This window comes from Lipophrys pholis, assembly GCF_963383615.2.
Source record: "Lipophrys pholis genome assembly, chromosome: 17".
In the NCBI taxonomy this organism is placed as follows: Eukaryota; Metazoa; Chordata; class Actinopteri; order Blenniiformes; family Blenniidae; genus Lipophrys; species Lipophrys pholis.
In genome coordinates, this window is record NC_137643.1 from 23,955,953 (window position 1) to 24,025,577 (window position 69,625).

Here is a 69,625-nt window from a genome sequence, read left to right on the forward strand (position 1 = left end):
CTGAGACAGACAGTCCCTCGCCATCAGGACCTCCGGAACTCTTCTCAGATGCGTCTTGGAATGATGTCCCTCCTATTTCACCATCAAATGAGCCCGATCAGACTGAGTCAGTGGGTGGAGCTCAGGCATTACGACTGGAACCACTGAGCCTCCACCCAAAGATGTTCTGTCTAATCTGGCAGATGTTCTCCTGTTAGACTGAGCAGCACTAACCCACATTGTTCTCCAGCTCAAACCCACAACATGCAGCCTCCACCCTCTCCACCCTCTGCACCCTCTGCACACTAAGTTTTTTAAAGACGTTTTTAACTGTTTAGCTCCAGATGTACTACAGATAGTCAACAACTCTCTTCAGATGCTGTTTTTCCTAAAACTCTTCTTAAAGCTCTTTTTAAAAAGAGTAATCTGGATACTTGAGGAATTAGTAAGTCCAGGCCCATATCAAAGCTTTCTTAAGTCAGATTATTGAAAAGGTGCTTTTCACACAATTTCCTGCTTTTCTGGCTCAAAACAATGAGCAGAATGTTTTCCAGTCTAGATTGGGGTCAGAGCACTGAAACACTCTGATTAAAGTGCTGAATGACGTCTCCATGAGCAGGGACACGTCCACTGTCTCACTTTGACTCTGACTGGATCTTAGTGCTGCTTTACAACAAGATCCTGCTGGACCCACTGGAACAATGGTTGGAACTTCTGGCTCTGCACTCAGTGGATTTAAATCCTACTGGCAAGATGGCCGCCATTCTGTGTCAGCAGCTGATTGTGAATGTGAGCAAATCACTTGTGGGGTTCCTCAGGGCTCCATCCTGGGGCCCTTTTATTGAACATCTCCGTGCTCCCACTGGCTCAGATCATGGAACATTACAACATCTCTTCTCAGAATGACCAGACGACACTCAGCTCTATATATCAGTGTCAGTGAATCACCACACCCCCTGATACCGGCTGAGGAAATGTAGAAATGAAATGAAGGAGTGATGAGTCAGCACTTTTTAAAACTCAACCCAGAGAAAACTGAGCTCATTGTTTTTGGCCCCAAAGAAGAAAAGTTAAAGGTCAGTGCTCGTCTTGACTCCAGGTCACTCAGGACATCAAATCAGGCCAAAATCTGGGTGGAGTTCTGGACTCCACCCTGAAATTCAACAGCCACATTAAGACAAGAACCAAATCAGCTTCCGACCATCTGAACAATGTTGAAGAATCAAAGGATTTCTGAGCAACAAGATCCTGAGAAACTTGTTCATGTATTTATTTTCAGTAGGTTACATTATTGTGACGGTGTGTTTCCAGGCCTCAGTAAGAAATCTGTCAGCTCATCCAGAATGCTGTAGCCAGAGTCCTCATCAACACAAAGAGGGTGGAGCACAGTACCCCCGCACCAATCCCTCCACTGGCTGCCTGTGTGTCAAAGGACTTCAGAATGGTCCTTCTGCTCTAGAAAGCTTTGAAGGGTCTCGGCCTAAATCATCTCAGATTGACTTGTAGAAGATCAAAGCTCCAGACCTCTGAGGTCATCAGGAAGAGGTTGACTCACTGTTCCTACAGTCAGAAGAAACAAGGTGAAGCAGCTTTTAGTTCCTACCTCCTCACCTGTGGAACAAACTTCCTGAACACCTGAAGACTGCTGACACACTCACTTCTTTTAAATCAGGACTTAAAGGGGACATATCATGCTAAATCCACTTTTTTAGCCCTTAAATGCATTTTGTTGTATATTTAGAGTGTTTAGAAGTACAGAAAAGTTCAAAGTAGTCTCTTCAGGTGCTCCGTTGATATCTTTATATTCTGTTTTGGTCATATTTTGCGATCGGTTTCGATTTTTCTATTCTCTATTACGTTTTTTGAACAATGACGTCACAGTATTCTCAGCGGAACTGCCAAATTAGGACATTGACACTTCGAGCAATCCGCCATTTTTGTTTCTCGCTGCGATTTTGTAGTCCAACCGAAGTTACGAGAGGATAAGTGGAAATGTTCAGTTGTTGGATGTAGTAACCCACAAGCTTCGTTACACCGTCTCCCAGCATCAGAACCTTTTCGAAGTGCCTGGTTGAGTTTTATTTTTCACAGAAATGTACCCACATCTGTGGGTAAGGTCATTTTTGTGTGCGCGAATCACTTTAAGGACGACTGCTTCAGCAACCTCCGCCAGTATAAAGAAGGATTTGCTGAAAGACTTGGTCTGATTGAGCGGTCAGTTCCTTCTATCTATGGAGACGACGAACAGAGCACTTCGGTAAGCTGTATATAACGCTAAAAAGTGTGATGATAAGACGTCCCTGTCATTGTTTTGTTAGCATTAGCAGTTGCACCGTCTTCATATGTTAGCGCTGTGTGCTCGTTTTAGATTAGAATGTAACTTCTGTGTTAAATAGTCGTTGTAATACAGGCAGTATTGTAGTAGTGGGCATGGATGGAGAAGTTAGTGTAAATATAGTAACACACCATTGCGTTACATCCATATGAAGACGTTGTTCTTCAGGTGCATCATGGTCATTTTCATCTCGCTCCGCCGGGTCCGACTCTGGCTCCAACATGTATGGCTGGATGGACAAATCTTCCCTTGTTGACATTTTGTAAATAATGTGTGAATATAAAGTTTCTGCGCCGCTAGATAATTGTATCTGTTCTATCAAACTACAAAGATGGCCGAACAGGGTGACGTTGCACCGAGTGTCACCTCTGCAACATGGAGAGGAGGCGGGGTATGAAGTGTCTCATTTGCATTTGAAGAGACCGCCCCAAAACGAGTTGCTCTCAGAAGCGCATCAGAAAAGGGGTAGAAAAGGGGCCTGTGGAGCTCTAATAATGAGGAATTCAGACCCAAGCATTGCAGTTTCGCGTTGTATAGACCACAACTGTATGATTTATATGTAAAAAGGAAGGATTTAAAAGCATGATATGTCTCCTTTAAAACATTCCTAGATGCACAGGCTTTAGAATTAAACATTGATTTTACTTACTTATTAAACTTATCTTAATAAATCTCTTACCTTATTTATTATGCGTTTCTTCATTATTTGTTTTAATGCATTTCTTTCATTTCATCCAAAGCTTTAATGTATTTCTTTATTCTGTATTTCTTTAATTTCTTTAATTTCTTTGTAAAGCTCTGTGAATTGTTTGTGTTTGAATGGTGCTCTATTAATAAATTTGCCTTGCCTTGCCCTGCCTTAAGAAGTTTATCACCAGCCGTCACTGGTGTCTATAAATGGGACTTCAGAATCCAATAACATGTTATGATGTCGAAACATGTTACTAAAGTCATAACATGTTAATAACACTGATACTTTGTCATATATTGTTTCCTCTTCACAAATTAACTCAGAAAAGAACTGGAATTTCTAAAGGTTGAAAGTTTATTTGCAAACCTCTGATGATCACAGTATGATGGAGCGCTATCAGTCATCCCTTCGTCCCGGAGGGGCGGGCACTAAAGTCCGTCCAGGGACAATAGGGGACTCGAACCCGTTTCAGTCCGGATGCGCTCATTTGGTCAAGCCTGGGTCACCCTGACGGCGGAGTCAGACAACTGTCACCTGTTTTTAAAAGGAGTGCGACAAGAAATGCGACGAGAGCTCCGCCCACCTTCGCTGTCAGATTATATAAATGTAACGCCGCGGCAGAACTGTGGAAGGTGAAAGACGGAACACTTTAACCTGGTAATCTGAGGTAAATAAAATGATTTACATGATCAGAAAGCATTTACATCACAGTCTGGTCGATTTTTCACCACTGTTCTGTAGTCTGGGATAAATCCTGTTGTTTTTGCACTTGCTGTGGTTTTGATTCTATATTCCAATAGACAATAATAGTTTTCCTGAAACAGCTGCCAGTCCTGAACTTCCAAAATCCGTTAAAAAGTTGAGTTTTAATTTCACCTTTGTGTTGTTTGGATATTACAATCACGCCGAATTTGTCCCTGTTCCGGAGCGAAGTGTCAAGATTAAACTGTCCGGCTGAACGTTGTCTGTACCGGGCGTAAGGTTTGTTTTCCTCTTAAATCGGTGGTTTTTGTCCTAGAGTTTTGCTTCGTCATTAGTGGACACAGTGTTCTGTTAGCTCGTGCTCACACGAAGGCGAACTGCGTAAAGGCTGCGTGTCAACTGCGGCTCGCTGTGCGCATTTTGCGTGATTTGTTTGCGTTTTGTGACGCGTGAATTTGCTATATTTCTTTCAGTTAGTTAACGTTTGTTTTTCTTTAACTCTGTGTTAGCAGCTAGCTGGAGGCTAGCAGCAACCTTTTAAAGTTGGCCGGATGTGACGTGTCCGTAGTTTCCGGTGGGGTCTGGACACAGGAATGTAAACAGCTAGCATGTCGATGACAGCGCGGACCACGGACACGCGCCCGGTGTCGGTAAGCGGCATGAGGAGGCGCGTGAATGCACAGGTCGAACCCGAGTGGCAGAGCCCCGGCCCGGATGGCGGGGCTTCTGGGTGTCTTCCATAGTCCTTCTGGGTGTCTTCCATAGTCCTTCTGGGTGTTTTCCATAGTCCTGCTGAGTGTCTTCCATAGTCCTGCTGAGTGTCTTCCATAATCCTTCTGGGTGTCTTCCATAATCCTTCTGGGTGTTTTCCATAGTCCTTCTGGGTGTCTTCCATAGTCCTTCTGGGTGTTTTCCATAGTCCTGCTGAGTGTCTTCCATAGTCCTGCTGAGTGTCTTCCATAATCCTTCTGGGTGTCTTCCATTGTCCTGCAGGGTGTCTTTTGGGGTCCTTTCAGGTGTCTTCTGGGTGTCTTCCAGAGTCCTTCTGGGTGTTTTCCATAGTCCTGCTGAGTGTTTTCCATAGTTCTGCTGAGTGTCTTCAGGGTGTCTTCCATAGTCCTGCTAGGTGTCTTCCATCGTCCTTTCAGAGTGTCTTCCATAGTCCTGCTAGGTGTCTTCCATCGTCCTTTCAGAGTGTCTTCCATAGTTCTGCTGAGTATCTTCAGGGTGTCTTCCATAGTCCTTCTGGGTGTCTTCCATTGTCCTGCAGGGTGTCTTTTGGGGTCCTTTCAGGTGTCTTCCAAGTGTCTTCTGGGTATTTTCCATAGTCCTGCTGAGTGTCTTCCATAGTCCTTCTGGGTGTTTTCCATAGTCCTTCTTGGTGTCTTCCATTGTCCTGCAGGGTGTCTTCTGTGATAGGGCTGGGCGATATGGATATAATGATAAATGGATGATAAATACTCCGGTGCGCAAACAAATGTTTGGTCACTAGATGTGTCAGTTATATTGATAGTATGACGCCTCTGGACTTATTTTTTGCCACTTTAAAGGACTGTAAAACTTCACTGTCTGAAAATGAATGTATAAAATGCAAATTAAGTGCTTTTAGTTATTAATATTTATTGAAGAGCTGGTAAGTACAGATTACTTGAAATGAGAACAACTGAATACATTTAAAAGTATAAAATAACTTCAATTTCCTGCAAACACAAAGTATTAAAAATACAATCTCTTATGAACAAATCCTAAATATGGATGTTACAAAGAGCTGACTGGAAAATGGCCACAGTCAAGTTGTCAAGAGACCAGCGCATGAGCTAATGAGCAGTGGGGAGGCGGGTATGTACTGCTACTGAAAACACAGGATTTCTCCACAGTTATATGAAAAAAAGCCGATCTAACCGAATTCCTGTGAAAAAAGTTCCATGTTTTGTGAGTAAAATGAGTTTTCACGTGGAGCCGCGGCGGACAGAGGGTCGCTATGCGTCGCTCTGCCGGCGATGGAGGCGCGGATTGCCGCAGCGGGCGTGACTCTGCCCGCAGATTACAAGTACGGATGAGTTGAGGATGAAAGAGGAGTTACTTCCATCGCTTCTCAAGCCGTTATCTGCTCCATAATGTTTGTCGTCTGAAATACTCAGTCCGTGAATAAAACATTATTTCCTGATATGTCGGCCATTTTCTTTTTTCGATTGGCCGGTCGTGGGCGCCATGTGATTCAGCAAGGGAGGGGGGAGCATAGAGCGACACTGAAGATAAAGATCTACGTATTTAGAACGCATAGAAACTGTGATTGATCATTAATCGTGCACAAATTAATAAAAAACCGAGCGCCGCCGACAACGTCACGTTTAGTTTTCATCATAAATCTGGTTTTACTGGGCCGATCAACACGATTTAAAGACTGGTGTGAAGCTTAGAATTTATTTATTAGGCCCCCGGCGAGCTCAGTAGGTAGAGCATGAGACTCTCAATCTCAAGGTAGAGGGTTCATGTCCCACGCCGGGGGCCACCTTCCTGTGGGCTCACCACCTGCAGGAAGGTTCTTAATGGGTCAATGTGATCTGGGTGACGGTTCTTGGACTGCGACCCAGAAACAGATAAGCGGGAGACAATGGATGGATGGATCAGATTTATTCTACATAAATAGTTTTTTCTTATAGGCGAGGCTCATGTTAAGATAAAGTCAAATGAAGCATGTATTAATATGAAAGACAGTTTATTTATCTTCTACTTCAATTCCAGTAGTAAAGTTACTAAGTACTGTGACTTGCAGTCTTGTAACGTTCACCACAACAAGCCAACCACTTGTCCATTGTGCTGATCAAAGCTGTAAACCCAGGCTGGGTCACTATACTAATGCAGGGTGACATTAAGGTTTTTGAGCGGTTTGCTCATCGACACTGCAGTAGTGAAGCACCGAGCCACGTTTTTCCACTTCTGATCCCGATACTTAAATTTGTATATCTGCCGATACTATTCTGATACCAGAGCTCTGTTTGCTTTAATATTATTATTATCATTATTGTTGATTTTATATGAGGCTGTAATAAACTCCTCTCTACAGTAAAGTATGAAATGTACTAATGTATACATGTATTCTCTCAAAAGACAACTTGAGGTTAGTATCAGGTCAGAAAAAGAAGCAGTACAAAGTATTTCTGTTCCATGTGGACAATGTGGGGGTCTGCGTGACGTCATCATCTCATAATAAACTAGTTCTATCTTTAAAAGCTCAGAATGACTTTATTAATCTGGGGAAATTCTTTAGCAAGGCAGCAGCAACACAATGTTTCCAGCTCGAACAACACAAACCATTGGGACTATTTTCAGGGAGTTTAGCGCGGAGTAGGACGCAGCTTCACGGAGGTGTGAATCGCCTGCTACAGCGGAGGAGCTGCTGTTCATTGTTTTGATGGTGCGGTCAGCGCCGTTCTCCTCCGAGAGCTGGAGATTTAAAACGGTGACGTCTGTTGACAAAGCGACCGCCTCGCTGTACAACTGCTTTGCTAACATCCACGTTGCTGTGTTGCCTTGTTGCTTTGTTGCTGTGTTGCTTTGTGGTGTTTTGAGTGTAAAATCCGTCCAAACAGCAACATGTTGTCATGAAAAGTTGGATAGCACAGTGCTACTTCCCTAGCCTGCTCGCTGGCTGCAAACTGTGGAATGGATTTCCTGACTCATTCCTCCTGGTCTCATTGAGACCCGCCTCCCTTCAGGAAATCCAGTCCACAGTTTGCAGCCAGCGAGCAGAGCAGCAGCAGGGAAACACTGTGGATCATTTCAGTAACAGTGAAGCAGACGAGGATCATGGATCAGAAATCTCTGCAGGTTGGATCGGAAATTTCTGATCTGTGAATTACGTTGATATCAGAACCCGATCCCGGATCGGATCGGCTCCATCCCTAAAAACCACTAGCCTGTTTGGGCAAGGTGGGCAGATGACACGCGCAGGACGTTCAAAGTCGTCACATGACCAGATCACGTGAGCGGTCAAATCACAGCCCTTACGATTAGAAAATCCCGTTTTATCATATCGCGATATTATCGCAAATGCAATTAATCGTTCAGCCCTCGTCCCATTCATCCCGAAGATCAACAGATCACTGAAATCTTCTCCTTTTTCTCTCGGCTGCATCAGTGGCTCCCTCTTCTCTCCCTCTTCTCTCCCTCTTCTCTCCATCCTCTAGTCTTTCCTTGTCTCCTCTGCTTCACTTCTTTCCAGTTATTAACACAGATATTGAGACGTTATGCAGCTGCACATGATAAGAACACGTTAACATGATCACAATGTTCCTCAGATGGATGTAGTTTCTTCCTTCTCTCTGCTTTCTCTGAACTATAAACATTACTATAGTTTTCTCCTCTCGTGTTTATCTCTCGATGCTGTATCAGTGTTCTTAATAGTTTTACTTTTGGTGCTCCCTCCTTGTCTCCATGCACTATACTTTGCTTCTTTGACTTCTCTGCTCCTTCAATAATAAAACCTTACTGCTCACATCCTCTGAACTACAAACATTGCTGTGATCCTCTGTGCTCTATTTTTTTTCTTGGAGCTTGGAGGATGCTATCCATCCATCCATCCAACCATTTTCTCCCGCTTCTCCGTTTCCGGGTCGCGTTGGGTGTCAGTCTGAGCACCGTCACCCAGATCACGTCGCACCGATTAAGAACCTTCCTGCAGGTGGTGAGCTCACAGGAAGGTGGTGCCCGGCGTGGGACACGAACCCTCTACCTAGAGATTGTAAGTCTCGCCTCCAGTTCTACTGGGCCGAGTCAAGTCTAACCACACCCACAGGTGTAGTCAGATCCGCCGCTCAATGTGGCGTTAGGGACTGTTTTCTACAGTGCTGACAGGGTGAACTTGAAGGGAGGGCTTTTCTGCAGCAGGCCGACTACCCACACACACACACAAGCAGACCGAAGGCAGGAATTTCCCGCACTATTAAAAACCAATTTGCGGGAAGCCACAGAAATATGACCAATCCCCACAATCCCGCAGTGACATTCCGGCCCTGAGTGTCCTTCTGGGTGTCTTCTGGTGTCTGTGTACCGTCTACATGGTGGCTTCAGGGACCGGAGCCTATCCAGGGGGGTTTTTATGAAGACGTGTACAGATGGTTTTCAAAATGTTCCCATACAATGATTTTTCGTTAGTGCTTGCAGACAGTGGCTTTGTGTGCATGGTGTTTTGATGACCTGTTGGCTGATGTCTTCTCTCGTTCCTCCTCAGGTCTGACTGGACGTCGTTCAAACATATTCCAGGAAGACACCATGGTCACGCTTGGATAGAAGGTCCGTTTCATTCCTCACACCTTCTGCAGGCGGTGGATGGCGGCCATGTTGGAGCTGTTGTAGACCAGCTGTGTGAGGACACTTTGTCATGGACACTCTTGTGTCGTGACTTTTTTTTCGTTGGCGTTCGTTGTCCTTTGAAGCCGCCGCGCCTCCTCAGCCCATCATTGATCAGCTCGTCATGGCGGAGTCAAGTTCAGCGCCATTCGCTGCCGACCAGCTGGTGGATCTCCATGGGGAGGCTCCGCCCCTCTGCGCTGAGAGCCTCCCCAAAGAACTAATTGTAACCACGACGACTGGGAGCTCGGACGTCCAGTCTGAGGTCCAGTCTGAGGACCAGAGCATCAACGGCGCCACTGATGGTTCACTTCACAGCAAAGTCCCCCTAGAGGAGGAGAAGCGGGAGGCCACACCCACTGCAGCCGAGTCCTCCTCCAGTCTGATCGTCGCCACCACAGAAGAAGAATCTGCGTCAGCTCAGCAGCAGCTGGGGGGTGGAGGTGACACACACAAGCCTAGATTTGCACTTCCTGTTTGGAGCTTGTGTTGTCAGAGAGGCCACGCCCACTGAAAGCAGTCCTGGTGGTCCGGTTGTCCCCGTTCTGTCTCAGCAGGCCTGGACCTAGAGGAGAGACCGTCACCAGCGATGGGTGGCGAGGCAGCGCCCTGCTCCGCCCTCAGCCGGGACCCGAGTGACGGGGCGGTGGAGGACGTCGCATCTATTTCCTGTCCTGCTCCGAGAGACGAGGACCGTTCTACCCCTGCTGGGGGTCCGAAGGAGGGTCAGGTGGCAGGTGAGCTCCTCGCTGTGTGTGTGTGTGTGTGTGTGTGTGTGTGTGTGTGTGTGTGTGTGTGTGTGTGTGTGTGTGTGTGTGTGTGTGTGTGTGTGTGTGTGTGTGTGTGTGTGTGTGTGTGTGTGTGTGTGTGTGTGTGTGTGTGTGTGTGTGTGTGTGTCAGGGCTGAATGAAGTGACTCAGAGGTCATGGTGTTTTGCCTGAGTGTGTCTCCCCTCTGGTTCAGGCTGCTGCTGCACTTCCTCTCTGACTGCCTTCCTGTCCACAGGGGACGCTGTGGTGCCAGTTGCTCCTGCTGCTCCTGCCCCGGCGGCCCCCCCGGACCCGGGGCCCCCCATGCCGTCTTACTACTTGGTGAAGTGGATCACCTGGAAAGAGAAGAAGACCCCCATCATCACCCAGAGCGAGAACGGACCCTGTCCACTGCTGGCCATCATGAACACACTGTTCCTGCGCTGGAAGGTGCACACACGTGTAAACATTATACACACACACACACACACACACACACACACACACACACACACACACACACACAATGGCATATGTTGACATAAAACTGTGTGTGTGGTTGTTTCAGGCGAAGCTTCCTGTTCAGACTGAGGTGGTGACCACTGAGGACCTGATGGCTCACCTGGGTATGACACACCTCAACTCTGACCTCGAAGGTCACATGATCGATGTGTGTGACATCACACCGACGTGTGTGTGTGTGTGTGTGTGTGTGTGTGTGTGTGTGTGTGTGTGTGTGTGTGTGTGTGTGCGTCCGCGCGCATGTAGGGGAGTGTGTGTTGTCTGTTACACCTAGAGAGAAGACTGAAAACATGGAGCTCAACTTCCAGCAGGTATATACACACCCACACACACCCACAACCACACCCACACACACACACACACACACACACACACACACACACACACACACACACACACACACACACACACACACACACACACTCCTCCTTCTGTGTTTCAGAATATGAGCGACGCCATGTTGGTTCTCCCTAAACTCTCGACGGGCCTGGATGTTAACGTTCGCTTCACCGGTGTGTCGGACTTCGAGTACACGCCTGAATGCATCGTGTTCGACCTGCTGGACATCCCGCTGTACCACGGCTGGCTGGTCGACCCCCAGGTACACACACACAGCCGGTGGCAGGGCGGGGGGGGGGGGGGGGGGGGTTGTGTCTGTGGTCTAACATAGGTGTGTTTGTGTGTGTGTGTGTGTGTTCAGAGTCCGGAGATGGCAGCGGCGGTGGGGAAGCTGAGCTACAACCAGCTGGTGGAGAAAATAATTGACTTCAAACACTCTGCGGACAGCAGCCGAGTCAGTGAAGGTAACACCTGCTGGTGGGGGGGAGGGGGCACACTGTTTTATGAGGCGGCATAGCTCGGTTGGAAGTTCCGAAGTGTCCTTAGGCATGACACTGAACCCCAAACTGCCACCATTGGAGTGACAGTGCCTTGCTCAGCTGCAGCTTCCAATGGTGTGTGAATGGGTGAATGTGATGACCTATGTAAAGTGCTTTGGGGCTGAAAAAGTGATATATAAGTTAGTCTATTTATTGTGTGTGTGTGTGTGTGTGCAGGTCTGGTGGCTGAGCAGTTCCTGGAGTCGACGGCGACTCAGCTGTCGTATCACGGACTGTGTGAACTCAACACTACGGCCAAAGAAGGAGAAATCTCCGTGTTCTTCAGGAACAATCACTTCAGTACCATGATCAAACACAAGGTACACACACACACACACACACACACACACACACACACACACACACACACACACACACACACACACACACACACACACACACACACACACACACACACACACACAATAAAACATTTGTTTCAGACTTCCTGTTTGTTGTTGTTAACTCTTTGTTGTTCACTCCTATTTGTTGTTAACTTTGTGTGTTGGCGGCAGAAGGTGGAAAGAGAGAGAGTACTGAAAATTTGTACTCAAGTAGAAGTACTGTTACATTGCTTCAATTGTACTCAATTACAAGTAAAAGTATTGGTGTTAAAAAAAATACTTAAGTAAAAGTACAAATTACTCTTCTCAAAAACTACATTAATAGTATTAATTGCTTTTTAACCGATTGGATGTTTTATTGCATAAAATAGCGGGCATTCAATTCGATGAACATGTATAAAATATCTACGTTTAAAGCATATTTATCAGACGAGAAATGTATAAAAATAAAAGAAAATCACTCTAAAGCAATTTGTTTTGTAAACAAATGTAGATATAACGCAGGTATTTTACTTGTTAAAAGGACAGAAATGCTTTTGAACCTGCATTTTCCAGTCAGCCCTAATTTATCCAACTGGAACACCGTCACCGACCCCAATACGCAGGAATAACAAAATACAAGAGGGGAAAATGAGGTTAATACACACGCAGAAGAACTGGGTGGGCTTCGCACACAACCGCACGGGGTCATGGTGAAGTGGGATGGGTCATGGTTTATTTTCAATCGATGCAATTCATGTTCCAGTTTCATATAAAATAGCGTCACTCTAAAACAAAATGCAGGCCTGCTGAATATCGGCCTGGAAGTATCAAACGGCTACAGATTTATTTTATTGTTTGTCCAAATATCAAGCTAAAACGTTTCTAAGAATTGTTGCTCAATTATCCATGAAAACACACGCACCTTAGCCAGCTCTGTTTTATTTTAATCCCAGGCAGTGAGGACACCTTTACAGATTAATACTCACCAGACAAATAAACTTCACACATGGAAAAAGAAGAAAAAGGACACCGTACAAGAATAGTTGTAAAACCTTTTACCGCAATGTGTGAAGTCCTGTCAGCTGATGTCACCGTAGGGGGTCACACAAAGTTTGCATTGCATCTGGACGCCGTCTCCTTTTCTCCCTCTGTACCTGAAAAAGTCCTCCAGGTCCTCCCACGGGGACTCTTCCTCCGTCTCTTCATCATCGTCGCTGTTGACAGTGCTGTCCTCCCTCTCTCCATATTACCGTCTTTATGTATATGAATATTGTGGGCTTCTTTCAGTAGCGACTTACAGTTTTAAAAGTAACTAAGTAGATTACATGGTGTAAATTGTAATCAAGTATGAGTAAAATTACACACTTGGAAAAAAAAAAAACTCAATACCCCAAAAAATCTACTTAATTACAGTAACTTGAGTATTTGTAATTCATTGGTTGGCGGTGCGTTCAGGGCCACCTGTACCTGCTGGTGACGGACCAGGGCTTCCTGCAAGAGGGGGGTCTGGTGTGGGAGTCTCTCCATAACGTGGAGGGCGACGGGAACTTCTGCGACTCCGACTTCCGGCTGTGTCACCCGCCTCAGAGAGCGCCGCCCGGCTCGCCACCGCTGCCCGGTGCCCAGGAGCAGCAGCGGCGGCAGATCGACCAGGTGAGGCTCCGCTGCCGTGGTAAGCGCGTTCACTGGCGGTGGCGGCGGCGGTGCGCTCGCTGACTGGCAGCACTGTGTCCTGCAGGACTACCTGGTGGCGGTGTCTCTGCAGCAGCAGGGTGGGGGCGGGGCCTCGGGGCCCCTCAGCGACCTGGAGTTAGCCCGACAGCTGCAGCAGGAGGAGTACCAACAACAACAGCAGCAGCAGCAGCAGCAGCAGCAGCCGGGGGCGGGGCCAGCGACGCAGCAGGTAACCACAACACATTAAATTACACAAAGAAAAAAAACGTTAGAATAAATCTGATACACTGAAGATCAAAGACTTGTTGTTGTTTACAGGTTAGAGGTCAGGGGTCACAGCCCAGCAGGAGGAGAGACAAAGACTCGGACTGTGTCCTCTTATAGGATCATCATCTTCACCACTGGTGTGACACTGAACCTGCACAAAGAACACACACTACTAAGGCACAATAACACTCCGTCTCCGTCTGATGCCAAACTTCGGTGCTGCGTTACGACTCAACGGCTCCATTGAAGAAGTTTTGTCTTTAATCTCGAGTTTTTCACTCTGAAGCTTTTACTGGTCCTGGTCCCTGATCCTAGTCCTGCACTAACAACCTGGTCCTGGTCCTGATCGTGGAGGTCTTCTGATGTGGTTTGGTTAATAAATGTTACTGACTCAATAATGTCTTTGTTTGTGTCCATGTCCTGAACCGTGCTGTAATTCCACTGGGTTCCAGCAGGTGGCAGTGTTATTGGGAAGTCCGGTTTGCAGCACAAACGTCACAGTTGTAACGTCAGTAAATCCTTTTTCCTTCAAGAAAGATCCTTATTCAGCACAAAGTTTGATTCAAAAACAAAGTTTTTATTGAACTTTTAGTGTCTAAAGTTTGAAAATATAAACAGAAGAGAGTGAATGAAGGAACAAGAGGAGGAATGGAGGGAGGCGGTTCCCTCAAGACTTCAGTCAAAAAGCTTCAAGTCGAACAGATTCACAGGAAAGAAACATCAAACATTTCAAACAGGAAGCGGCGTGCGAGATAACGCGTTCGCGCGGCCGTTAAAAGCACTTCGGAGGTCCGAACACGTCGTCCGTCCTGTTGCATTGATTCGCTCGTACCTTCGTACGTCTCAAGGCCTCAAAGCTTTGTCACAGGTTCAGAACAACACAATGCAGTTTCTGCCGTTCCGGTTTCGCCACGGCCAAAGTGTGAAGGAGCAAGCTAACGGCTGTTAGCAAATCTGTGCTTCTCCGTAAACGTTTCGTAATCGGCGCGGGCATGTGACATTAACAGACTTCGGCTTTATTCCAGCGAGATGCGTCGTTTTAACGTCCACAATTAGCTTGTTAGCTTGTCCAGTCAACGTGTTACTAGTTTATGGCAGACAGCGTGAAAGCGGTTAAAAACTACTTCCTGTCTTGATACACAACCGTCTGAGCTGAGTCACTGTCATGCTAACGGCTAACAGCTAACACAGGCGAACCGAGCAAACCACATAAAACATTTATAAGCTCCATAGATACTTAATTAGCCAACTAACAAAGAAGCATTAGTTGAGGCGATCACAAATGCGCAATATATTTGAATTACGAATTTCAAAAGTAAAAATAAATGCGGAAAAAGAATTGCGTCTCTTGTGAGAAACAGCATTTGTTAACCATTAGCATAACTCGGTTAATCGACTGCAGCTCACAATTTATGAAAGTGGTAAAACACTTTTTAAAGATAATTATTTGTTAAATCCTTCAATAAATAAAATATTCTCAGGAGATGATCTGCAAATCACATTTTTTTTCTTAAGTTAATTATTCAAAAGTAGCAGTTTGCGGTGAGCCTGATGGGGACTGAGCTAAAAGACCAAGTGGTTCGTTATTTAACTCACTTATGCCCTTTAGCTATACAAACACTTTTAATAGATTATGCAATAATTTCATTGGAAAGTTTTCTAGAGTAACTGCCTTTATATGATGGCAAAATGATTTAGCATTCAGCTAAATACACAAGTAGCATAAGCTACAGAGCGAGAACTTTACAAATATCTATACACACGTGCAAACCAAAGATTAGCAATTGGCTGTTAGCTGGTAGCCATTAGCGCTATGACGCTAAAATGCAAATTTCTCAGCAAAATATAGATTGAGTATTTAGTGTAAATAGAGTGTAAAAAATCAGAAGCGAACATGTCGGTAAGTGCAACCGTAGTTAGCTTGTTCAAACTAAGCGAACTCGTAGTTTTGCTCCTAAAATAAATACCAATACGGTTATAAACCCGCCATATGTTTGTTTAGCATCAAATGCTGAAATAAAGCCAAAGTCCCATGATGAGCTTCACCAATGTGATTATTGTCTTCAACCATCAAACTACCATTACCATTTAGTGGACTGATATATAAAAAAAAAATAAACATTTACTGACCATCGTCTTCCGTGTCGTGAAGAAACTTTAAGAGTTTGTTTTAAGTTCTTTCAGCCAATCAGCTGAGTCGCCTCGTCTGATTGGCTGGTATAACCACAGGAATGTAGCCGAGAGCCAATCGGGAGAGGGAATGTGGAAGTAAGTCAACAAGGAGAACAGTCACATGACTTCAAAGGTCGCAGCAAGGCGGCCATTTTGACTAAAACTGCACAGTTACTTGAACCTTCCTGTGTGTGAGTGCATCTGGAGCTGTGTTAGCATTTGCGTTAGCGTTAGGAGATATTCACAGAGAAACACAACTAACCCTCCCCCCTCCCCCCCCCCCCTGAAATTAACAATCGGACCAAAGTTGACAGAAAAAACATAAATCGCAGAAAGTTTTCATCAGAAACTGCTAACATCTGAAACAACTTTGTCCATCACTTTTTATAAAATTCAAAAGTTTAGCTTTAGCAAGTACTTCGGAGTTCGTAGTGGTAAAAACATTTGGTGAAAGTCCAAAATTTTTTAACTATTATGTTCATTTTCAATCACTTCCTGTTGTAGTCACGTCATTTTATTCAAAGCCTTTTCCAGTTGAAACTTTGAATCCTTCAAATATCGGAAAATAGACATAGAATACTTTTCACGCAGAGTAATCGCATACTCAAATTGATTTTCAATCATTGTCCTGAAACTTTCATTTCAACGTGAAAGTTTGAAGACTTTTTTAGTTAAATACTTCATTTTAACGTTGATTTTTTTAGAAAACAAAAAGACTTTTGATAAAATGAGATTTGTATTGTTGCAGAGTTCTCCTCCGACAACCGAAGGAAAGAAAACTTTCGCTTCTTCGCCACTTTTCAGCAGCAAAGGAATTGTACGTTAAGTGCGTTAAGCGAACGGCTCGCTCCTCTGTAGAGTTCGTTAAAAAAATAAAGACGTCAGCTTATTTTCTTTTTCGTCTCTTCACTTAAAAGACGTGAGTCTGCGTCGGAGGTGAAATGATATAAATGGACCAATCAGCTGCCGGTCAGTGTTTAAGCTCATTATCCTCTTCAGATTCCAGAAGTTTCTGTCTCCACCAGGTCGACTCGGCAACTGCTCCAGTCCAGTCCGGTAAAGTCCAGTAGGGTCCAGTAGGGTTAGGTATACGTAGGTCCGATCACTTCACATGATGCCGTTGGTGACATACTGGAAGGAGTCGTAGAGTTTGGTGGTCAGAGACCTCATGGATCCGTCCACCAGCTGCTCCACCAGCAGCTGCAGCTGCTCCTCCGTCAACGACATGTGGAAGCGCTCCTTCAGCCCCCGGATGGTGCTGGAACCGTGGAAACAGGGTAGGTGGGAGCCTTGGGGGGGGGGGGGGGCAACACAACCATGTTAGTGTGTGTGTGTGTGTGTGTGTGTGTGTGTGTGTGTGTGTGTGTGTGTGTGTGTGTGCGTGTGTGCGTGCGAGACCTTGTTGCATGATCTCCACGATCTGTAGAACTTTCTCCATGTGTTTTCTGGCTGCGATCAAACCCTGAAGAATCAACATCTTATAGTAGGTGAACATGTCACCATCCAGACCACCCATCACCTGCAACACAGGACCAGTCTGTTAGAGACAGACAGACAGACAGACAGACAGACAGAGACAGACAGACAGACAGACAAGACACTCACGTCCAGGGCTGAACGATTAATTGCATTTGCGGTAATATCTCGATATGATAAAACGGGATTTTTTTTAATCGTAAGGGCTGTGATTTGACCGCTCATGTGATCTGGTCACGTGACGACTTGCACGTCCTGTGCGTGTCATCTGCCAGCCTTGTCTGAACAGGCTAGTGGTTTTTCGGGATGGAGCCGAGCCAATCCGGGATCGGGTTCTGATATCAACGTAATTCACGGATCAGATTTCCGATCCAACCTGCAGAGATTTCTGATCCATGATCCTCGTCTGCTTCACTGTAACTGAAATGATCCACAGTGTTTCCCTGCTGCTGCTCTGCTCGCTGGCTGCAAACTGTGGACTGGATTTCCTGAAGGGAGGCGGGTCTCAATGAGACCAGGAGGAATGAGTCAGGAAATCCATTCCACAGTTTGCAGCCAGCGAGCAGGCTAGGGAAGTAGCACTGTGCTAGCCAACTTTTCATGGCAACATGTTGCTGTTTGGACATGTTGCCATGAAAAGTGGATGTTAGCAAAACAACAAAGCAACGCAGCGACGTGGATGTATACTAAGCAGTTGTTCAGCGAGGCGGTCGCTTTGTCAACAGATGTCACTGTTTTAAATCTCTAGCTCTCGGAGGAGAACGGCGCTGACCGCACCATCAAAACAATGAACAGCAGCTCCTCCAGGCTGTAGCAGGCGATTCACACCCCCGTGAAGCTGCGTCCTACTCCACGCTAAACTCCCTGAAAATAGTCCCAATGGTTTGTGTTGTTCGAGCTGGAAGCACTGCTGTTTGTGCTGCCTTGCTAAAGAATTTCCCCAGAGATTAATAAAGTCATTCTGAGCTTTTAAAGATATAATAACTAGTTTATTATGAGATGATGACGTCATGCAGACCCCCACATTGTCCACATGGAACAAAAATACTTTGTACTGCTTCTTTTTCTGACCTGATACTAACCTCAAGTTGTCTTTTGAGAGAGTACATGTATACATTAGTACATTTCATACTTTACTGTAGAGAGGAGTTTATTACAGCCTCATATAAAGTCAACAATAATGATAATAATAATATTAAAGCAAACAGAGCTCTGGTATCAGAATAGTATCGGCAGATATACAAATTTAAGTATCGGGATCAGAAGTGGAAAAACGTGGCTCGGTGCTTCACTACTGCAGTGTCGATGAGCAAACCGCTCAAAAACCTTAATGTCACCCTGCATTAGTATAGTGACCCAGCCTGGGTTTACAGCTTTGATCAGCACAATGGACAAGTGGTTGGCTTGTTGTGGTGAACGTTACAAGACTGCAAGTCACAGTACTTAGTAACTTTACTACTGGAATTGAAGTAGAAGATAAATAAACTGTCTTTCATATTAATACATGCTTCATTTGACTTTATCTTAACATAAGCCTCGCCTATAAGAAAAAACTATTTATGTAGAATAAATCTGATATTGTTTATTATAATACACATTTATTTATTGCTTGTGTTTGTTGAGAAATACATGAGAAGAGGACCTTGAAAAAATAATTGCATATTAAATCGCAATATTGAGGGGAAAAAAAAATCGCAATTAGATTATTTTCCGAAAATCGTTCAGCTCTACTCACGTCCACGAACTCGGCGGTGAGTTTGAAGGCGGACGTCTCGAAGCCGAGGTTTCTGGGAGAACTGGACAGGATGAAGCCAAAGTCGATGTGGATGATGTGACCGTCTGCATCCAGCAGGATGTTCCCGTTGTGCCTGAGGGTGAGATGCACCGTTCTGTCTCAGCATCTCTGTCTCACCCGTCTGCCTCTCACCCGTCTGCCTCTCACCCGCCTGCCTCTCACCCGCCTGCCTCTCACCTGTCTTTGACCTGCAGCAGGTAGCAGATGAGACTGTATCCGGCGCAGCTCTGGACGAAGTTCCTCTGCGCGGTGAGGAATTCCTCGGTTGTGAAGCTGCCGTGTTCCTGCAGGAAGTAGTCCAGCAGAGCGAGCTGACTCTGCTTCCTCACCTGAAGACACAAACCCCGAGGATGAGCACCTCGCCCCGCATGGCGCCTCACCCGGCACCCCGCCATGTCCCTTGCCCCACCATGTCCCTCGCCTCACCATGTCCCTCACCCCGCCATGTCCCTCGCCTCACCCGGCACCCCACCATGTCTTTCGCCCCGCCATGTCCGTCCCCTCACCCGGCACCCCGCCATGTCCCTCGCCTCACCATGTCCCTCGCCTCACCATGTCCCTCGCCCCACCATGTCCCTCGCCTCACCATGTCCCTCGCCCCGCCATGTCCGTCCCCTCACCCGGCACCCCGCCATGTCCCTCGCTTCACCCGGCACCCCGCCATGTCCCTCGCCTCACCCGGCACCCCGCCATGTCCCTCGCCTCACCCGTCACCCCGCCATGCACGGCGCCTCGCCCGGCCCCTTGCCCGGCCCCTCATCCAGCGTGCAGAACCTACCTGGTGCAGAGAGACAGCGTTGAGGACCGGTTCGATCATGCCGCTATCGGAGGACATGACGAGGATCTCGTAGGGTTTGATCCAAAGAGGAACTCGCTCCTGCTGCCAGATGGACTGAGGACAGACGGGGGACAGAGCAGGACGTCAGTTTGTCAGCCAGACTTTGTGTGGCAACACGTCCACATGCTAGCTTGCTATCAAACATCAAGACATTAAAGTGACTTCCTGTCAGCAGGACTTCTCTAAGCTCACGAGTTGGGAGGGTGAATGTCATCAACATCAAAATCCAGACAAGATGGCGACGTATCGCTTTGAAATTTCCGTTATTACGATTTGGGCGGCTAATCTGAGCTGTCTTTCTTTCTGGGTCTATCCTTTTGATAGTGGTGGGCTTATGGACGGAAATGGAGAGCTCTTTGACTGTATCGGTCTGCCGGACCTCCTGCTTCTGGTGTTTGTGCCGGTTGCCGCGGCGACGGCCTCGGGCGTGTACCTGGAGCTGTCGGAGGACCTGATAGGCCAGCAGCTCCTGCCTCAGGTCGTCACCACACTTCACGATGACAGACAGCAGCCTCCAGTTGGGCATGTGACCGTATGGAGACGTCTCCCGGATCCGCCTGAGCACAGACACCGGGAGCCAGTTAGTGTGGCAACGGCAACAACACAACAAGCAGCCAGACATGGGGGCGGGGCTCACTCCGCTTGGCCACACCCACCTGACTTTTTCCTCCCAGGGCTCTTTGAGGGCGACGGCTGACGGGTCCTCAGGGTCTCTCCTGAAGGTGGTGGGAGTGTGAGCCAGGTTCTCCGACAGCCGGCGCCTGAAACACCAGGACACACTGTGAGGAACCATCTCCGGGGTTCCTCAGAGCTCTGTTCTAAGGCCTCTGTAGATTTAATTCATCAGCTTTCTCTATGTTCCAATGTGAAAGTTTTAGATAAAATCCTTCAAAAACATACATGAGTGTCCTACAGGTGAACAGTGCAGGGGTTCATCGGGGTTATGATACTCGTCCTTAATCATTACTTAAATTCTTTTGGGTTTTCTTAGTTTAGTTTTTTGTGTTCCAAGTACACAAAAAATAAATAGATGAAAACTTTTACAGCATGAGTTAACAGTGAAGGAGTTTATTATGGTTTCCTTCTTGGCGCTGTAAAGTTTTATTCTGTTATTTTTAACATAAGTAGCTGTAAGCGTCAAGAAAGTCTTGTGGTTCAGGAATTCCTCTGGGCTCTGTTTTTGGTTCCTTACAGTTTAGATTTAGGCCCCATTTACACGACAACGTATATTACTGTATCCGCAAAACTTTCTTCACTTTTGGGGGGGTCTGTTTACACGACACCGGTGTGCGGATCCACTGTATCTGCCAAGTTTTTATCTCAGCTCCCAAGGTGGACAGATTCTTTCACGGTCGCTATTCCGTCCTGCAGAGACTGCTGGAGGCTACAGAGCGCTCTTGCTGCACTTGCGCATAGCTCCCCCTCCCTCCCCGTTGAAAATAGTTCCTTCATCTGCTCATGTGCCTGTTAAGAAACATGGTCGACCCGTAGTGGTTTGACTCGGGGTCCGTATTCCAGTTTTATCGTCCATATCAGTAATTTAATAGTTGAGACTCTCCCCTGATAGCATCCAATGCGTCATCAGTCTGTGTGGTTTCAACAAACAAGCAACAGCGCCCTCCAGTGGCCCGTCATACTAACTAGATCGTCAGTGTGTCTGCTGCTGCAGTGGAAATGCACCAATTTTTTTTTTTAACAGATTAGGTGTCATCACGTGAAACGTTGTCGTGTAAACGGGGCCTTACATGAAGCCGTTTCTGTTTTATGTCCTTCAAAGCAACAAATGTATTAAATATAAAAGGTGAAATATAAAGTTTTAGCTTTATTTGTCTATCATGCTATAAAAGGTGCTTTATAAACCAGCAGTTCCTCAGGGCTCCATGTTTGGTCTGTTGTGAATTTACTTCATGTCAAGAAGTTTCTTACGTTACTGTTTGCGCTGCTTCCAGTAAAACCAGCAGATATCAGCATTAAACAGTTCAGGAGTTCCTCAGAGCACCATCCTTGGTCCACTAGATTGTAATGACGGTAGCTCTCTAATGAAGACGAAGTAAAGCAAGACTGGAACCCGAGCCTTCCTGAGTTTACCTGATGTCTCCGGCTGCAATGAAAACGGGCTCTTTGCTATCCAAGCTGGTGATACTGTCCACGGAAAACTGGCTGATGTTGTCGCTGCTGCTCGTCTGAGCCTCGACCTGAAACACACACAGACCGCTGTTTGTTTCCAAGGAGGCGAGCCACCCTGTGGCCTCATAAGGACCTGAAGGAGAACCTGCAGCAGAACCGCCATGTACCTCCACTTGCAGCTGCCCAATGTCGTCGGTGGCCCACGCCTCGTCGTCGTTGTCATAGTTGGGGACGGTGGAGAAGCTTCCCGCTCTCTGCTCAAACGTCATACCGCTGCCGCAGTTAGCGTTAACGTTAGCCGTGGCGCCGCAGTCCAAGTTCTCCGCAGAGCGAGCTGTGCGAATCCTCGTCTCCGGGATCCGAACAGGAACTGGAGACGTCTCAAAACTGTCGCAGTCCAAAACCTCCACATAGATGATGTACGGAGCCTGGGGGGGGGGGGGTAGTTTGTATTTACTATGGATGCACTTCTATAAAGTACAAATACTAACCTTTAGCTACTTGCTGATACCCAGTACCGATGCAAGTACTTAATAAATACCATAAAGCTCAATTTCTCTCCATACGCAAACGTACATGAAAGATATACTTTGCAGTGAACCTCCTCCACAGTCTCTGCATCGACGCTACATCGCCTCCAACAGCCTCACAGTCTACAGTAGCATAGCATTTATCTACGCACTGCGCTAAGCTACTGGAGACTGTCGAACAAGAGACCGAGCTGCTGGTAATGAGTATCAGTTACACTTTAATCATGGTTACTATCTAAAATCGCTAGTGTGTGTGCCTGAAACTCTTTAGCATGTAGCATGTACCATCACTGGTGTGTGTGCCTGAAACTCTTTAGCATGTAGCATGTACCATCACTGGTGTGTGTGCCTGAAACTCTTTAGCATGTAGCATGTACCATCACTGGTGTGTGTGCCTGAAACCCTTTAGCATGTAGCATGTACCATCACTGGTGTGTGTGCCTGAAACTCTTTAGCATGTAGCATGTACCATCACTGGTGTGTGTGCCTGAAACTCTTTAGCATGTAGCATGTACCATCACTGGTGTGTGACCCTGAAACTCATTAGCATGTAGCACATCTCAGAGTTTCGTGCTAAGCAGTTAAACTACTGAGCGACATCGGGCTAACTGCTGGTGATGAAGTTGCTTGTGATGTACGGACAATCTTCACCTCTTGATATTTTGTCAGAACATAATTTACAGTCTGTCTTACTTTTGTCGTTGGCATGTATATTACGAGTACGGGTACATCGTTCAGTATCGGACCGATACCTGTTACTGGTATTGCTACATCCATAGTTTTTACCTTCAACTTTTACATCTTTCTTCCACTCTTTGTAAATAAGTAAGTAAAGTTTATTTATAAAGCGCTTTTCATAGATAGAAAAAGTGCTGTACATGGAATCAGTGCAAAAAGACAGAACAAACAAATTATATAAAAATACAGTAAAAGTGAGGGAAATTTTTAGCTAAAAGCTTTCGTCAATAAAAACGTTTTCAAATGCTTTTTAAAAGAGTTCGTGGAATCAAGTCTGCAGAGGGACAGGGGCAAGTTGTTCCATAGTCTGGGGGCTAAAGCCTGAAAGTACCGGTCCCCCTGGGTTTTAAAGCGGGTTTCTGGGACCTTCAGGAGACTGTCCTGAAGACCTGAGGGTGCGTCCTGAGGTGTAGGGACACAGCATGTCCACAATGTACCGAGGGGCCTGACCGTGCAGTGCCCGGAACATGAGAATCAAAATTTTGAAGTCGATTCGAAATTTGATTGGGAGCCAGTGAAGATTTGATAGAATGGAGTTGATGTGGGTTGTTTTGGGCGAACCTGTCAGAAGTCTTGCAGCTGAGTTTTGAATGATCTGAAGTCTGCCGAGGACGGTCTTAATGAAGCAAGTGAAAATGGAATTACAGTAATCAAGGCGAGACGAAATGAAAGCATGGAAAATCATTTCAAGGTTCTGGTTTTGACAGCATCCTCCTCACTTTTGAGAGGTTTCTCAGGTGGAAAAAGCAGTGTTTGGTCAGCTGTCGAGAGTGGTCCTCCAAAGACATGGCCTGATCAAACCTAACCCGCAGGTTCCTGAGGCTGGTTCTGACAGTCGAGCTCATGTGGTTTTTGATAAGGGGAATCTCTTTATCAGGGGCAATGATCACAGTTTCTGTTTTGTCAGAATTCTTCTGGAGGTAATTTGAAGAAAGACAGTTTTTAATGCAGGTCGCACATTCCAAGAAAGTAGACAAGTCATGAAACTCTGAGTCAGTGAAGAAACAGTACAACTGGATGTCGTCAGCATATAAGTGATAGGACACATTTTTAAAGTCACCAATGAGACGACCAGGAGGCAACAGGTACAGGTTGTTTACACTAATGTTGCTGGTCTGCAGAGTGTTCGTGTGTCTGTTGCTGTGCGTGGTCTCACCTTGTCCTTGGAGTTGAGCACCACAGCCTGGCTGTGCGGGACCCTGCAGACGTGGTGCTGATGTCCGGTGGTGGGCAGCCACACTCGCGCCGGCAGCTTGTGGTTGAGCAGCGACAGCTCAGAGATCAGCCGCTGCGTCTTCTGCTCTTTGGTGGGCAGCGTGGCCAAACGCTTCCCAATGGCCAGCAAGGACTTCACAAACTCCCTCTGAGGGCGCAGACGCTCCGGCTACACACACACACAATACACACACACACACACATGCGATGAGATACACGACCTGACCAGGTTTGTGCCACTGTGGACGAGCGATGACACTCCGCCTCACCTCCTCATGGACCGCCTCCACCTTTGGGTTGCTCCCAGTGCGTCGGAGGCCGGTGCCAGGCCCGCCGCTCGCTGTGGTGGCGTCAGACTTGGACCTCTGGTGCGTCCTCCTCGACGGGGACACGAACTCCCCGGATTCGTCCAGTGGGGAACCTTCGGGGGTGGGGGCGGGGCCCACCACAGAGGAGGCGGCCTCCAGGTTGCTGCTGTGGTGCCGGCAGTGGCAGCGGCGGTGGGACGGGGAGGACAGTGGGGTGTCGGAGACAGAGGCGGGGCAGGGGCCATCGTAGCGGGGAGCGACGGGCGCGAGGTCATCGGACAAGATGAGCTTCCTCAGTTTGGCGCCTCGGGAGTGTCGCTGCGTGGAGATGTGCATGTCGGAGGAGTAGGCGCCCAGCAGCCAGGCGGACAGCAGCGAGAAGGTGATGCTGCCTCTGCAGCGGTGGATCTATGGGACGGACGCACAAAGACCACATCAGACAGACATCCCTCCACCCCGAGTCCCTCATTCAAGACCACACCCTCCAAAGCTCCATCACCTCAGACACGTCAGAGCATCGACCACCAGCTAACATCAGCACTTCAACACTCAGCTGCACTCACTTCTATGTAGATGACGCCACTTTCTAAAACCTCCACGTCTCAGAAACTAAAGATACAAACTTACACACTTGTTTTGAACTCCGTCTCTTTTAAACATGTAGAGGATATAAAGTGTTATCAACATGTACATTTATGGAACATGATAGCTGCAGAAGCATTCAGACCATAAACAAAAACGAGCGAGCCACTTTGCTGGAAAAATAACTAAAGCATAGCGCTCATTCTGATCCTGTTTCCTACTGTAACTTCCTCTCAGCAGAGCACATGTGAGATTTTGATTGGTACAAATGATAGGCGCCTTGATTGGGTGCAGGAACTGTCATGACGATAGCATAGCGGTAGCATAGAGATAGCATAGCGGTAGCATAGCTGTCATTTGCTCACACAAAAAATACCAATAATAAACTTTGGTGGAGCATCTAAAACATCCACACTGCAGAGCAACGCACGCCGACATTTAAAATTAAATACATTTTTAAATCACATAGTTCAACGTTTACAGTGGCCACGTTAACCGCTAAATTTAACAGAAGTGGTTTATGATATTAGCCTCCTTTGTTGACGACAATCAAAACCTCACCGTGTCCTTGTTTAAACCGACTTATTTTTTAACTATTTGGTGGCTTTTATAGTTTTATCTTTCATATGCTCTTACTCTGTGACTGTTTTTCATGTACTTGTCTCTTTGCTATTTATTTGTTTTAGGAACATTTTAGTATTATTTTGACACTGTAAACTTGTTTTATGTACTGCTGCCAGGACACATTTGTAAAACAGATTATTAATCCCAATGTGGTTCTCCTGACTAAATAAAGGCTAATGAAAAAAAATGAATATAAAGATTGTTTTTTTCTTTCGCTGGTGACTTTTTTTTGAATCTTACACCACATTTTAAAAGTCCCTGAATATTTACACAGCTAGCCTTGACAGGTCAACAGGGTTTGAACGGCTCTCTGCAGAAGAATGCAGGACGTCTCCGGTATCGACGGAGGTCCTGAAGCTACAGCGTCATGCATGTCGGACTCACCAGGTACGGTCTGATGGCGTCGCCCACCTCAGTGTCCATGTGCACGTACATATTGAGGAGTTGCGGCAGGTAGAAGTCCACCTCGCTGTCAGGGAAGCTGAAGAGGCGGTTCCCAATGTATGCCTGCACGCCTGGCTCCTTCGACTTGTACAGGTAAGATATCGCCATGGAGACGTCAAACAGTTTGGACTCGAAGAGGCGCAGCAGCCATGACTGCTTGGAGGTGGAGGATGGCAACGGCAAGGAAGACTCTGGCCGGGCCGTGGGCGGCAGAGGCAGACGTTGCTGTGACAGGCCGCCGTCTAGGTTCCCCTCCCGCTCCTCCTCCTCTTTAATGGAGCCGGCGTCCGGGCCGGCGTGCCACTGAGTCACAGCGGCGTGCGGCGACTGATCTGCTAGTGGTTGTTTGTTATCGAGCAGTTTGATTTTGAGAAGAACCTCCTGACACGCCTTCAGCGCCACCTCGGGGTCGATCACTGGAGGGGAAAAAAAAAAAGAGAGTGAGAAAGCACGTGGACCAACACTGACTGACCAGCAACGGACCGACAATCAAGACCTGGAGCTGCTGGTCTGAGTGTTAGCAAACTACAGGCAGAACTGGACACACCCTCGTCCCTCTGACAGACCCGTGATGGGGTTTCAAGGCCGAGCTCCACCCGAGTGAACGGTTTCACACTGTGGAAAACCTTTGGTCTGAGGGGTCCACCCTCCATTCAGGAGCGTCAGGCATCGTCAGGTAGGGAAGGAGGGGGAAGGTAACTGGGCAAAATACCTCAAATTATCGGTTCAGCTGAGTTAGGTCAAGGACATAATGAGAATTACTTTTGGGTTTGATTCCTGGTTCTTCTTTCAGTTACAATAACAAAGCAGCAATGCTCAGTGTTATAATGTTCACAGTAGTCATGGGTGTTAAGGGTGGAGAGTATGTTTGTACCCACTCGGTGGTATTTTCACTCCATGTCTATGAATGTTTATCAGGGACCGCAGTTTGCAGTACCTGCAGTACATGTCGAGTGCTTCCTTTCAGTGGTGAAATTACTACACATTTTTGGCAACGAGGTGAAAAAATTATTTTTCTTTCCGTATCGCCGACGGAGCATTGCACGGTGTGCAGACTGAGTGCTGGCGGAGGAGCGGGGAGCAGTACTGAGCCAGAGGGAGCTTCGCAAAGGACAAAGGGGAAGGCTCCGGTCCAGATGGCTACGTTTGGTACTGTCGGAGAATTCGTGGAAGGGCGTGAGGACTGGATGGAGTATGAGGAGGGATTGGGACACCGTTTCCTGGCTAATGGGATCACGGAGGAGGCTAAGAAGTGCTCCATTGTCCCGAGTGCGTGTGGAGCGAAGGCGTACAAACTCATAAGGAATTCAGCCACGCTACGGAAACCAGGGGTGATGCCACATGATGAACTGGTCCAGCTCGCGAGTGACCACCACAATCCCAACGCTGCGTGAGCCCGGCTGGTGATAGCTAAAGGCCGTGGACCCAGCCTTTTGGGTCGTGATTGGCTTACAAAAATTAAACTGAACTGGCAGGAAATAAAGTATACTCAATCGACTACCGCAATTGACACTATTCTGCAGAAGTACAGTGAGGTTTTCAGAGATGAGCCGGGCACCCTTAAAGGGGTTACAGTGAAGCTTCATGTGGCTCCTGCGACTACTCCAAGGTTTGTCAGGCCAGTGCCATGAAAGGTAAAGTGGAGGAGGAGTTGGAACTCCAAAAGCAGCTGGGTATTATTGAACCTGTCCAGTTGTCCAGCTCCCATTGCTCCTGTGTTGAAGGAGGATAAGATGGCCAGAATTTTCGGAGACTATAAACTGACAGTAAACCAGGTCTCCAGAGTGGCTGAGTAACCACTGCCCAGGGTGGAGGACCTATTTGCTACGCTGGCAGGGGGGAAGCAGTTTACAAAACTCGACATGAACCAGGCTTATCACCAACTGCTCCTGGATGAGGACTCAAAGCAATATGTCACCATCAACACGCACAAGGGCCTTTTATAACAAAACCGGCTGGTGTTCGGAGCGGCATCCAGTCCTGCTTCTTTTCCAAAGAACGATGGACACTTTGTGGCTGTGAATCTGGATGATATTCTGGTCATAGGTGCCACAGAGGCGGAGCATCTGGATAACTTGGAGCAGGTGCTCAGGAGGCTAGCCGAGGGGGGGGGGGGGGGGGTTAAGACTGAAAAAGAGCAAGTGCATGTTCATGGCTTCCAGTGTGACATATCTGGGGCACAAAATCACAGCGGAGGGCCTCTGCCCAGTAGAAGACAAATTGAGGGCCAATAAGCAGGTCCTAAGTCCCAAAGTTCTCCAGGAGCGTTGATCATTTCTGTGGATGGTTAATTACTACGGCAAGTTCCTGCTTGACCTCCTGAGTTCTGTCCCCACTTTAGAAGCTTCTGCGCAATAAGACTCAATGGAAGTGGGGTGAGGAGCAAGAGACGGCCTTTGAAGAGGTTAAAAAGCTCCTCCAGTCTGCAAAGTTGCTGGTTCATTTTGACCCTGATGAAGTCATAACTCTGTCATGTGACGCCTCCCCCTATGGGGTGGGGGGTGGGGGGAGGGATATCGCATGTAATGGAGGAACAGTACATGATTGGCTGTGAAATCCCTCAATCTCAGATAAGTACCGCCTTTTTCTCCATTGTCCCAACGCACAGGTCTTTCTCACCAGATATCTCAGCGGAGGAGAGCCGCGATGTGTGATTTGTAGTTGAAGAAAACAATCTGTGACTCGTGTGGAAGAACTTCACATCGATACAGGAGCACAAATATGTTCTTCACCAGATTTACTGCAACAATTAGAGGAAAAATATCAGCATGAGAGTTTTTTTTAATCTGTGACTTGTAAACCAATAGTTGTGCTCCTGTAATTAAGAATTTGTGACTTGTAAGTGTGGTGTGGTATTTGTGGAGAGAAAAGAATTCTACAGGTACACAACTCACGGTTCACAACTACAAATTTACTTTTACAAGTACACAAACTCTTTTCACCAATTATACCTCCAGAGCTGGGTCACTGAATTGCCGTTTGTCCAGCTCTGAAAAGAAAAGGTTTGCGTAAATCTAATAAACCGCCAGCCGGTGTGTGTGTGATTCAAACGGCGTCTTCATCTGAAGTGCGTTCTGTACGTAAAGTGGCTGAAGTCGATGCCCGTTTCAAACAATCCGTCACGCGGGGCTTTGTTTCTGTGTCTGCTGAAAGAATGGAAAAGGTTCCGATAAAAAATACTGCGCGATACTGCTGCTTCTCATTCTGTGATGTTGAGTGACGTCCTGCCGCTACCCAGTGAGACTTGTTCTGATTGTGACGTGTCGGTGTGGGGCATCGGGGCGACAGTGCCGAGCGCTCCACTGCATCACAGTCACCGCTGGATACAGGTCAGGTGAAAGCAGCTGCTTGTCCGCGGCGGCCAATCACTGGTGTTTTGTTCATTCTAGGTACTGATTTATCTGGAGGAAACGTTTTTTTTTCTCATCCCGTGATTGTCGACGTTCCGGTCCACGCTTCGGCGGCGGCCGCCTCTGCTGACCCCTCTGCTGACCCCTCTGCTGACCCCTCTGCACCAACTCTGCTCTGGGCGTGCGTCGTTATGCTCACGCCCAGGCTCGGAAACTCTGCGATACTGTCCGAGTCATTCAAGTCAAACTTGGATGAGTGCGTGAAATCTTGGGTTGTGGAGGATGTAGTAAAAACTTTAAAATACGTCCAAATGTAATGATGACATTTCTCTGTTCCCTGGTGACGCAGAGTTGAACCTGAATGTGACTCGTGAAATGTTGATTGCTGCTCAGAAAATTCAACTCTCACTCTGTGTGTTGCTTCTGTATCAACTGACGACGGCACGTCACCACTTCTCTTTTTAGATTATGGGGTGTTGATGAGAAAGTGGAGTCCTGGTTCTGACCAGTTACCTGCAGTGGATCAGATCGTTGTGCCTGAAGTGTATCGCCTACAGGTGCTTAGTCTGGCACACGATTGTTTAGCAGGTCATCTTCGTGTGAGAAACATTTACCACCGTGTGTAGTGCAATTTCTTTTGGCCCGGTTTGAAAACAGACGAGGCCGATCGCTGCCGATCTTGTCACACGTTTCAGCTCGCTGGAGAACCTAATCAACCTGCTCCACCGGCACCTTTGCGCCCGATTCCTGTGCTTGGGGAGCCATTTGAAAGAGTGATGCTTGACTGCGTGGGGCCGCTGCCAAAGACTAAATCTGGGCATCAGTGTATTCTGACCATTATGTGTGTCGCTACTCGTTACCCACAGGCGATCCCCCTACTCACGCTAAGAGTTAAACCTGTTGTCAAGGCGCTGATCCAGGTTTTCTCTACCGAAAGAAATCCAAACTGACCAAAGCACAAACTTTATGTCTCGACTGTTTGCTCAGGTGGTTAAGGAGTTAAATACTAAACATCAGAAATCGAGTCCTTTACCACCCGGGGTCTCAGGGGGCATTGGAAAGGTTCCATCAAACACTGAAGTCCCATGAAGACCGGGATGAGGGTCTGCCTTGGTTAAGGTTTGCTGTACATGAAACTCCAGAAGAACCTTTAGGTTCCAGTCCTGGTGATCTAGTGTTTGGGCACACTGTGCAATGTGTTGGCTGACACTCTACCGCGATCCTCTTTAAATTAAAAAGAGGTCAGAGAATTCTTGAAGTATCACCTGCTGCTCACCCACTGCCTCTGGATTTCAACCAATCACAGGCAGCTTGGCTCTAAAACAGAACGATGCCGCCACGCGACACCAGGACCAAATGAACACTTGAAGTTCCCAAAGCTCAGCTCATTCAGATGACTTTAACGTCTCTGTGAACCATCTCATTACCTTGGTCGGCTCCCAGGTCCATCTCCATGGCGTCCTCAGAGATGACGTCCAGCGGCGGGCTGGGCCCTCGCGGGTCGCCGCCACTGGACATGCCGCTGCTGCCAATCCCCTCGCTGGTGCTGCTGCTGGCGATGCTGCCACTGCTGCCGATGCTCCCGCTGGGGCTGGAGCTGCGGGGGCTGGCACTGGGGGAGGACGGCTGCTCGCTGTTGGGGGGTGGGGGCAGGTGCAGCTGAGGCCGCGGGTGGTGGTGGTGGTGGTGGTGGTGGTGGTGGTGGTTGGGGCAATCCGAGGAGCTCTCCGAGCAGGAGGAAGAGGACAAGGAGGAGGAGGAAGAGGAGGCGCTGGAGGGGGAGGAGGGGCAGGAGAAGGTGGTGGGGGAGGAGGAAGAGGCCAGGGGCGGAGCCTGGGCAGAGTGGGAGGGGCTAAGATGCAGCGGCGGCAGAGCCGTGGACAAGGAGACCTCCGTGTCGGCCATGATGGAAAAACCCACCTGGAGACGAAACGGGGAGATGAAGATTTTCAGCACGACAACAATCTGACGGAAACGGTTTTTCTTTCAGGCCACGTTTACACGACAACAAATACGAGTGTATCCTCACAACTTTCTTCACTATTGGGGCGTCGGTTTACACGACACCATTGTGCGGATCCACTGTATCCGCAAAGTTTTTATCCCGGCTCCCAAGGTGGACAGATTCTTTCACGGTCGCTATTCTGTCCTCCAGAGACTTCCGGAAGCTAAGGAGCCTGTTACTGCGCATCTCTCCCCTCCCTCCTGCTCATCCACTTATAAACCAACATGGCCGACCAGCAGTGGTTCGACTCCCGGTCGTATTCTAGTTTTATCGTCCATTTCAGTAGTTTTATAGTTGAGACTCTCCCCTGATACCATCCGATTCATCATCAGTCCATACGAATGTCAGGTTCTCTCCATTTTGTTCCCGTTTATAACGTATTGTTCTCTGCACACGTCTGTGTGGTTTCATTACAAAAACAAGCAACAGCGCCGTCCAGTGGTCCGGCATACTAACTACATCGTTGTCAGTGTGTCTGCTGCTGCGGTGTAAACACACTCCTTTTTTTTTTCAAATGGATAAGGTCTTGTCGAGTGAAACGTTGTCGTGTATACTGGGCCTCAGAAAGAAACATTTAAATCACCAAGAAGCGTGAAAACCACCGATCGCCCGGCAGAACGCGCCGGTCCGCCATTCTGGATAACACGCAGGTGACGATGCAGTGAACGCAGGAAGTGTTGTAAATATTAAGAAACGTTCAATGTTGAAAATCCAAACACCAAAATCGCAACAAACCACATTTCTGAAAAAACAAAAATACTTGAGATCTTGATTCCATGTGGACGAGGGTTTGAATCTGGACGTCGTTCAACGTGTGTCCGTTCTGAAAACCTTTTGCAGGATCAGCTCACCAACAGACGAGTTCAAAGAGAGAGCAAACTACAACAAGCAGGCGTCAAACACCAAGAGGTTTTCCCACCGCTCGTCGACTCTGGTTCAACAAACTTTAATATGAGGAAATCAACGCCAAAGCTTTGAACTAAATGTTCTACTTTCATCTTATAATATCAGTTGAGCAGAAAGTTTTTAACTTTTTCCAGTGAGGAGGTATAAAGATCAGGACAAAGATGATCCATCAAACATCAGGAGGGGACAACTACCATGTTACCATGGAGACATATAGTGTAATAGCACTGCAGAGAGGATGTATCTGGACACACACACACACACACACACACACACACACACACACACACACACACACACACACACACACACACACACACACACACACACACACACACACACACACACACACACACACACACACACACACACACACACACACACACACACACACACACACACAAATAATGTGATAAAAAGGCCTCAGATACAGACGGTAGTGCAGAAGAGAAGGAGGTGGTAGAAGAGGAGGAGGAGGAGGAGAGGAGGAGGAAGAGGAAGATGGGGGGGGGGGCGCAGGGCCGCTCCCTCCTGATGAAAACAAACCGGAGGACGGAGGAGGAGAACCGGGTTGCTGCTGTCCCTCCACCCGGACCTTTAACACCGGAACCCGGCTGACTTTCTGCGGCTAACAGCTAACGACGAAGCGAACCGGACCGGACCGAGCGGCAGATCGAACACGAACAACAGGCGGAAACCGGCAACGCAGCAGCTGAAGATGTACCCGGGTCCCGGAGCCGCTTCGGGCCAGGTTTAAAGCGGAGCCTGGTCTTGGTCTTGGTCCGGGTCCTGGTCCCGGGATTCAGATTCGGTCCATGGGGTCCGGGTTTGTGGCCTCTGATCGGCTCGTGCCTGCTTTAAAGCAGCAGTGACGCAACTTCCATCACTGTAAAACATTTCGAAGAGATCCTACTTCCACAAAACTTTCACAATAAAATCTCAAAAATATGTTTTTAAAATATTGTTTTGAAATTTTTTGGGGAGGAGGGGAGGGGGAGGAAGCCCGAATAAAAATTAGGCAGCATGCATTTTTTAATGCTCATTTGTGTTTTTGTTGTAAAACATGTCCCCATCAAGACTCATCTCTGAATAACAACATTTTAAATGTTCACGTGGCAAAACAGGAAGTGAAACCCTGCGAGAAAGAACAACTTTACTTCAAGCAAAAAACTGACGCTATTCCGGTGTTATTGGGATGACGTAGGCAGATGTTTTTGGTCACGTTCCGTCAAAGAAAAGGTTTATGTCTAAAATACACAAAAACAAACACAAGACTTTGTTTCTTGCAAAACAAATGGTTGAGAATGTACATAACTCCTGTTAACTCCAACATATATCTGCCAACAACTTCAAGAATGATGTAGAAGATAAATATGTAGAGATAAAGAAAGGGAGACCTAAATAATGGAGTCGTCGGAGAAGGAGTGAACGTCACGTCTTTTATTCCATCGATGTAGGAAAATAGATTCACATTAATGTTCTGGCTTCTGTCCTTCCTCGCTCTTCTGGTTCTCTTCACAACAAATAAACAAACAAACAAACAAACAAACAAAGCTAACAGGGCAAATTAAAGGTGTAGTTCACAGATTTTTACCATTTCAAAATGGACAGGGTGACTGATCCTCCACTGTCCAACAAGCTCCAGCAGTAAAGTGCAAAAACAAAGAAAAACACCAACAACAACAACACAAAAAAGAATATGTACAGAAACGACAGCCACAGGGGAACCATGCAGGAGAAAAGGAACTGTACAGCAGAGACTCTGGCTCCGTCCACCACAACATTACCCAGAGTTCTGCAGCGCCTGCCGGGCCACGCTCAGGAAAATTCTGACCAGTAGAGCAACGCCTCGTCATCTGGTCACATTGGTCCAATCACCTTCAGCTACGGAGTGGCGTCGTCACCGCCCCACGCTTCAACACGTGTGATTGTCTGCACCTGGGATTTCTAAAGAGGTTTGTCTCTGATGCCCTCTGGACTGAAGGTTAGGGAAATGACGCTTAAAACCACAAAGAACTTAAAAAAAACAAAAAAAACAAACACAAGCAGCACCTTCGAACAAATCCCAGACAGGAAGTGACATCAGAGCGCGTTGAGTCTGATCCCTGAGCATCGGCGCTGCTACCCGAATCCCGATCTTTTCATCTTTGATTATCTGACCCGTTTCTGCTTTAGTTTCTTTGAGCAACACGGCTCCACAGTGAACAACTCCCACCAACACCAGCCACCACACAGATACGCCCACGCAGGGCCAGGCCGGGCCGGGCCGGGCCGGGCCGGGCCAAACTGGGCTGAACTAAGCAAGACAAGGCCGAAACAAGATGGGCCAGGCCAAATCGGACCAAACCAAACCAGACTAGGCCGAACTCGGCTGAAGCAAACCAGATCAAGCCATACCAGGCTCAAATGGACCAAACAGTATTTACCTAGAACTAATTCTGTGTTGGCCACAATGGGACTGAGATGGACAAAAATGAGGACTACCTGTCGAGTTCTTCAGTTTCCTTTCACATCCTGACATTCCTGTTGAACTCCTAGACTTTTGCTGAAGTTACGAGGTAACTCCCGTAGACTTTTACGTCTATCTGTAGAGAAGCAACATGTCATGGAGTTCACAAACACTTTCAAACTAAAGTGCTAAAGACCTGTCTCCAACTCTCCACAAATCTGTCAGGCATTAACTGGTCCTCGTTTTGGAAGCTAACCTTCAGGCCTTTCACAAAGTTAATTTCCGACGTATGTCTGGAAATTCACTGGTACACAACAACCATATGACAATAGCCCGTTTTGTCCAAATAAAATCTGTCTTCTTCCCGACTAAACTAGCCTCAGATCTTCATATGGTCCAGTTGAGCCTGGTAGGTCCTGTGAAAGATTCTGCATCGCTTCAGGCTTCAATGTTGAACATTTCATGTCAACTTCCCAAAAGCAAAACTTCAGATTTAGATGGACTCTGAAATCTGTCACATCTACTCTAGATTTATATTTCCAGTAATCAAGTTGGCCTCTGCTTCAATATGAATCCCGAGAGGAGACCGTCACCGACTGGTGACGCTCATCCAACCTGTCAGACAACTTCACAGAAAACTGCTGCTTCAAAGGAAAGTCGTCTGTTCTCAGTTAGAGCCAACAAGTCCCGAGTCAAGATCAAAAAGTCCCAGGTCGGGACCACAAACTGCCATAAACTGAAGTACAGTCGAGACATACATTCCAGAAGTAAACCAGGGTGGAACCACAACTAGGAAGAAGTACCAACAAGTACCAAGCTGAAAGGCACCCAGACTCTCAAGTCTAGGGAAAAAAAAGATTCTGGAGTCAAGATCCAAATAAAAAACAACTTCAGTATGAATTCTGAGTCTAAACCAGCGAGTCCAGAGTCGTGAGCTCAGCTCGACAAAAAACCCTCTCAAGAATTATCAAATCTGATCCCAAGTCAAGACCTGACTTCGTCTTGAGTCGACTAAAGTGTGAAACAGAAGAAATCCAAGTCCACAGTCGATTTGAAGGAATCGGTCCTCAAGTATCACGTCATCATTGTCACGCAGAAAACTTTTATCAACAAAATTTGCGTGCAGAGTGCGACAAACACCAGTACTGGAACTCCAAGTCCAGTACAAAGTCTGAGACCTGGGTTATTGATCTGCTCAACAAGTGGAATTAGACATGGTAATAAATTTACCTTGATAAACCCAGCAAGGGGCCCGGCACTCCAGAGCCAAAGGCAGAGCCAGTCCCACCGTTTCCTGTTGACGTTCCTGTATCAACCAGGAGCTACAACCTGTAGTATCAGGTCATTAAACACCAGACCTGCAAGGTCCAAGTCCGGGGTTCATCCCAGCTACAAACAACAGGTCAGGTCGAGGTCAAGTCCGAAGCCTTTTAACAGAATAAAAACCACCGAGTCGTCCTCCAGGTCTTCTAACGAGAGTCCATATCCATCCTGATGTATCACGTCATTAAAGACCGACTCCCTTCAAGTACCAACTGCAACCTGCTTCCTGTCCTGCCGAGTCCAGTCCAAGTCCTACCAAGTTCTAAAGTCTTTTTTTTTTTTTTTTTTTTAGTTCTTCTCGAGATTGTCTTCCCTGAGCCTGAACTCCGAGTCATGTGACTCTTTCAGACGTTGTTCATTTGAAGCAAACAGAGACTTTTAGGCCCCATTTAAACAACAGAGTTTCAGGTGAAAATGCATTGTCAGGACGTTTTCGTTCTGGAAACATTTATTTATTTTTTTTTAGGAGGGGCGTTTTGAAATTGATGTCCATGGACACAGAAACAATCAAAACCTGAAAACGTAGTAGTTTTTCTGTGGGGCCACTAGAGGTTGCATTGTTGAAGTAATAACCCGGATGATTTAGTATAGATGTTCAGTTTATCCGAGAAAATTTTGTTAAATTCTGGAGTGAACATCACGTACTGTGTTGGTGGTTATGAATGAACCCTTTACATCCAGGCGCAGAATGATTTACCAAGACCATAGTGAGCATGCAAAGTTCCCTTTTCCCCATTTACATGGAGACGGAACATTTTCAAAAAGTCTTGCTTTGTGACTCCAAGCACAGTTTTTGTGTAAATGGAACCCAAAACGCTACCAAAGTTTTCCATTTTCTCTTGAAGCCGTGCGTAAACGGGGCCCAACACACTCATTTTCACTTCCTGTCTCTGTGACATTCATCTGGTTTCACTTCAATCTCTGGAACTTCAGTTCTTATTTGTTTGTCTGGCCAAACAGTTTTTGAGCATGGATCGTCATTCTGGTAAAAATAAAAGATAGAAAATTAGGAGCCGCAAAAGGCCAGTGGGCCTCCAGCTTTGAGCTAGCATGATGCAGAACGTTACATTACTCATAAACACTCCTCGATGTGTAAGACAACAAATTCCTAACACACACAAACTCCTGTTTGAGTCGAGACACCGCACACGTTTCACCTCAGTGATCACAAACATGTTAGCATCGTGATGATTACAGCGCTGGCTGCTGCAGGTCCAGTGCTGAAACTCCCTTTCCCATCATGCAACAGGGGCAATTTCTAACAGTTAGGATTTTTTTTTTGCATCCCAAAGCTTGCACCAGAGAACGGAGAAATCAAACGACCCGTGAGGAGGAAAGAGGGAGGCAGGAGGGGGGGAGGGGGGGGAGGGGGGAGGGGGGGGGGGGGGGGGGGAGTTGGAACGTTGTGCTTTCTGTCTTGAAATGGAGACGACGCCGGCGTTGATAACCCAGACGAGATGACGGGTCCGACCGGATGCCGCTGGTCAGACCAGACAGCCTGGTGTCCGGTCCTGAAGCACCTAGACACCAGAACCTCCATCACATGGTCGCTGCTCTCCGTCTCAGCCACACTGACCACGTCTCATGACTTCCTCTCTCTTACAATGAAACACAGCCCTGTTTACAACAGAGGAGCCTGGCTGAGCCTCACCTCACCTCCTGCTCCTCCTGAGAGCTGGAGGTGAAGTGAGGCTGCCGGTTCTCCTTTCTCAATCCGAGAACCTTCACAAGGTTCAGACCCGTAAATACCTGCTGTCTCTACAGACTCCATCAGGAGTCTGATTTCACCAATGTACATCTTGCTCCTCCTCTTCGTTAATACATGATTTTCAAATGGAAAAGGAGCAGGAGGAGGAGGAGGATAACACAGTCTGGCAGGGAGTGCATTGTTTGGATGAGCAGCAGTCAGTTTGGCTTCATTCATCTGATTGGCTCTCTGCTGCCGCCAATCTGGGATTTCCACCAAACAGGAAGAAGGGAGGCAATAAAAAAAGGGCTAAAGTTCCTCCGCCTGCGAGGAGGCGTTGCTCCCAGCCGCCTCAGTCTTTTCCACAGAGAGGGTGCTCGCAGGAAGAGGACTGACCTGGAGCTCCACTGGGGACAGCGTTACCTCCACCTCTGCACACTCCTCATGCAGCGTGGGGAGGGAAAGAGAAGGTGGGCGGAGCCGCACGGTGGGCAGAGGAACACTGGCGTCACCGCCGCTGTTGTTGTTTGGCCGGGGCGCCTTCTGGATCACCTCCACCATTGGCGTTCGTCCCGCCGCTGCCAGCTCCCAGCTGGAGTTCCCCGGACTCTGGAAGAACAGCAGCGGGCGGCCGTGGTGGTCGGGCTCGGCGGGCGTGCCGGGTTGGCACTGCACCACCACGCTGCGGTGCTCCAGCAGCCGGTGGCCCTGGTCGGACACGGCGGGCAGCTGGCTGAGGACCAGGCCCGGCGGCTCCTGGATCACCAGCTCCAGCAGTGGCTGCGAAGACGAGGACGAGGACGAGGAGGACGACGCCTTCTGGATGACCCCGCCGCTCAGGGATGTGATGATGGGCGGGTGAGGGAGCGGCGCGGGAGGGGCGGGGAGTGAGTCCTCGGGGCGAGGCTTCCTTGGGCGTCCACGTTTCCGTTTTACCGGAGGGGCGCCAGTGGGTGCACCGCCACCGACTGCACCGCCTCCTGAAACCACTGCCTCCACCGGTCGCTTGGTGGCGCCGCCTCGGGCTTTCTGCACCACCGAGGTAGGTGTGGCCGGGCCGGGCTGCTGCTGGGACGGGGCTGGGGGAGGAGGGGGCGGGCAACCCTGTGGCAGGATCATCACCGGGACAGGACCGCCCTGCTGCTGGGGCAGAGTTGCCATGGCGATGACCTTAACCCCCCCACCACTGGCAGCAGCAGCGGCAGTGGGACCACCCAGTCCAGATGCTCCGCCCACACCAGAAGCATCTTTGGGCGCCAGTGAGGGTGGCGAGGAGCGGACGGACAGCGTCTTGTCAGGGAGCGAACTCCGAGGGAGGATTCTGGGTAACTGCTTGATGAACGCCTCCACCTGAGGACAGAACACAAACAGAATGAAACCCAAACTAACATATCCACTTCCTGTTTGAAAACACTTCCTGTCTCAGTGTGGACGTACCGCCGGACGCAGTGCTGAAGAAGAGGAGGAGGAGGGAGGAGGAGCAGGAGGAGCGTCTAGAGAGGAAGGCTTGGTGGCTGACTTGTCTCCAGGCGAGAGCTTCATCAAGGAGGACGAGGAGGAAGAGTCTCCAGACTCCTTCTGCAGACAGACAGGAAGCACACAGACCGATCAGCCAATCAGAGAGCAGCGATATAATTCAACCAATCCGAGAGCAGAAACTCACCTTCGACTCTGCAGCGCTGTCTCCGTCCACTTTACTCACCACCGGAGCTTTCTTTATGACCTTATGAGTTTTAGCTGGCCCTCCTTCACACACACACACACACACACACACACACACACACACACACACACACACAATGATGTCCACTTTGCAAAAATATGCTCCAACTTTTAAGAAAATCTAAAGATTATTACTTTCTGAAAACATCACACACACACACACACACACACACACACACACACACACACACACACACACACACACACACACACACACACACACACACACACCTGCGAGTGTGGCGGATGTCACCAGCTCGGCCTGGCTGCAGCGAGGGTTGACAATGTGCTCCCGGATCAGGTAACGAGCGATCTCCACCACCGTGTCGAAGGAGCGCTTCAGGATCTTCTGCGCCCAATCACAGATCAGCTCGCACGCCGCCTCCGTCACTTCCTGTTTGTAGGTCTGCACCAGCTCGGTGAGCTCGGCCTGGACCGCACAGAGACACGAAGAGACAAACAGACACACGCGTAGTCAGAACTGACCTTCACGTCACCAGGTGCCCCATTGGGAGGACTGATGTTGGGACTGGTAACAGTGGCAGTGATAGCAGGGTTTGTACCGGGTCGTTCTTCAGGTCCAGGTTGGGCAGCAAAGGCATGTTGAGGACCGTCTTCCTCCTGATTCCACTGTAACAGTACGTATGAGCCGGCAGGTCAGGGAATCAAACCAGCAACCTTCACACTCACTACTACCACACACACACACACACACACACACACACACACACACACACACACACACACACACACACACACACACACACACACACGCTAACACGAGAACCCATAAAGATATTTGGACTGTCCTCGTCCTCCCAGACGTCTTGCTTTGATGTTTGGAAAAATGTCCCGGATGATCTTTCCAAAGTTGGCGGCACTCAGAGGACGATGCTGCAGATTCTCACAGTACCTCCTGAAGGACGGAAGAAACGAGTCACTAACAGATTCCGAGTGTGTGTGTGTGTGTGTGTGTGTGTGTGTGTGTGTGTGTGTGTGTGTGTGTGTGTGTGTGTGTGTGTGTTTGCACGTGCGTGTGTGCTGACCTGTAGGTCTCGTACACGTCCTGTTTGGGCAGACATGTGTCTGAGTGTTCCTCCAGGTGACTCCGGATCCAGTTACAGGTGTGAAGTTGATCAGCCGTATTGAAAGAAATGGAGTCCCCAGTACCTCTGCGCGAGCGCGCGCGCGCGCGCACACACACACACACACACACACACACACACACACACACACACACACACACACACACACACACACACACACACACACACACACACACACACACACACACACACACACACACACACACACACACACACACAAACACAAACAGAGGACAGTTGAATGTTGTGACCTGAATAATTGGAGCTAACTGTGTAGCATGAATGCGTGCAGATATGCGACAATAGCAGTCATGCTAACATGTTTGTGCTAAGATGAGCAGCCGCCTTAAAGTGACCCATGAACCAAAATGTGCAGCAGTGCTAATGTGGTGTTATCGCTATGCCAATGTGGGGCGAATGCTTTGCTAACGTGGAGAGAATGCTTTGCTAATGTGGAGAGAATGCTTTGCTAACGTGGAGAGAATGCTTTGCTAATGTGGAGCGAACGCTTCTCCAACACTTTGCTCACGTTTTGTCTCCGGCGCTGGGCCCGGACGGCAGCTGCAGGTACAGGTAGAGCTTGTCGTTGTCGGAGAAGGTCTGGACATCTTGCTACAGAAAGATAGAAACAGAGCTGAGCTGGGCCCCCTGCAGGCAGAAGAGAGTCACTGCAGCTTCACTCACCAGGATCTGATCAACTTTGGTCTGAACGTTCTTCCTGAAAGACACATCAGCACCACAGGGTCAGAGTATAGGGTACAGGTGTTGTACAAGTGTAGTACAGATGTAGTACAGGTGTGGTACAGCTGTTGTACAGGTGTGGTACAGGTATTGTACAAGTGTAATACAGGTGTTGTACAAGCGCAGTACAGATGTAGTACAGATGTAGTACAGGTGTTGTACTGATGTGGTACAGGTGTTGCACAGGTGATGCAGGGCCAGCCCGCTGGCACCCCCTATGATGGCGGTGCCCCCATGAGTAATTAAGATCAATGGATAAAAAGAAGAAAAATTATTTTCATGATATCCTTTATTAATGTTTCACAAGAGTCCAATAAAACGTGACGATAACCTATCTAAAAATAGGCCCTATTTTCCTGCTCTCTGCTTGACCCCGCTCCTTGTTACCTGCTCATTGTGGGCGAGAATTGACAGGCTATTTATCAGACGTGAATGACACTCACTGGCAGACAGTAGTACATAAACAACGGTTATTATGTCAAATAAAACAAAGCCTTTGGGAGCCCAGGGGCGAAAGAGAAGAAGAGAAGTGGAGGAGACACATCACAAAGAAAGAGGTTATTCGGCCTTAGGTTATTTATCAGTCGCACTCGCAGTTATGTATGGAATCACAGGAGTGCCAAAGTTAAAAGGAAATAAATGTGGAAATATAAAGAGAATCTCACTAAAAGAGGAATTATTGCCAATACTGCATACGAGCTTCAACCATACTTTGAAGGAGGGAATCCTTCCCCCGTCATGGAGGGAGGCAAATATTTCAATTATACCCGACCGATCAGTGTCCTGAACCAGGATTATAAATTATATGCTGCTATCTTAACTAAAAGGATGGAGGAAATGATGCCCTTATTGATAGATGAGGACCAAACAGGCTTTATCCAAGGCAGGCAGACCCAGGACAATGTCAGAAGAACCCTCCACATGATTGAACATATAGAAAAAAGGAAATTTGGGGCTATCCTGCTCAGCTTAGATGCAGAAAAAGCATTTGACTCTGTGGGATGGGATTTTCTTTATAAAGTTATGGAAAAATTTGGCTTTCATGAGAAATTCATAAATAACATTAAAACATTATACACACACCCAATAGCCAGGGTAAAAGTTAATGGGGACCTTTCCGATAAAATAAGCCTGCATCGAGGTTGCCGCCAGGGTTGTCCAGCTAGTCCTGGACTCTTTAACTTGTTTATTGAACCGCTTGCACAAGCCATAAGACAGGATCCAATATTAGAAGGAATTGTTATAAAAGACACAGAATATAAGATATGTCTGTATGCAGACGATGTTCTTGTTAGTCTAAAGAATCCTGTGTTGGGAATCCCTAAATTAATGGATCTTTTGCAGATGTATGGAGCAATGTCTGGCTACACTCTAAATATTAACAAAACACAGGCCTCAGTGTTCAATTTCACGCCACCATTGGAACTAAAAAATGAATATAAATTTAACTGGGAATCAACATCTATCAATTATTTGGGGATTAAATTAACAAAAGACATATCTCAACTGTACAATGAAAACTACAACCTGATCTCTACACAAATCAGAGATGATTTTGACAGGTGGACTCCTCTACCCCTAGATATTGGGAGCAGAATAATGACAGTAAAAATGAACATCTTGCCCAGACTGCTCTATCTGTTTCAGTCTCTCCCCGTGCACATTCCTGATAAACAATTTAGAGAATGGGATAAGGTGATATCCCGATTCATCTGGAATGGAAAACATCCTCGTGTGAGATATAAAACTCTGCAGCTGCCAAAAAACAAAGGGGGATGGCCTTACCAACCCTTAAAGACTACTATCTAGCGGCACAGATAAAACCACTGATGCTTTGGTGCAACCAAGAATATGTGGCAAAATAGAAAACCATGGAACTGTCTCTGTTAGATACACCGTTACAGAGTCTCCTAGGATGCCCATTGGTTGCTAAGCAGCATGATACACAGAGCCAATGGACGAGATTTTCACTTGACACCTGGGCCAGCTTAGTAAAACAACTTAATATGCAGAACGAAATCCGGGTATTAATATGGCCTATTTACGACCCAGAATTTAGACTGGCCACTCAAGACGGAGGATTCAAACAGTGGGAGCAACAGGGAGTTACTACATTATGTCTTCTGCTCAATGATTTGGAATTCCCAGATTTTAAATCTATGTCAGAGAAATATGACCTTAGCCGACAGGATTTCTATAGGTACCTTCAACTCAGACATTATTTTAACAAAAATATTAAGGGATCTTTACCTACAAATATGACGGGTATCACACAAATGTTCATTAGGGCCTATAAAACCAAATTGTTCAAAAAGATTATTGGAGAACTGTACGGACATGTAAATGAACTAAGAGGCCACTCAACAAATTATGTGAGGGAAAAATGGGAGAAGGAATCGGGAATTTCCATCAGTCAGGAGGATTGGACGAATATGATCAGGACTCAAATCTCAACCTCAGCTTTACAATGGTGGAGAGATTTCTTATGGAAAAACTTGATCAGGTTTTTCATAACTCCAAAACAAAAATCTAGACTGCCAAATGCACAATCTAACTGCTGGAGAGAATGTGGTAACGACGTGGCAGACCATACACATATATTTTGGGCCTGCCCAGTTATTAGACCCTTTTGGGATGACATCCATAATACAGTTACACATTTTGTGGGGAACAATTTTGAATTTACCTTTATGACTTTCTACCTGGGAAAGATAGATTTGGAAATACCCAGAAAGGTCAGATACATTTTGCAGATTTTTATGGCTGCAAGCAAAAAGGCAATAACAAAGCGTTGGCTTTGTAAGGAACCACCCACCCTTCATCAGTGGATACAAATAGTTAAAAATATACAGCATATGGAACAGATGACCTACAGTTTAAGGCTGAAGAGGGACATATGTGAGGCTCTCTGGGCACCATGGGTAACGTTCCTCACGCATAGGGGTGACAACTAAACCTAAACTTGGAATACTTTACTGCCTGTGAATGTTGTGAAATATACAGATGTAACTCGTGATGCACATGATCCCCTCCCCCCCCAATGTTACTGTTGTTGTTCAGGTTGTTCAGTAGTTTTTATCTGTGATATATATATAATTGAAATATAACTGTGATGTATAAATGCATAACCGTGTGACTTAACAGAGTGGTTTTGTACCTTGTCAATTCCTGTGAAAAAATAAAATAAAAATAAAGTTTCAAAAAAAGAAATATAAAGAGAATCAATAATACAAAAAATATACAAAGGTAGTCATATTCTTTTTCTATCTTGTCTTTGATTATTCCATTTTCTCAATGCTTGTCCTGTTTTGTCTTTGTCTTTTCCATTCGCTTTTTGTCATTGTATTTACTGGACGAGTCAAGCGTCTGGGAAAGACAAAAGCAATACAAAGCAAATCAGCGAGGGCTGTGGGGGGTCTCTCTGTTCAGGGGGACTAGTCCATACCTGATCACACCATTCCTGCTTGCAGCGGCTATGTAGTAGCAGGAAGTAGACGCATATGCAGGTTTATTTGAAGTAAAAGAGGGAAAGTTAAATATGACGGACGTGGACGAGTTGAGAAGAGGCTACTACATAGCCACTACGCCGGCCTTAGTCACACAGTGAATAGATGTTTCCTCTCAAGTCCCAAATGTCGTCTCTCGTTCATCGGTAAACCCGGAAATATTAATACCAGTGGACACGCCCACATTACACCAAAAACCAACATAACCAGCGGATTCTTAATCAAACCAAATACTGTTGTTAACAAAACAAATAAATGATATTTACAATATCGTACAAGAAATAAGAACTCCTGTGATTCCATAGTTATGCTAGCTTGTTTTGGACCGATGATAGTTCCGTCCATGACTACGTAACTCCTAACTTTTATCAAGTTAACGCAAGTTATTTTCACTGCTTTTTTAAATTTTTTTATTAGATAAATATTTTTGACATGTTAAGAAATAACCAGTGATACAATTAAAAGTTTAAGTATGTCCTCCCGCAAGATAAGACCTACGTATATTTCTTATTGAATTTATTGTGTACTTAGTAAGCTTATACTGAGCCGAGTTGATTAAAAGTGTTTATTTTCCATCACCTGTTGATTAATAGTTTGAAGCAGTTGCCGTGCTCTGCTGCTTTGTAGAGAAAACATGATGCCATGGTATTTCTTGAACTGGAATTTAGCTCTTTACCCAAAAGAAACATGGCTTTAAGGGGGTAGCACTTTAAACAAGCCAGACAATGGACACTTTTTTGAAAGAGGCTGAACTTATGGCAAAGTTCAGCCCTGTAATGAAGCAGCATGTTCCTCGGGTGCAAAGTGGAACAGGCAGTCACACTCATTACTTAGGGAAAAGAATCCAAAACAAATTAATCGACTCAATCAGCACAAACATATTAGAAAAAATAGTGGAGGACATAAAAACATCAAAGTACTTCTCCATTATTTTGGATTGCACCCCTGACCTGAGCCGTAAAGAACAGCTCTGTTAGAGTGAGGATTGTGTCCCTTCGTGGGGTTTCTTGTGGCAGAAGAGTCCACAGGAGAAAGTTTGTCAAAACGATTTTGTTACTATCGTTCACAGGCATTCTTTAGTTTTAAAATTAAGAAATTCTCTTGTAACTGTAAAGCTGTATTTCATTTTTCTTTAAGTGTGTAGAAAATGCTATTTGTGGCGGAATTGGCTGCAATATAAGGGGCACCAGATGAAATTTAGCCTCGGGCACCAAATCGTCTAGGGCCGGCTCTGAGGTGATGTACAGGTATTGTACAAGTGTAGTACAGATGTAGTACAGGTGTGGTCCAGGTGTTGTACTAGTGTAGTACAGCTGTAGCACAGGTGTTTATCGAGTGTAGTACAGGTGTTGTCCAGGTGTAGTACAGGTGTGGTACAGGTGTTGTACCACACCTGTAACTACACTTACTTACTTATTAAGTAAGTAAGTACATTTTAATTGTATCGCGCTTTTCACAGACATAGAGTCACAAAGTGTTTCACAGTAAAAACAGATAAAAACAACAAGTGTTGTACAAGTGTAGTACAGGTGTAGTACAGGTGTTGCACCAGTGTGGTACAGGTGTTTCTTACGAGATGTTGCTCTTCAGTTTGCTCAGCAGCATACTCGGCTCTGTGTCGCCATCCCCCGCCTCCAGACTGCCGTCGGTCCGCCGGCAGGCATCGGCCTGCGAGTATCGCTGGTCCTCCGACATGTGGGCCGACTAACCAGTGCTGAGAGTCACCATCTGAGGTGGGGGACGAACACCAACAAAGACCCGTCCGTCAGATTCACGGCCGAGACACAAACATCCAAACGGTTCTTCTTCAAAAACATTTCATCTCTCAAACCTGCAACAACACTGTGACAACACACCTGACCCCACACAATACAAAACGCAATAACACACAAAACAGCACATAATAATGTTGAAAAGCCACAAAACAACAGTGAAAAGACAAAAACAACAAAGAAGAACTCAAAGAAAGAGACAGAAAAAATGTACCTAATATTAAAAGTAACACTTAAGGATCACAAAGTAATTTTACGTTCATACGAAAATCCACAGAAACACACAAAACAATAATGTGACACAAAATAACAACAGAAAGACAAAAAACTATGAAAAGACTCAAAATATCAACAACAAAGAAATATACAAAACACAAAAAATACAACGTGTCTATAAATTAACACAAAAAAATTGACACAAACAGAAAACAAAAATGTGACAGAAAACAGTGTAAAAGCAGAACACACACACACACACACACACACACACACACACACACACCGGACCGGACCGGACCCGCGGAGAGGCCCCGCGGACAGGCTGCCAAGTCGGGAGCCCCGGAGCTCCGAGCCCGGTCCTGATGCACCCGGAGCGGGAGGAAGCAGCAGGAGGTCCGGGCTCTCATTACGGCCCTCCTCCCGGCTCCCGCCCGGTGTCAGGTGTGTTTACAGCGGGAGCAGCGCTTGTGGTCATGTGCTGCTGTTCTCACACACGCACACGCACGCACACACACACACTCCGGAGCCAACATGTCACCGCAGCTAGCCGCTAACCTCCGCCCCGCCTCAGCCACCCTGTCCCCCGCAGCTCCGACCGGCCCTCTCTGCCCCGCGACCGGCCCTCGGTGCCCGCTGAGTGAGCAGCTGTCAGTCGGATTCCCGCTTCGAGCTTCCGCCGCCTGACAGCCGAGCTAACTAGCCTAGCTACATGCTAGCAGCTAGCAGGCACCGAAACAGCCCGTAAACATGTTTCCGCGCGCTCTGCGTGATTTCTGAATAATTCCAGAGACGAGTTAACCAAATGTGTGATTAACGTATGAGCGGTCGGATGAGTCTATCAAAGGATTTAATTTTAAAAAAGAAAAGGAAAGTACCTGAGTCAAGATACAGCAAAAATCCCCTTTCAGATTTTTTTGTGATTGGACGACGACGTTATGTCTGCCTGACTACAAAGGCAACCTCTTTTCTGATTGGCCGGCGCCAAAAGATTTACCCAGATACCAAACGCAGGTGACATTTCATTGGCCAAGCCGAAGTATTTTTCTGACATGGAATTTTCTGATTGGATACGTTTTCCTGGTCTGCCCAGTTACAAAACGGATTCATTTTTCTGAAGAAATCTGCCTAGCAACAGTGAGCCGTTCACAAATATGATTGTTTGGAAGTAAAACAAATTCAAATATGAACACTAAACCGTGATGAATCTGAGATTTAAGTCCTTACATGGTTCCCTCAGTTGCACTCTTCGGGAGCTTGTTTGAAGTAAAACAGACTATAATTAGTTTTTTCAGTGAAGTTTATGTCATCAAATATTCATCAAACTGTCTGACACAAAAGACGGCTCATGTCATTATCATAAGAATTGTCTTTCATTTCTTTTTTTTTCTTTTTTTATTGAGTCCAAAAATAGACATTACAATGAAGTACACATACCTTTTCGTGTGGAGTTATATCACAGAATACATCCTTAAACCACTCTTTTATACTCCGTAGTTCCAATTGAACAATGCATCAAAGTATACTTCTAAAAGAAAACGCACGCATTTTAGTTTGGGTTTTTTTCCCCCAAGGAACAAAAAAGAAGAATACAAAACAAGAAACTCTCCCTCCTCAGCTCACTAAATTCAGTACAAGTACAACAACAAATGTATATCATACATATTTACACAGGTAGACATTTATGAATACCTATTGCATATACAAAACAAAAAATAGATAATGAAAATAAAATAAACACCATGCACTGCCAGGCACATTTAGTTGGGCACAGTGGTGTGTTCTAGTTTATTCTAGTGGGTATACTCTGATTTTTCCAACCCCAGCCTCGTACACCCCTATCCTGGAGCAACACCCTCCCGCAGAACCCCTCCCAGAGCAGCCGCTGCTCTACAACAAGCCCCAAACAAGAACCACCACGCTCATTAATGCATAAAGTATTGAAGGAAATGCAGTCATTAATGTGTTCTTTAAATTGATGAAGGAACAGAAATGATATTGATCACAATGGGTTTATTGATAATTACCTTCAGGCAGAATACATAAGATACAGCGAGATCTCGGGCTCAACCATCAGACTGTCCGGGAGGACCAGGCATCAGAGTGGAAGAGCCCCGAGTCCCCAAAAACATTGGCTTATAAGCATTTCTTTCACCCCTCCCTGCACATATGGTGTGGATGCCACAAGTTGTTTTTACCGAAACTGAACACATCTCTATTGTTCTGTCCCGGGAAGATTTGTGATCTCATCATAGTACCAGGCTTTACATCTTCCCGGCTTTAAATTAGCGACTCTTAACTTACTTCCTTCTCCAGCTGGCTTTCCACTAGATAAGATTCCCTCACTCCCCTCTCCAGCATGGCGTTATCTGCCTGGGAACCAAGGTGAATGGTCTGCTTATTCCTAAGACTCAATAGTTCAATTGTTCTGCCTCACACACCGGATTTATTCTTACATATATGGTCATGTTATTAACAGTTCTGAGCAGATGAGATACAAACGGATTATACTGCTATGCAAACTAATGTGTTGATCACTCATAACACTGGTTTCTTCCTTTAGTATGCATCCACACATAATTGAGATCATGAAAGACTGGTTATGTATTTTCTAAATGTAAGTGTATTGTAAGCAATACAAGATGTATAACAGTCTTTAACAGCTGGGTTTTAATTAACCACTGAACCGCCAGTGACAAGGCAAGACAAGTAAAGCCCCGTTTCCACAGTGCCCCTTGGTACCGGTGCCGGTCAGGTGGGGGTTGACTATCCGTAACCAGACCCGTATCAGTGCCGCGTTTCCATTACACAGGGAACGGTTTGAAATGTAGGCGGGGTTATGAACGGTTGTATAATCACGCAGGATGTGACGCCATAACGGGAGGACATTTTCAAAAAGGTTTCCTGATTGCTGCAGAACAACTGATTGGAAATGGCTGCTTGCTGGGAGAACAGCGGTCGTCACGGACCAATGAGCAGACGGCAGTGTTGAAGCTCCTCCCCCTCATATCCGGCACATTGTGCCTGGTACTCCGAGTGGAGGGGTAGCGAGAAATGGTTCCCAATTGTACCGGTTGGTAACGGTTCTGAGTCAGTGGAAACGCACAACAACCGGTTCCGACCTGACCCGTACCGGCACCAAGGGGCTCTGTGGAAACGAGGCTTAAGTTTCCCTGTCGTGGGTTAAAGCTGCTGTGGCGTCTTCACAGTCATCAGGCTCCTTAAAACTATGGGCAGCTGCAGCTGTAGTGTCCCCCAAGGTGGCAGTGGTAACAGGGCAAGCAGCAGGATGACTGAAACACTGATATAGTGTCATCTGGCTTGGTTTTCTTTTCATTGTTTCTTCTCCATGTTCCTTCCTCACTCTCTATTGCTGTAAGTTGTCGTCTTGTTCACGCCAAAACTTCACTACTTCCGTAGTCGTCAACGTCGGGCAGTGCTTTAAGTGGAAAAACACAAGTACCGGTTCTCCTCTTGGTGACATGATATCAGTCTCTCATTCAAATATGGGACAAAAACATAATATTCAGTGGCGTGCGCAGATATTTTATACGGCAGGTTGACAGTGTAAAATAAGGCACCGTGTGCAGCGTGTGGATCCACCGGCTGCTTTATTATAATCATGTGAGATCAAAAGAAACAAAAAAGAAGTACATGTAAGTAATTGCATATTTATTTAAATATTAGTAGAGTTTTAATAATCCTCCCCCAAAAAATAAAAGGAAATAAGAGAACGAGCGAGAGAGATGAGCGGATGTCACTACACACCATCCTGAATAAGTTCATTTATACTTTCATTGTCCCTGTGGGGATTTTTTTAATCAGCCTGTACTGCAGTACATGTATTGGGTGTAATTTAAGTGTGTAATTGTGAAAATAACTGCAGTGAAACCATTTGGAAATTGACACAGAGGAACCTGGGGTTGTGCAGAACTAAAATGTGGTGCAGTTTACTGAAAACAATTAGATTTCTTTCGGGAGTTTTAAAAAAAATCTGCCCTGACAGCAGTATTTTAAGTTGGTGTGAGTTTTGTGTGTGATTGAGAAAAAAATGATGCAGTGAATCCACTTGAAACCTGACACAGAGGAACCTGGAAAAATACACAAACACGGAGGCTTTTATCTCTGTTGATAAAGTATTTGCTGATTGTGAGGAGAGATTTTCCTCTGAGGACGATTGGTCGGCCACGGAGGGCAGAGATACGTGATGCACCTGAACGCATCACCATGTATCGTCGGCATGAATCTCGCTTACCAGTAAAAATCCATAGCTTAGCCTCATTGTTCAAGCCGCTGGGTTCAAAGTGGGTGAAAAAAGTAGCGGCTTAAAGTCCGGACATTACGAAAAGTTCCGGTACGCGGCTTATGTTAGAAAAAAGTCCCGGTACGCTGAGGGGTAGAATTTAAAAGTGCCGGTACTGCGTACCGGTGCATACCGGCCCACTTAAAGCACTTATGTCAGGTGACGTCACGCTTGACGGAAGCCCCTATGGTCCTAAAGTGCCCGCTTCGTAACACAGGAAATGTTATGTCACATCACCAGGCTGATTCGTATCTTTACGCATTTTTCAGTGGGTATACGTAAATGCTGGACCTTTTCTGGCGAGTATGTGGCGTATACCTGCGTATCACGTAGACTACACCACTAGTTGGGCAGCATTTTGAGATCTGAAAAATAGGGTCAAAAACATTGCCATCTTTGGTAAAAACCTTTCTGTACATCCTCTAATTGTATATTTAATTTTCTCTACAAAACCTAGGACCTACAATATAAAATTCAATACCGCCCATTTTCTCCCGCTTTGCCGTTTCCGGGTCGCGGGGGTGGGAGTCTGAGTACCGTCACCCAGATTAAGAACCTTCCCTGCGGGTGGTGAACCCACGGGAAGATGGTGCCCGGCGTGGGACATGAACCCTCTACCTTGAGATTGAGATGCTCTACCTACTGAGATAACCTGGGGCAAATTCAATACCTTTTTAAGGTATTAAATGCAGATTTCTAAATTCAATACTCAAGACTTTTTAAGACCACACGGGAATTCTGTAAACAGTATAACCAAGTTAGAACGTTTATTAACTCCATTTTGTTTGAGAGCACACACACACACACACACACACACACACACACACACACACACACACACACACACACACACACACACACACACACACACACACACACACACACACACACACACACACACACACACACACACACACACACACACACACACACACACACACACACACACACACACACACACACACACACACACACACACACAGAGAGGAGATTCTCATCTTTTATTTTATTGTCACATAGTAGAAAAGCACAAAGAAAAACATGAGACAGGAAGTGAAGTGGAGTCACACTTCCTGTTTGTGTCCTCGTCTTCACTCGAACCCGCTGCACACAAACAGTTATTCCAGTTAGTTACTGTAGTTACTAAAGTTTACAGTTCAGGTGTAGAGGAGGACGGTGACCTTTGACCTACCTGACCATGTGAGCTATGTCCCAGTTGGTTTCAGACGACAGAGGACCAATGATCTCCACTCCCTCCTCCGTTACTATGGCGATCTCATGCTGCAAAGAGAGACCGTTAGAAACAGACGGACAGACTGAAGCAGACGAACAGAAACAGACTCACCTTGTTGTAGGAGCGAGCATCTCTGTAGTACAACACTTTGAGGCAGCGCTCCACCAGGTCACGAGCCTCCTGCTTAGTGATCTCCACCTTGTTCTCCACCACCTCCCTCATCAGAGGCTAGAGGACACGTGCGCACACGCACACAAACACAAACACACGCACACGCACACAAACACAAACACACGCACACACAAAATGAGGAGATTCTATTTGTTATAACAGGCAGATATAACGGTATATGCAGGAGTCCTGAGGTTAATTTCAATACCTTTTTAAGACTTTTAAAAACCTTTCAAAAGAAATGAAGACCTCATCGCCACTTTAAGTTGTTGTTAGCGACACATCTTTAACAGTTGTAGTTTACAATTGAACAGAAATGAGGTAAGCTGAGAAGGAATAAAACTCAGAATGAATTAAGCTAAAGGTACGTTTACTGACGCTCCCCTCAGTCACAACAAGTAACAACAGTTATTCAACACCAACTGGCGGAAAACCAGAACTTATTACAAGACTCGTCCAACATCAACACAAACGGTCCAGCTTTGTTGATGCTGTCAACAAGCTGCTGCTTAAAGTACGGAGCTAACCCCAATCTTATCACGGATCCAGTTTTCTCCTTGCCACAGGTGAACGTCTGAGCGATGTCCGAATCCGGAAACATCGAATAAAAAATATCCGCAACACCTTCGTTTAAGTTCAATGAGTGGTGATTTGCTGCTGTGTTGAGACACCAGATAACCTCTGAACACAGCGTTGGTGTGCCGCCCATAGTCACCCTGATGTCAGCAGACGATGAAGCGGAGGTCGCGGTGGTAGCTGTGTTGGCTAGCTCACCTGTCACGTTACCGGGTGCTCGTGTTGCTGCTGGACCTCAGAAACATGCTATCGACAGTTGCTGCTGTCTCCGGCCAACAGCAGCCTTGTGACTAGTACCTTGCATATGGGACCGAACTGCATTTATGCCCATCGATGCTCCACACTAATCCTTTTCTTGCAAAGAGTGCAATAGGTTTCCCGGTTGTTATTCTTGACTGGCTTTATCCAGTTATTCAATTTGGGCATCTTGAGCCAAGAGTCAGAGAACTTGCCAGGGCTTGACATTAAGGATTTTTACTTGCCTGGATACATTTTTACTATCCTGAAGTTTAATGGAAACGTACGCGTGCGGCCCCGAGGCGATCTAGCTCCGAGAACGCAACCGAGTCAAAGCGTATACAATTTAATACCGGATAGAATCGCGATAAAGACTTCTTTTAAATACTTTTAAGGACCTTAATTTTCCCACAATTGATTTATCAACTTTTAATACTTTTTAAGACCCAACGGACACCCTGTATAAGTTGAAATCTGTATAAAATGAGGGACTCTCTGTGTGTGTGTGTGTGTGTGTGTGTGTGTGTGTGTGTGTGTGTGTGTGTGTGTGTGTGTGTGTGTGTGTGTGTGTGTGTGTAAAGTGGTACTCCTCACCTGAGCCAGGTATGCTCCAAAGCCTGTTGCCACTGTAGGAGCCTCATAGGCCACGCCCAGTTTGTCCACATAACCGAGGAAACTGCAGCAGAGGAAAGATGGCCGCCTGCTCATTCACAGTTCAAAGAGGAAGAGTGTGTGTGTGTGTGTGTGTGTGTGTGTGTGCATACCTCTCTCCGTTGTAGAAGCCCCCGATGACCACGGTGTTCCACAGCGGGTTGATGCGGCTGCGGCGGTTGTACATGACTCTGGTTAACCATGAGTGAAGAGCCTTGGGACTGTAGCTGTGCCCGTCGCCTAGTAATTCCTCGTCAATCCTGCACAAACACACAACTTTAACCTCTCACACTGAGAATACAACAGCAGCAGCAGCAGCGGTGTGTTTGTGCGAGTGTCCTTACACCATCTGCTCGATGACCTGCTTCAGGTACTGGTAGTCTGCGTAGTCTCCTGAAGCTCCGAGGATGGTGGTGTTGTTCACCTGCAGCAGAAACACAATGAAGCTTCCTCACTGCTTCTCAGACGTAGTTCGCAATGTTTTCTAGACAAAACGGGAAACTTTCGTGGTGTTTTGGGTGTCAGTTTGCTACTGGTCCTGCCTGCGTGGTTTCTAGGGTTGTTCGGTATACCGGTACTGTATTGGTATCGCGGTACTGATGCCTTTAAAACGATAATATACTGGGCCCGGCTGGTACCGGTATCTTTTTTGGTTTTTCCGTCGCAGTGTCACTGTGTTGTAATTTGCATGGAGAGAAGTCAGTCTCTCTTTGGGGGAAGCGTCAGCGGGCTGCTCCGCTTTCTGACTTGTTTTGGACAATCGAAACTGCGGGAAACAGCGCTCCGGTTTCTTTCTTTCTTCTTTTTTTTTACACTCCGGTTTCTCCGAGACGGGGTGCGCGAGCGCTCCCCTGCTCCGACCAGAGATCCGCAACTGAATAAGCGCTTCATACTTGACCTACTCAACTTCAAAATAAAAGTCAAAACAACATATTTTCATGGTAGCTCGATGGTAGCGTGTTTAGAACGTCATTTGTTAGCGTGCTTAGAACATGGATTCAATAGCGTGTTTAGAATGTAGATGCTAGCATGTTTAGGACATATGTTGTTAGCGTGTTTGAAACGTAGATGTTATTGCGTGTCATGTCACCTTCATGAGACGCGAGATGTTCCTGAAGCGAGCCAGCGAGCCGTACGAACCCAACATGTCGGCAGCAATCACCACACCACCAGTGAACTTCACGCCAAGCACTGACGTCCCAGTCACCATGGGGTTGCTATGGAAACACAGGGGGCTTATTTTCAAATTCATATTTGAATTCCTCTTTCACTGGAGTTGTGATTTGTTTTTATGTTAATGAACAGAGTTTGAAAAATAGACTTCCATCATTTAACTTGATTTGCTGGTGGTATGTTCGTAATAAACTGAGAAGAAACTGAAGATTTGACTTTAACACTTAAGTATCACATTAATATAAATATTCCCCTGAACAAAATCATTATTTTCTTCTTGAAACCTCATTTTATCTGAAACTTTCACTGAAAATAGCTCACACATCTGATTGATTAACCAGGTTAGGCTGTTCTTTTAACCAGGAGATTAAAATGAAAGTAACTTAAAAGCAGGGCTAACGCTAGCGGCTAACAATTACTCAGCAAAACACTTTTTAATAGAACAAACATTCCATTTGACCAGCACCACATGTTATAACTGACATGACACTTGTTGATAAACTTGAGTTAGGACTGAGACACTCTGGAAAATTCAACTATTAAACGTATATTTTGGCAGAAACCGGCAGTTAGCGAAGCATCGGCTAGCCGCCGTGATGCAGCACGGGGCTCGAGCCGCCGGTTCTTCCGCTTCATTTCACCGGGCAAAGCTCCGGGCATTTACTCACAGTGTGTGTCTGACCGGCCCGCAGCTTGGCCCGGCCACCACCCCGCCGCTGCCCCCGGACAGAGAATAAAACCCTCCGGGCTTCGGCCCGTTCTCCCAGAGATTCAGCTTCAACATCGACTCCATGATGGATCTTTGCGAACCGCTGACGTCAACACGTCTTCAGGACGAGACGTCTGACGTCAGAGAGAGGCGCTCTGGCGCCCCCTGCTGTTAGTATTTACTTCTACACTGGGGGTACGTCCGAATTTTCCCTCCTAACTCCTTATCTATCGACTTTACCTTAACCCCATGGATGACGTCACGGGATTAAGGAAAACGTGTTAGAAGGCTTCGTAAAGGAGTTAGTGAAAGTTGATAAGAGGCTTTCTAAAGGAGTTAGTGAAAGGTGTTAGGAGGCTTCCTAAAGGAGTTAGTGAAAGGTGTTAGGAGGCTTCCTATAGGAGTTAGTGAAAGGTGTTAGGAGGCTTCCTAAAGGAGTTAGTGAAAGGCGATCACGTTAGTGTGGCAGTCGGACTGCACTGTCACTTAGTGACGTCATAATAATGCGACGGTGGCGCAAGTTAGTGACGTCTGTCATGGTGGGGAAAGAAGTACAAGTTTCTGAAAATGAACTACAAAAAGCACATTTGGGTTTTAGATGATTTCAAGTGGTTCTAGGCAGATTATTGCTTTGGTAACTTACATGATCTGATCCTTTTTCTGACATCTTGAGTTTCCCTGAACGCTCCGATGAGCGGGTTCCTTTAAATGTTGTCGCCGCAAGGAATTGTGGGAGAACATGAGCTGGTCTCCTTTGGTAAAGGAAGCGTCAACGGTTCCTACGCTAAAGGAGGTTCTAAAGGAAGCATCAGTGGTTCCTAGGCTAAAGGAGGTTCTAAAGGAAGCAACGAGCCTCCTTTCCTTTGCTTATTGAGAATTCAGACAGTCCTTATCATGGCCGCCACACAGAACACTTGCGGGGTTAAAGAAAAGTCGATAGATAAGGAGATAGGAGGGTACGGAAGAGTTTTAGGGCCATTGAAGAAAAAAAAAAATTCGGAGGCTAAAAAAAAACAAAAAACCTTCGTGCGCTTCCGAAAAAGTCGAAAATCAAAGTCGAGATTTTTTTTTTTTTTACGGTGGAAAAAGAAGTCCCTCCATCCACATCCCAGTGTGTGTGACTGCTTCTTCAAAATGTATATCAGGCGGTTTAATGAAGTGATGAAAAGATGCTTCAGGACAGAATGGAGCTCATAAACACGGTGCAGTTATCATCAGTATCAGGACCAGAAGAGACAGAGCAGCCTGCTGCCTGGTTCTGTAGAGGAACACAGTTATCATCAGTATCAGGACCAGAAGAGACAGAGCAGCCTGCTGCCTGGTTCTGTAGAGGAACACAGTTATCATCAGTACCAGGACCAGAAGAGACAGAGCAGTCTGCTGCCTGGTTCTGTAGAGGAAGTGTGTGGGGTCTCACGTGGGGTTGTCCACTCGTTAAAACCTTTAGCCTGGTGGTGTTGTTAATGGCTATTTATATAAATCAGGACTTCAATGTAAGTGCAGGTAAACTCAATATAAAGAGTCTAGAGCTACACTCGGTAGAGCACAGAATTCGCCAACGCCACATTTGTTTGTCGAAATGAGTTAGCATCATAAGCATGTTAGCCGTTAGCTCATATCAATGCTAACTGGGTAGCTCAAGTAGCTACATCACTGTGTGAAACACTGAGCGTCTCCATGGCAACAGACGCTGATGTCCTTTGATCTTCATGAGGTTCCTCTCTCTCATCAGTTTCCTGGAATGGATCAGGAAATGGTTCATAGTTAACCCCTCAGAATCTAACGGACTGGTCCTTCGATGATGATAAAGTAGTGTTTGCAAGAAGTTGGTAAAACACAAACAAATAAACAAACAAATGGTGGAGACTCTGTAGTGATTCTGTAGAACCTCTTTAGAGACTCTGTAGTGACTCTATTAACTCTGTAGAGACTTTGTAGAGACTCTAGAGACTCTGTAGTGACTCTATTTACTTTGTAGTGACTCTGTGGAGACTCTGTAGTGACTCTATTAACTCTGTAGAGACTTTGTAGAGACTCTAGAGACTCTGTAGTGACTCTATTTAATTGTTGTGACTCTGTGGAGACTCTGTAGTGACTCTATTCTGTAGTGACTCTGTAGAGACTCTGTAGAGACATTCTAGAGACTCTAGAGACTCTGTAGTGCGTATACTCTGTGGAGACTCTAGAGACTCCCTAGAGACTCTAGAGACTCTTTAGTGACTCTATTTACTCTGTAGTAACTCAGTAGTGACTCTGTAGAGTCTCTGTAGTGACTCTGTAGTGACTCTGTCGTGACTCTGTAGTGACTCTGTAGAGACTCTGTAGTGACTCTATTTACTCTGTAGTGACTCTGTAGTGACTCTATTTACTCTGTAGTGACTCTGTAGAGACTCTGTAGAGACTCTGTAGTGACTCTGTAGAGACTCCAGAGACTCTCTAGTGACCCCTGGGGTCCTCTAGAGAGTCCTGCCAAAGGTTCATGGTGTCTCATCAAAACAGCAGGACAAAGGGCTCCTCAGAGGTGTGAGAGCTTCCAGAGAACTCCTCAGAGGAGTGTGAGCTTCTAGAGCAGTCATTCTCAAAGTGTGGTACGCGTACCACGAGTGGTACCCGGGGCTCCCTCTAGTGGTACGCCAAAGGATCACTGAAATAAATATAAATCCGCCGGCATCAACAGTTATTCACGGTAGCAGGCAAGAATTGATGACAAGAGGTGGAGGTTTTTAACCCTTTGGGCTCTAAAGCTCATTTTGACTGTTTTCACTGCTGTTGCTTTTACCTTCATATCTCACTATATAAAGTGTTTTTCTTGAAAATTTGGTACCGGCGCGTGAACTAATCAGTTGCGGGGTCACAGACTGTGCCAGTCGGCGTTGTCATGCCCACCTGATGGTGGGCTCAGGTGGGCATCTCCGCCTATACAGCTCCGGACAACGTTTCTGAACATTTATTTCAGAATATAGTTAGAGTGAAGAGGGTTTTGTGTGTAGCGTCGTCCTGCCATGGTGTTCATGATGGGTAGCGTCAAAATAAAATCTTGAGTTGTTGACAGTGTGCAAAATCGGAAGATCTATTGATTAACCCTGCATTTAAGGAAAGTTGTGCGGGCCATGCACACTACGAGTGTGAGACCCCTGGTTTAAAACGATGACACGTTTGTTGTGGGTGTTTGAAGTACAGACACACAAGTAACAACTGCAGCAGTCATTTGGATTGTGAAGAGTTTCACAGGAAGCACCCATCTGTCCTGCCTGTGGAGAGAGAGGACACTACCAGGATAACCTCTCGAGAGACTGAGAGCGCTGCACCTGAGCAGCAGCAGACGTGTGGTCATATTGGGGCTGGTGAAGAGGACACAGCTGGTTTCTCCGTTGTGGCTGTACAGGAGAAAAGTCAGAAAAGTAATAAAGCTGTGCACACTTACGCTTTTCTTGATCCTGGGAGCTCAGATACTTTCTGCACTGCAAGTGTGGCTGAAAGGCTGGGAGTATCAGGCACCCACTGCAATGTACACTTAAGGACAATGGGACAGACTGAAACCATTCATACCACTGCAGTAACTGGTTTGGAGGTGTCGTGTCTCGATACAGACGACTTTATTGAGCTACCATCTGTTTTGACAGAAACAAAAAGCCTGTGTCTAAATTCAATGTGCCATGTCAGGATGATGTTGCTAAGTGGTCCTATATCAGCAGCATTAGGCGACATGAAGTGGATTCAGATGTGGATTTGCTCATTGGAACTGATTCTCCCAAAGTTTTGGAGCAATGGCAACCAATAAACAGTCAATGTGGTGGAATGTATGCCGTGAGGACCAGAGGTGGCTGGGTCATAAATGGGCAACTTCGTGCTGGAGACTCTGGAGGTCCTGGAGACTCTGGAGGTGTTGGGGAGTCTGGAGGTGCTGGAGTCTCTGGAGGTGTTGGGGACTCTGGAGGCGCTGGAGACTCTGAAGGCACTGGAGACTCTGGAGGTGCTGGAGGTGCTGGAGACTCTGGAGGTGCTGGAGACTGGAGGCACTGGAGACTCTGGAGGTGCTGGAAGTGCTGGAGGTGTTGGAGACTCTGGAGGCGCTGGAGACTCTGGAGGTGTTGGAGACTCTGGAGGCGCTGGAGACTCTGGAGGTGTTGGGGACTCTGGAGGCGCTGGAGACTCAGCAGGTGTTGGGGACTCTGGAGGCGCCCAGACTCTGGAGGCGCTGGAGACTCTGGAGGCACCCAGGCTCTGGAGACGCTGGAGACTCTGGTGGCGCCCAGGCTCTGGAGGCGCTGGAGACTCCGGAGGTGTTGGAGACTCTGGAGGTGCTGGAGACTCTCGAGGTGTTGGAGACTCTCGAGGTGATTGAGGAGCTGGAGGCGCTGCAGGTTTTGGAGACTCTGGAGGCGCTGGAGACTCTGGAGGTGCTGAAGTCAAAACAAGATGCACCGTTGTAACTGCTCATCACATACCTCTGGAAAATATGTTGATGCAGCAGTACAATCATGACTTTAATGAAAGGACATATGATGAGCAGCTGGAGATGTCAAGAGAGGACATGAAGTTCATGGGCATTATGAAGGATACAACCGTGCTTAAAGACGGACATGACTGCATAGATTTACTTTTCAGAGCTGAAGGTCCTGTTCTGACAAAGAATGGCTGTGGAGCATTGCAAAGACTCCAGAGCTTGAAGAGGACATTTGACAGAGACAATCCAGCAGTTGAGGCGTCTCGAGGGTTGCGAGCTCAAGAGTTTGGAAAAGGAAAATGGCTGAAGGAACCACATTTTTTGTTCTTGCTTCCCAACGAATGGCCAAAACTTGACTTGGACTCGTCCTTCATCCCAGCTGATGACCCAGAGGTGAAAAGAGAACTTAAAGTGAATTCCAACACAGAGGGACAATCCCGCCAGTCAACTCATTCACTGTTTCTCATCCTGGAGAATATTCTAAAACCTCAGTGGATTGGTTGTTGGAGTTGAAAGAGAGACTTTTAGTTCTGAGTCAGAAGAGAAAACAATATGTGGTCAAGCAAAGTCAAATTGGTCAAGAAGAAGTTTAAAAAATGTAAAGCCACACTTGGAAAACCCAACTTGACACCAGAGGAAGCAGAGCAATAATTCAGTTTGAACAAAAGCAAAGACTCAGCTGGGAAGTTGCTTCACTCCAACATGGCCGCCTGTCGAAATCTGCCCTGCCGTTGGAGGTCAAATATCCTGTGATTCTGTCAAAAGAATCATGCATGTTTCCCGGCTCATACTACGTCACATCCACCACCAACTCGGACACACTGGACGCAATCACATGCTGCATAGATCGAGACACAAGTATTGGATCATCAATGGCACCTCGCTCTCTCTCTGTACAGGGTGCAGAAGGTACAGAGGAAAGGTTGGAGAACAGAAAATGTCTGACTTACCTGAAGTTGTGCCTGATGAAGCACCTTTTACAGACGTGGGAGTGGGAACCTTGCTGAAGCGATATGGAGGGATCTTTACCTGTTTGACCACAGTACACCTGGAGGTGGCGCACTCCCTCCACACAGACTCCTGCATCAATGCCATGTGGAGATTTATCTGCAGAAGAGGACCTGCGACCAGCATAAGGACAGATAATGGCTCAAATGTCATTGGTGCAAAAAAGGAGCTGAGGCAAACTCTTCCTGCTTTAAATGACCAAGAGTGAGAGGACCTTTGTGCAGGAGGGAGTGAAGCGGAGTTTTAACACCCTGCTGCCTCACGCCAAGGTGGAGTTTGGGAGTGTCTGATTCGCTCTGTGCGCAGTGTACTTACCTCTGTTCTTGGACATCAAACGCTGGATGAATAAAGGCCTGCAGACACTGTTTTCCTCAATGACCAGCCCATAACTAAGGTCTCAGAAGATCCCAGCGACTTGGAAGCACTTCCTCCAAACCACATTCTGCTGCTGCAAGGTAAACCCATTCTGCCACCAGCCCAGTTTGAACAAACTGACCGTTACATCAAGAGGAGATGGAGGCCAGTGCAGTACATTGTGGAGCTCTTCTGGAAAAGGTGGACATCAAAGTATTTGCTTGTTATGCAAGAATAAACAAAAATGGACCAGGAAGAAAAGAAGCTTCAGCACCGGAGGCGTTGTGATAATTGCTGATGCCACAGCTCCCAGAGGCTCATGGGTGATAGGCGGAGTTCTGAGCAGCACAGCGGAGTCCAGAGGGCTGGTCCACTCGAACAAAGACCAGCATCCTGGACAGACCAATAACCCCGCTCTGTCTCCCCCTGGAGGCCAACAAATGACCAGCAGCTCATTCTCTCTTCCTGTTTCTATTCTCCATCTATTTGTTTCTTTCAGGTATCGAGAAGCCAAAGATGCCAAGATGGTAGTTTAGCACTTAGGCTACAAGAGGAAATAGTTCCATTGTGCTAAGGCTAAAGTTAATTGTGGGTAAAGTACCTTCACAATTAGGGGCTGGGTTGTTGGAGCTATTTGTGAAGGCGGGTGGAACCACAGGCTGCAAGGCTGGGAGTTGGTGACTTCCTGTTGGGTTTAGGCTCTGGGTGTTGGTGACTTCCTGTTGGGTTTAGGGTCTGGGTGTTGGTGACTTCCTGTTGGGTTTAGGCTCTGGGTGTTGGTGACTTCCTGTTGGGTTTAGAGTCTGGGTGTTGGTGACTTCCTGTTGGGTTTAGGGTCTGGGTGTTGGTGACTTCCTGTTGGGTTTAGGCTCTGGGTGTTGGTGACTTCCTGTTGGGTTTAGAGTCTGGGTGTTGGTGACTTCCTGTTGGGTTTAGGGTCTGGGTGTTGGTGACTTCCTGTTGGGTTTAGGCTCTGGGTGTTGGTGACTTCCTGTTGGGTTTAGGGTCTGGGTGGTGGTGACTTCCTGTTGGGTTTAGGGTCTGGGTGTTGGTGTTGGTGACTTCCTGTTGGGTTTAGGCTCTGGGTGGTGGTGACTTCCTGTTGGGTTTAGGGTCTGGGTGTTGGTGACTTCCTGTTGGGTTTAGGCTCTGGGTGTTGGTGACTTCCTGTTGGGTTTAGGCTCTGGGTGTTGGTGACTTCCTGTTGGGTTTAGGCTCTGGGTGTTGGTGACTTCCTGTTGGGTTTAGGGTCTGGGTGTTGGTGACTTCCTGTTGGGTTTAGGCTCTGGGTGTTGGTGACTTCCTGTTGGGTTTAGGCTCTGGGTGTTGGTGACTTCCTGTTGGGTTTAGGCTCCGGGTGTTGGTGACATTGTCGTGTGTTCCGATGTGCTTTATATCTCTACCAATCTCAAAGATGACGTCACAAAGTCTGAGAAAAAAATTTGCTAAAAATCTGACGATTCGCCATGAAACAGGAAGTGATGTGTAACTCTACATGCTGCAATCTGCCTGGAATTGTACGTATGTGCCCACAGTCCTTCCCTGGTGAATTCTACAGACCAGTATGGCCGAGCAGGAAATCATTTTCTTTGACTGAATAATCCACCAGGAGGCGCTGTGTGATTGCGTCCTGCAGCCAAAGTGGTTTTACTGGAGCCAGCGGACTTCAGAACCGTGCTTCATCACGTTTTTGGAGAAACTGATGGCCGGGCTCCTCAGTGCCGCTCCAGAGGGTCTGCTTGTGTTTGGAGGAAGTGTGTCGGTGAGCGTCGGAGCTCGTTAGTAGAGCTTCTTGAGAAAGCTGATGATTGACCCTCAATGATTGATTGATCCTCAATGGTTGACCCTCAATAATTGATCAATGATTGATCCTCAATGATTGACCTGCAATGATTGACCCTCAATGACTGACCCTCAGCTATTGACCCTCAATGATTGACCCTCAATGACTGACCCTCAATGATTGATCCTCAGTTATTGACCCTCAATGATTGACCCTCAATGACTGACCCTCAATGATTGATCCTCAGCTATTGACCCTCAATGATTGACCCTCAATAATTGATCCTCAATGATTGATCTTCAATGATTGATCTTCAATGTGACGTCGTCTTGCAACTGTTGTAACCTGATGACCTTTATGCTTGTAGAAGTGCCAAACATCCAGACGACGGCACAGAGGAAGCTGGTGTGTGTGTGTGTGTGTGTGTGTGTGTGTGTGTGTGTGTGTGTGTGTGTGTGTGTGTGTGTGTGTGTGTGAACAGACCTTTAGTGTAACTGCCATTTTCATTTCTACCACTTTTTTGTCTTTTTTTTGTTGTTATTATGGTTGAGCTCCACCAGAGGGCGCAGGGGTGCAAAAGTCGGCCTTTGAATGCATATTAGAGATTAATTACATGAAGAAGCATCTCAGGAGAGAAGAGGAATGACTGAAGCTTGATGAAGTTTTAAGAAGAAATAAGTCCAAGAAGAAGAAAGGAAAGCAAGGTAAAGTCCTGCCAGTGAGGTATTGCTTTTGTCTGTTTATTTTGTAGAAGCTTTATTTGCCAATTGTCTTTATTTTCCTTTAAACAAATTATAGTATTCTCTGTGCCTTTTAGTTTTCAGGGTGTGCTTTGAGCCCAGATGAATTCAATGAATTCCTCGTTGAGAAAGCCACTTGTGTCTGGAGGTTTAACATTTAGTGTGATGAACTCCAGCGGTGCCAGACGAGCGACGATCACCTCACATCTCTTCTGACGATCACAGCAAAGCTAACCCCAGACTTCGTTACGTGGAAGCACGTCAACACGTTCCCACTGGAAGTGGATTTAAGTATTAACACTGTGATTGTGTTGATGATTTCCACCTCTGATCTGAGTGAGCCGAGCGACTGGACGGAGAGTCACACTGCAGCGCTGTCGGATAGTTTTTATTTCATATCAAGCAACTTATTTGTCTTGGAGCCACGAGGGGAAATACCTTGTCGTTCACGGTTCAGTCAATTCTACAAACCTGACAGTCTCAGTGTGGAGCTCAACTTTTCAATCTTCTTCAGAGACTGCAGAGAATGAAGAAGGTCAACAGACACTCAGCTGATGAATCTGTAAAGACGGAGCGGTTGAACTGATCTGAGCTGACGTGGGCTCTGATTCACTCACACGTCAGAATGTGGAAGTGTTTCTCCAAACTACATTCATGAACATTACAACCTGCCGTTGTTGGTGACCGCGTCAGTATTACAGGTTTAAAAAGTACCTCAGCTCAGTCTTCAGCTGCTCTTATTGTGGTGGCAGTTATTTCCTCCGGTGGCTCCATGACTTTTATTGGAGGATTATTTTCTGTTGCCTCAGAATTTGGACTTTGTGACCAATTGCTCTTTTGTCCCATGAATTGAGATTGATGTGCAGGAATTCATGCGTCTAACATTACGTCTACCTCCGCATTCCAGCTGGGTCCAGTCCCTCCACAGTGACAAAGGAAGCAGGAAGCAGTGAGTGTCAGCTGATTGTAGACGCTCAATGAGAAGCTCCTGCCGGCTGAGAGTCACCAGCTCTTCCCTCAACACCAGTCAAGACACTTTACCAGGAGCTCATTAACAAAGTCCTTTATAACTCCACGCTACATTGTGTGGCACATGATTTGACGGTGGGACTTTCTGGTTCTGCTCAGTCCTGATTGACAGGCGGCTCCTCGGCTGAAGCAGATGAACGGCGGAACATCTCCGGCGGGCATCCTGCGGCGGCGGCCAGCTTCTCATCCGCCCGCAGACACAGCTCCCGTAGGAAGTGAGCCGTCTCCAGCATCAGGTCACTCTCGTCCTCTGGGTGGAGGCAGATACACAGAGTGGATGAATGAATGGATGGATGGATGGATGGATGGATGGATGGATGGATGGATGGATGGATGGATGCATGAATGGATGAATGGATGCATGAATGGATGAATGGATGGATGGATGGATGGATGGATGGATGGATGGATGGATGGATGGATGGATGGATGGATGGATGGATGAATGAATGAACGGACGAATGAATGAATGGATGCATGGATGGATGGATGAATGAATGAATGAATGAATGGATGAATGAGTGAATGAACGGATGAACGAACAAACGAATGAATGGATGGATGGATGGATGGATGAATGAGTGAATGAACAGATGAACGAACGAACAAACGAATGAATGGATGGATGGATGGATGGATGGATGGATGAATGAGTGAATGAACAGATGAACGAACGAACAAACGAATGAATGGATGAATGGATGGATGGATGAGTGAATGAACAGATGAACGAACGAATGGATGGATGGATGGATGAATGAATGAATGAATGGATGGATGGATGGATGAATGAGTGAATGAACGGATGAACGGATGAACGAATGAACAAACGAACAAACGAATGATTGGATGGATGGATGGATGGATGGATGGATGGACGAATGGACTAACGGACGAACGAACGAACGAACGAACAAACGAACAAACGGATGAATGGATGAATGAATGCTTTCTGATGTACACGAAATAAAGTTCGGTGTCATGACACCTTCAGCTGGAAAGCTTTTATTTTCCTTTTCATAATTTTAGATTAAACTTCCTGCCAGAATGTTCTGGGAATCAAACTAGGATCCGGTTCTAGTTGTCGACGTTCGTCTCTAACAAAACCTTCCTGAAGGATATTCCTCTTCACACTCAGACTAACTGGTATTTCCAGCATTTTATTTTGGCGGGACATCCCCGGTTTGTTGACGTCTCAGCGTCACAGAAACTCCTGAAGGTTCCCGAGGCTTCGTGTCACAAGATCCCGTTTGTCCACTGGATCTCTGCACATCTGGATTCTCGGTGGAAAAACATTCAGTCTCACTACATCCAGACTTTCTCCAGGATTCAAGACTCTTTCTTTGACAAAGTCTGGAGGTTTTTCAAATGTTGATGTTCTGGCAGGAGCTGCCGCCATCTTTGATATCCCACAATCCCTTGGGGCAGGTTTCCTAAGATGGCGTCAGTCAGGAAACATCAACAGTTTGATGGTTTGTCTTCTGGTTTGACTTCTGGTCCCAGTTGTTCTAAACCGGGTTATGTTAACCACGGGTTAAGCCCTAACCGCTGGTTAAATCCTTAACCTGCCGTTGGCTGACCAACTGTTAAATATGCGTTGTTTAAAACATGGTTAGTCATTTCGTTAGCTAACGTCGCCATCAAAGTTAACTGTGAGGTTAATGTCACTGGTTAGCGTGACGCTGCTCCGCCCAAGTCTCCGCCCAAGGCTCCGCCCAAGGCTCCGCCCAAGGCCCCACCCAAGGCTCCGCCCACTTTCAGGTCTCCGTTCTTCCACATTATGTCTTAAGCCTTACCGGTTAGTGAAAATGACATAGTGGTGGAGGCAGCCAGTGTTTTTATCTGCTCTATTAAACTACCATAAACCATGACAAACTACGCTGCTGCCAGGATGTTAAAGTGGAAGATGAAAACTGAGCTGGAGGATCAGAGGCTTCATGGTGCCTCTTCTTTTTTAATTTGACCAGAGAGAACCATCTAGAGAGAACCATCTAGAAAGTGGACTGAGTGGCCAGAGAGGAAAATAATAAGAACGTGGGAACGAGATCATTTAATCTCTGACCGAGAGATTCTTTACTCATGGTCACAGATTAATTACCTGGAGTTATATTGTAGTGACGGTGGAGCTCCTGCTGTCACACTACGTCAGCTGGTGGATCTAGAATCTAGAATCAGTTTTTTTCAGGCTTTTCATGGTGACATCATTGTAACTAACTTCACCTCCAGGTCTTGTACGGCGTTATGACCGCAGGTTGAGGTCTGCATGAGGCAGCAGGGGGCGCTCCGCTATGAGACGCTCCACAGAACTTCTTTATAATGAAGCCAGACTTTTGGTTCATCAGGAACTACTAAACAAACTACAAACTACTGTAAATGAAAGCTTGGAGTTCTTTATGAAATGAAAACAAAAACTCCAATCTCACACTCTCACACCACTGCCTCCTTCAGGCTCTCCTGGTGGCTCCTCCTTTATGGGCAGAGAGGTGAGGCAGCACATCTGGTTCACATCAGGGGCTGAAGCTGCTCTCTGCCAGTCTGGCTTTACTTGGTTCTCTGGGCAGAATCACTCCTCTATGGGAAGGAGAGTTTAAAGATTCTGTGCAGGAGGAACTTGAACTCACTTCATTCTCACCATGAACTGCTGCCCAGTGTCAGAGGCCTCGGAGGCTTGCAAGGCGGCCTTACATGCAAGGCATGCAGGGTTTTGCTCCATGAACCTCTGAAGCAGATCCTTCACCTCGGAGGTTTCTGACCTGACTGACCACTGACGATGTGGACCCTGTGTCGTCACCAGAACACATCATTAGTGAGTCCTACCACACTGCTGCCAGATGTGAGCCAGCTGGGCTCCTGCAGCCACATGCCAATCTGCCCCCCCCCCCCCCCCCCCCCCCCCCCCCACTTCTCACACAGCGACGGCCCATCTGAGCAGACACAGCCTGCTCACTGGTAACACCAGGGCCCTCCTCTCCTCTGCTGGCCCACCACCAGGGGCAGAGCTTCCCCAGAACCCAGAGACCGACCACCAGGGGCAGAGCTTCCCCAGAACCAGTGGCCAGAACCCAGAGACCCCAGAACCAGAGGCCAGAACCCAGAGACCGACCACCAGGGGCAGAGCTTCCCCAGAACCAGAGGCCAGAATCCAGAGACCCCAGAACCAGAGGCCTCAACAAGCAGGAAAAGCATCACAGACCAAGTCCTCTGGTCTGAAAGGAACAACCAGGACGCTGCAAAGACTCTCCTGAACCACCAGCTTCTTCTTCTCCTCCTGAACCACCAGCTTCTGCTGACCAGAAACACCCTACAAGAAACGTCCTGGGCCACTTCGGTCCTCATCGGACTCCATTAAACCCTGAAGGTCTATTCCACTGCTTCCAGCACATCAGATGAACCACCTTTGAGCTCCTTGAGCCTCGGGGCGTCCTCCAGGCGCCCATCCTGCTCCTGAAGAACCCTGCAGATGTCTTTGTGGGTGAACCTGTGGAGCTTTTGGCACATCAAGCTGCAGTACGTCACCTGAGAAGAAGAAAAGAAGAAGAAAAGAAGAAGAGCTGGAGCCTTTTGGAGGATGGGGAGAGAAACGTTCCGGCTTTTTGAAGAGTCAGACTCACGGCTTTACAAAGAGAGCACCTCTTGTCCGCTCCCTTGTCCCCACAGGTCGCACAATAATCTGCATCTACAAAGGTCATCTGCCCCGTCAGAGCCTGGGTCAACACGGAGAAGGCTGTGGGGTCACTGCCCTGGAAACAGGACGCGATGACCTGTTACAGTTCCTCTGCCACAGTAATACTAACTCTGCTAACACATCCTCTTGGACCCTTTAAGAAAAAACTCTCTGGAGTTGTTATCGTCTCCTTCACATTATTACTGATTCAGAGAATAGGAAGAACATGAGCAGGACTTGGCACAGGGCCAGAGAGCTTCTGCACGTCACTTCTCCTCCATCCTCTTCACTTCCGCTGCAAACCTCCTCACCAGCTGCTGAAGGAGTGTGGCCTCGCAGTACGGGAACTTCCTGATGCAGTCTCGGATGAACTTCTCCTGGTACTGAGGGAAGCCATCGCTCTCTCTCCCCCTCAGCAGGCTGAGCGGCACAAACGACC

The 69,625-nt window shown here is 46.9% G+C and overlaps 5 protein-coding genes across 13 annotated transcripts in view; 1 reads left to right on the plus strand and 4 right to left on the minus strand.

Annotated features, from left to right (window-relative positions):
- Positions 1-3,455: 3,455 nt before the first annotated feature.
- On the plus strand, positions 3,456-13,877 carry mindy1 (MINDY lysine 48 deubiquitinase 1). Of its 9 annotated transcripts, none has more exons than XM_080485604.1 (13): positions 3,617-3,672; positions 4,217-4,357; positions 8,941-9,502; positions 9,617-9,796; positions 10,065-10,258; positions 10,377-10,434; positions 10,577-10,641; positions 10,773-10,931; positions 11,031-11,133; positions 11,386-11,528; positions 12,990-13,187; positions 13,273-13,437; positions 13,527-13,869. In XM_080485604.1, exons 3-13 carry the CDS (start codon positions 9,184-9,186, stop codon positions 13,590-13,592), a joined length of 1,650 nt encoding a protein of 549 aa, XP_080341730.1. In that variant the 5' UTR covers positions 3,617-3,672; positions 4,217-4,357; positions 8,941-9,183; the 3' UTR covers positions 13,593-13,869. The 9 variants fall into 9 exon arrangements, with proteins under 9 accessions (XP_080341723.1, XP_080341725.1, XP_080341729.1 ...); XM_080485600.1 differs by having other exon boundaries at positions 3,623-3,672; positions 10,023-10,258; XM_080485598.1 differs by having other exon boundaries at positions 3,625-3,672; positions 9,614-9,796; positions 10,023-10,258.
- Positions 13,878-14,034: 157 nt separating this feature from the next.
- On the minus strand, positions 14,035-33,491 carry LOC308122799 (phosphatidylinositol 4-kinase beta-like). The gene is made up of 14 exons (XM_080484889.1): positions 33,310-33,491; positions 31,102-31,594; positions 26,265-26,740; positions 24,636-25,082; positions 24,308-24,535; positions 22,051-22,311; positions 21,845-21,951; positions 20,413-20,517; positions 20,190-20,313; positions 19,697-19,810; positions 19,096-19,247; positions 18,859-18,991; positions 17,046-17,166; positions 14,035-16,936 (listed from the first exon to the last, which is right to left on the minus strand). Exons 2-14 carry the CDS (start codon positions 31,577-31,579, stop codon positions 16,755-16,757), a joined length of 2,928 nt encoding a protein of 975 aa, XP_080341015.1. The 5' UTR covers positions 31,580-31,594; positions 33,310-33,491; the 3' UTR covers positions 14,035-16,754.
- A 3,331-nt stretch (positions 33,492-36,822) lies between these two features.
- Positions 36,823-48,032, minus strand: rfx5 (regulatory factor X, 5). Its single transcript, XM_080484515.1, has 11 exons — positions 47,986-48,032; positions 46,693-46,847; positions 41,557-41,590; positions 41,402-41,484; positions 40,813-40,938; positions 40,554-40,682; positions 40,330-40,396; positions 39,998-40,196; positions 39,708-39,790; positions 39,482-39,622; positions 36,823-39,394 (listed from the first exon to the last, which is right to left on the minus strand). Exons 2-11 carry the CDS (start codon positions 46,812-46,814, stop codon positions 38,354-38,356), a joined length of 2,025 nt encoding a protein of 674 aa, XP_080340641.1. The 5' UTR covers positions 46,815-46,847; positions 47,986-48,032; the 3' UTR covers positions 36,823-38,353.
- Positions 48,033-52,396: 4,364 nt separating this feature from the next.
- psmb4 (proteasome 20S subunit beta 4) lies at positions 52,397-56,655 on the minus strand. The gene is made up of 8 exons (XM_080484214.1): positions 56,121-56,655; positions 55,370-55,496; positions 54,624-54,703; positions 54,393-54,539; positions 54,223-54,304; positions 52,756-52,872; positions 52,603-52,691; positions 52,397-52,514 (listed from the first exon to the last, which is right to left on the minus strand). The coding sequence occupies exons 1-8, from the start codon at positions 56,243-56,245 to the stop codon at positions 52,502-52,504; spliced, it is 780 nt and encodes a 259-aa protein (XP_080340340.1). The 5' UTR covers positions 56,246-56,655; the 3' UTR covers positions 52,397-52,501.
- Positions 56,656-64,865: 8,210 nt separating this feature from the next.
- The window catches only part of LOC308123180 (ankyrin repeat and MYND domain-containing protein 2-like), a 10,066-nt gene continuing 5,306 nt past the window's right edge, over positions 64,866-69,625 (minus strand). The window contains exons 7-10 of the mRNA XM_080485521.1: positions 69,498-69,606; positions 69,134-69,262; positions 68,918-69,038; positions 64,866-65,772 (exon numbers count right to left, since the gene is read on the minus strand). Of these exons, the coding sequence (XP_080341647.1) occupies positions 65,618-65,772; positions 68,918-69,038; positions 69,134-69,262; positions 69,498-69,606 (514 nt within the window). The 3' untranslated portion in view covers positions 64,866-65,617. The remainder of the gene's footprint in view (positions 65,773-68,917; positions 69,039-69,133; positions 69,263-69,497; positions 69,607-69,625) is intronic.

What these genes read in the sequence shown, in the direction of transcription:
- mindy1 (XM_080485597.1), top strand. Translation starts at nt 9,184, where the DNA reads ATGGCGGAGTCAAGTTCAGCGCCATTCGCTGCCGACCAGCTGGTGGAT. An exon ending in GCTGGCTGGTCGACCCCCAG is followed by an intron (nt 10,932 to 11,030) that starts GTACACACACAC and finishes GTGTGTGTTCAG; the next exon opens with AGTCCGGAGATGGCAGCGGC. An exon ending in GTACCATGATCAAACACAAG is followed by an intron (nt 11,529 to 12,989) that starts GTACACACACAC and finishes CGGTGCGTTCAG; the next exon opens with GGCCACCTGTACCTGCTGGT.
- LOC308122799 (XM_080484889.1), bottom strand. Translation starts at nt 31,579, where the DNA reads ATGGCCGACACGGAGGTCTCCTTGTCCACGGCTCTGCCGCCGCTGCAT. An exon ending in ACGCTGTCTCTCTGCACCAG is followed by an intron (nt 19,248 to 19,696) that starts GTAGGTTCTGCA and finishes TTGTGTCTTCAG; the next exon opens with GTGAGGAAGCAGAGTCAGCT. An exon ending in TCACCGCCGAGTTCGTGGAC is followed by an intron (nt 17,167 to 18,858) that starts GTGAGTAGAGCT and finishes CCTGTGTTGCAG; the next exon opens with GTGATGGGTGGTCTGGATGG.
- rfx5 (XM_080484515.1), bottom strand. Translation starts at nt 46,814, where the DNA reads ATGTCGGAGGACCAGCGATACTCGCAGGCCGATGCCTGCCGGCGGACC. An exon ending in GACGTGTACGAGACCTACAG is followed by an intron (nt 40,683 to 40,812) that starts GTCAGCACACAC and finishes TCCGTCCTTCAG; the next exon opens with GAGGTACTGTGAGAATCTGC. An exon ending in GACATCCGCCACACTCGCAG is followed by an intron (nt 39,791 to 39,997) that starts GTGTGTGTGTGT and finishes GTGTGTGTGAAG; the next exon opens with GAGGGCCAGCTAAAACTCAT.
- psmb4 (XM_080484214.1), bottom strand. Translation starts at nt 56,245, where the DNA reads ATGGAGTCGATGTTGAAGCTGAATCTCTGGGAGAACGGGCCGAAGCCC. An exon ending in GGGCCGGTCAGACACACACT is followed by an intron (nt 55,497 to 56,120) that starts GTGAGTAAATGC and finishes GTGTTTCCATAG; the next exon opens with CAACCCCATGGTGACTGGGA. An exon ending in CAGGTCATCGAGCAGATGGT is followed by an intron (nt 54,540 to 54,623) that starts GTAAGGACACTC and finishes GTGTTTGTGCAG; the next exon opens with GATTGACGAGGAATTACTAG.